Genomic DNA, 59,156 nt, shown 5'->3' on the forward strand with positions numbered 1-59,156 from the left:
ACTTTTTTTGAAAGTTATGGAGGGTGACTAAGTTTTAAAAAATATAGAAACCTTAGGTTGGGGGATAAAAAATGTTAATTTTTAAACTTTAAAAATTTTAGGTTAATGTGAAATGTTAGTTTTCAAAACCTGGGGGGCGAAGAGTGATAAACTTTATAACTTTTTAATATAAACAGTAAAATAACTATTTTATCTCTCATTTTAACAAAAAAAATTAACAAAAATTTGGCTACGAGTAGAAATTAGGGTTTTTCATCTCTCGTAGATGTAAGTTTGAAAATGGTCTAAAATTCGGGTGTGAAATAGTCTTTTTCCCTTTTTTAAATTCTAATGAGTTATGTAATTGGAAAAGACACTACCAAAATTTTTGGACAGAAAATTGCATTTCTTCCATATTCAAAATGAAGACCGTGTTAAATCAATGACTACAGTAGAACTCTACCATATAAATATTACCTAAGGGAGATTTAAGTAATTAACCCCTCTTTTAGATAATTTATAATATTAATTGATGTAATATCAAGGGAAGTCTTACACGGATGATTCACGTAATACCTCGTAAACGCATCCGCGCCATCTCATGACAAATCTCCCGAAACTTCTGACATGCCCGTCACTGAACTGTCAACACCACCGTTAACTCATATCCATTTCTTGTTGCGTGGACTTCATCCATTGGTTTGTTTTCCACACTTCCTAGCAGACAATTTCTCGATTTACATCGTAATTTAACTTCATTTTTGGAATTTAAATTTGGTCCATTATTTTCCACACGCAGCTCTTGGTCTCAGTTAATATAAATTTCGAAAGAAAACCTAGAGACCTGTTAAATTTTGCTGTGAATCCCACGGAGAACCGTGAAAACGTTTGGTTTTGAGGCCTTCGTTGAGTGTCCGGTGAGCGCTTGACCTATTTCTGACTTTTTTCTTTTTAAATTTGATTCTTAATTCGTGTTGTTTTGTAAATTTTAGATAATTGTGAATTTTAGATATAATGTTGTTGTTTCATGGGTAATTTAGCAAGATTTGATTCAAATGGTCGAGTATCTTTATAATTGCTAAGCTTAGTTGAGTTTATTGATGTTGTTTAACGAGTGAATTGTTGCACTTATCAGTATTTTCTCCTATTTTGCAGGTTCTAGCTTTTGTTGATATTGTTTGTAGGAACTATTGCTTTTGCTGCATGAATTTCGCGTTTTGATTTCATTATTTTCGCAATGCAATTAGTGTCAAGTGATGGCCATAACAAAGATATTTCAGAAAGTGAACCTATCTTGTCTCAGTCTGAGAGTTTGCAAAGATCGGAAGAATCTTCTTCTGCATCTTCTTCGTCGTCTTCATCTTTGACTTCTTCTGAAATTACAGCTGCTAGAGGGGATTGTGTTGTTGTTGCTGATGATTTACAAAGTGATGTTGATGAAACTAGCCATTTGATGAATGCCGATCAACCGCAATGCCGTATATGTTTCGATATCGGAGGTCTTTACTCCCTATATTTCTTGGTATCTTTTTTGTTCTTATGTTTATTACAGAACACTGACCATAAATATCAATTTCGTAGATGAGCTTGTATTAGTGGTATAAGTGTTTGTTTACTATTTTATTTTTTATTTTTCTAGGAGAAGACTTGATTGCTCCATGCAATTGTAGGGGCACTCAAAAGTATGTCCATAGAACATGTCTTGATCATTGGAGGTCAACCAAGGTGAGAACTTGATAAACAAGAGATTGTTGTCTTTGCTCGGAGGATTAATTCTATTTGATCACTTCCTTTGTTGTTTCAGGAAGGTTTTGCGTTTTCTCACTGTACAGAGTGCAGGGTAGCGTTCCTATTACGTGCTAATGTTCCAGCTGATCGCTGGTGGCTGAGATTGAAATTTCAGTTCCTTGTTGCTAGGGACCATGCATTCATTTTTATAGTCGTTCAGCTGGTAGGATAATCAGTGATTTCAGTTTCTCTATATCAGTGTTTTGCACTAGATAGTGATTCAGTAGACAAGTGTTTGAGCTAGCTATCATTGAATATAAATAATATGACTTTCCAATGCAGTACATGAATGTTGATTTTTACCATACGATCTACTTTAATATCATATGAAGATTAGCAATTCCATTTTTTTATTGGAGTTTGCATGGCTGGAATATATAATGTCGAGTTATGCAGCTGTAGTAGGAAGCATTCCTTTCGGTGAAAAATTTTGGATGTCCTCAAATTGCTTTTTAAATTCACATTCTGGATACTGTAGAAATTACTGCAAAAGGAAATCAATTAATTAAGTAATCACAGTCACCTGTTCCCTCCTGCATGACCCTTATGATGTTTAGGCCAGTGAGTTGTGGAGGTTGCTTTTAATGAAAATGTTACTAGGCAGTAATCTCTTATGTTATGTGAAGAGTTTGTGACTTAATTGGTAAAGCGAAAGTCATTAATGAAATCATTTAAAAAATCCAATAAATTAGATATTGTTTCAGTGTCAGAGTATATTTTAATTTTTTCTTGGAAGGAAATTGTAAAAAAAATGTTATTTGTTTTCCTGAGTCTGCTGGCATTTTCCCCATATATGTGGTATAAATCTTATTTCGAACTTCTTTACCCAGGTGCTAAATTTATCTTTATTGTTTTAACCAGAATAGCATTAGTTCTGCTTCTGGAAAATTTCTTGTGGGTATTTTAATAATTTTCATTATCTTCAACCGATTGTTTAAATGTGGTAAATGAAAATTGTGGTGATAAATTTTTCTTTCTTTCTATGTTGCTAATTGATCCTTCAGTCATGTGAGAAACAAAAATTTCTCACCATATTGTCAAAGTAAAAATTATATAAGTTGAAATAATGGTGCCAACGACAAAATGAAGCAAAACTCAATGTATCCATAATCGAGGTTATTTTTGAGACAATGCTTACATCAAAATGGATTCCCAGGGAAGCTGCATTAGATATTATGCTTCGAAAACAGAACACAAAGATTTATAATTAGATTTTTTAGGTGTCTTCTTCTTAGAATTAGGTGGATATGTTACACATTTACCAATTAAAATGGAAACCACAATTTGTTTATTTCTTAATATGTTTTGAACATTTTGTTTCAATGTTATTTTTTTACTTTCCTTCTTGAATATCCACATGCTACTGCTAATATTTTGAAATCCTAGGTGTTTCTGGATGAATTTAATTGCTAGATTAAAGTAAACTGCGCTAGGTGTTTTTGCCTCTAATGTGAATCAAGTTGTGAAGTCTGCCTTGTTAGAATTTACATGCAACTTAATAAAGCTCTTAACAGATTGTGGCATTGTTGGCAATGCTGGTGTACAAATTTTATGGGGAGGAACTAAGAGAAATGTTTGGTTATGAAGAGCATCCTTATGGGTTTTATATTATGGCTGGTATGTTCACTCACTGTTTACCAATTTTTCTCACTTTCTTCATCCACACATATAGACTTCATGCATAAAGTTAAAATGATTCAAATACTTAATATTTAATACCTTGTGTATAAATTATATTTTGTGTGTACATGTGTATGCACGCATATATGAACACACTGTCATGAGTACATAAGGCTGTTAAAGAGTTTTTTTTTCACTTTTTGTTTTTTCTCTTTCACCATAATGTAATTGGATACATGTTTTGACTGAGGAGCTGCCACCTTGATCTTTTACCTTGTTTGAGATATTATGAGGAAAGAGAATTTGACTTTGAGTTTTTCGTTAATATGTATTTTATAAAATTAATTGACTGGCCTACTCTGTCATAGGGTTCAGAGTTATATCAGCCTGAAGGGTCAAGCTCATTGCTCGCATTGGGCTTCTATGCGATAAAACTGCCGTGATCATCTCTAAAAGACTTGTCAGTTGTCATAGTGTTTGGCTGCACTATATTAAGTGCATCAGATCTTTAGGTTTGAGGAAAGTAAAACCTGCTTGCAATTTTTGTTAATATGATATGTTTGGCCAAGAGCAGAGTTTGCAATTGGGAAATTGGTGGTTAGATTTTATTTTAGTGAGTCTATAATCATGTATTAGGTTTTCCATGAAATGCTGGATAAATTTGATTAGCTAATGCATATGTCTTAATGTACTTGTTGATCTGAATCTAAATTATATAAAACTAACCTAACAGCAAAGATTGGACATTTACTGGAGTTTTTGAAACATTAAAATAGCCTATTCAATTCCCTAGTAAACATTAATTATTGGAGACTTAAATCCACAAGTTATCACTAGACTAGGACATAGAGAAGAAAAGACATGAAAAGTGCCAGTTCAGGAAGCTTCTGCCATGAGGGTAAATTAAGAAGCCCCTAGATACTGTTTGAACAATACTTATTTGTTATTTTCTAAGAATGTCAGTTGGTCTGGAACCAGGGTGAGAGAAGAAATGTTTTTAAGAGAGGAGCCCTAAAGGTAGTAGTACTTGGGGCTATGGCTTAGAAGGCAACAGAAAAATGTGGTTGGATCATTCCTCATCAAACTTGGCAAAGCCATGAAATCAATAAATAAATATAAGATGGTGGGAGAAAGCATAAAAAGTAGACTAATTGATTAATGCATCTTGTATAGGTTGGCATTTCCTTGAAAAACCCTATGCATGATGCTACAAACATTTTTTTTTTTTTTGGAGCATGATAATATGTTTGACAACTAAATTCTTTGCGATGTGGGATTGTCATTAAATAGCAATAAAACTTTTATCAGGAGTTTTTTTCACTATTTGAACTCTTCTATTATCAGCTCCTTTTCAATCACTGATACGATAAATTTAAGATTAGAACATTTATTAAGTTGTAGGTCTCTCTTCTTCTCTTTATTTTTTGCAAGTTTTTTTTAGGAATTATTTCATAATACTTTTTTCTCTTCTGGAAAACATTATTTGCAAGCTTCATATAAGGCTTTTCTTTCTGCAATGACTTTCCCAAGGTATTGCTTCATGTTGAGTTTAGTAAAACGGCCATACAACTGTAAAATAAGTGTTAATAAATATGTATTTGACCAATTGTAACTTTTTGAGTCATCCAAAGTTCTGTCAACAAACTAACTTGACATTTTCAATGAGAATGACTTGTAAGGACCATGTATTGTAATATTTATATCTTTTAAATTTGTTTTTTTTTTTTTAAATAGAATGCTATATTTTATGCTTTCTTGTAAGGTTTTCTCCCTGAACTTGAAATGACTCCTGCAGGCCCTTATTTCACATTTAGCTTTTCACACACATACTATAAATTTAGATTGAACTCCTCAATATACTAACAAGGGCAACACTTTTAGTTTTGCTCATAGTTAGCCTATGGTTCATATGCTTGTCCCTTTATACTAAATGTGTTCTCTAGTTTATTCTACTCATTGTAAACTTTAATCAGTTTCCTCAAATATATAACTGGTGAGCCATATTTTGTCTTGTATGGTTTAGATTTTTGTTAGTCTGGAAACTTGCTTGCACACGCGCACACACACACACACACGTGTGTGTGGGGAATGCACTTCTCATTATAGAACTTATTATTATTGCTAAATGCTAATTTAATGCTAAATTATGCTGTTTTATTGTCAGGTTTAGCTATTGTTTTGGTGGGTTTGCTCTATGGTTTCTTCATAGCCATAATATGTGGACAGAGGATCAGTGAACGACACTATCACGTTCTGGCGAAACAAGAACTAACAAAGGTATCTGATATTTCCTAACGAAACAGGTTGGAAGTAGAACTTTGTTGGGATATGTTCTCATTGGGAAATGTATTTAATGTAGTTAAGTGAGAAAACAACTGGTTGTTCAGGTCTTAGGTTTCTGTTTCGGCAAAGTGATTCTGTTTTCTGAATTTAAAAAATTAGAAAAATGTTCCATTTTCAAAGGCCTCTTTTAAAGAATTAAAAAAACCTTTTTGTGTTTTTAGAGTTAGACTAGATGTTGTCCTAGTGAAATGGTGGTTTAGTCCAACCGATGGTCAGACCAATTAACCAGTGGTCAGACTGGTAAACTATATAAATATGTATTAAAAATAATTTCGTATAATTAATCATTAAAAATATATTTTGAATTCCTTTAACATCAAAATAAATTTAATCTAAAGGCATACCTACTCTAAATTAATAGGTGAGGTGTTGGGTTCAAATCTCAGCAATTAGAAAATTTTATATTATCTTTATAAAATACAAAAATGTGTTAAACATAAAAAGAAAAAATAATAAAACAAACTTTTGTGTGGTTTGGTGGTCCTTCCACCTTATGCAAAGGTTATTAAAACCATGAAGGCGAGATCAATATTTAAGCTCTCATCAGTATTTGAATATATTTTTCAATACCAGATAACACTTTTTAGTGATGTATACTGATTTTTTTACTGCAAGTGATTGTAATATTATTATAGGACATATAAAACATACATTAATTATCATTTCAATTGATGTTGAATGTATTTTTATTTTTTTAAATTATTATTAATAATTAATGCTGAATATATTTTAGGATAATTTGTCTTCTGAAACAATGTTGAGAAGCCATACTGATTGGAATTGCTCTTTTGAGCATTCCATTAATTAAGATAAATCCTTATTATATTTCAATATTGTTAAAATAGATTTCCTTACTATTCTGATTAATTTGTGTTGTCTTCTTGACACAGAGGGTCTTTTTGTTCCTTTTTCCTGAATATTCTTCATGGACTTGGAATTTTTTATACTCAGTGTTTTAATTCGTTAACTTAAAACGAGTGAACTCTTGATATATCATGTCATTTGATGGATTGAGTATTTTGTGATGCCAGGAATATGTGGTGGAGGACCGAGAAAATAATAAAAATGTCCCTGAACTTGATCAGAGCCATATCACAGAGCTAAGAATGTTAGGCCTATACTAATTTGGAATTATGCAGATTCCATGTTTCTTTATGTAAGCAGCTATAACTTCTTTTTGCTTTCAGTTTTTAAGCGTTAATACTGTTTGGATTTTTTTTTCTTTTCCCCTTAGTATACCTTTCTGCTGGTCTAGATTCTCACTCGTGTATCTGTACAATACATAATTGCTTCCTCAGATTTTTTGGTTGTTCATCCTTCTTGTTGATTGAGACCTGATTCCCTGAATAAAATTCAAATTCTTTCCTTTTTTCCAAATATTGTGCTTTTGTTATATTCATCGTTACATCATTCTATTAGACCCCCGAATGTTATTTAGAAAATAGTATTTAGGAATATTATTTAGAATATTTAATTTGGAATAAAGAGTAAGGAATAAGGAATATTAGAATATTATTTTCATCTCTGATTACAAGAAAAAAAAAATAGAATACTATTTAGAATATTTAATTAGAAGTAAAAAGATTAATAATAGTTGATTGGGAATAAGGATTTTAAGAAATAAAGAGTTAATTGGGAATGGTAGTACAAACTGAAACGGGAAATTATTTTTTTTGAATAAACCTGCATAGCAGTTTCGTCTACACACTATTCTCCTTCAAATTGCTTTCCCCTCAGCTCTTATAATACTCATATAATTGAATTTCCTAACATGAATCCCAATGACAGAAAACTTCCTAATAAATAATGGTCCTAAAATAAATGGATATTTTTCTTATTCAAATTCCACGTCTCATATTGTCCTTGTTCAATTTCTACTATCATTCCTAAGTAACTCTTTATTTCCTGAACTCCATATTCTTAATTAAATATTCTAATATTCCTTATTATGAATTAAATATTTTGAATAATATTCATAAGTATTATTATGTAAATAACGTTCGGGGGTTTAACACACACAAATGCGGCACTTTTGAGCATAAACTCCCTCTGTCAATGTCTTTCTTGATTCATGTTGAATGAATTCTAGAGAAATGGACAACATTGTCTTGCTCAGGAGCTTCTGCGTTTTGTACCCTCAGTTTCCCTTCTGTTCACTGTTTTTCCTAGTCATTGATGTTTTATATTAAAGCTTGTCTCATCTTCATGTCTTTTTTCATTATAATGTGAACTAATTTGTCAATTTTCTTGAAAACTGAGTTAAGAATTTAATGTTGACCTTGGTCCTTGATGAGCTGTAGCAAATTAAAATTCATGTCTTTGTTATGTTAGTAATTTAGAATTCATTTAAGCCCAAGGGAACAAAATGTATAGTGGTTTGGATCCATCCACTTTTTATTTGATTGTTTACATTCCATATTGAGGTCTATCTTCCTGTTGGTAGCTAAATCACAAGTTTTGCATGAACCACTGCACACAATCTAGATTAATTAACTCTTATTTAAAATGAGTCTGTTAAATATTTCTTATATTTACTTCATGGTCATGATTTCTCATAGTTCATGTCATTTTGGATATTGTATTGAACAACAGTTTGTAATTGGTCTTATTCCCTCCAGAACTCGAATGTTGAGCTTCACACTTCAAAATTTTCTTCAAATTACACAGGCATAAGGACCTTACCATCAAGATATGGATGTTTGTTCTTAGATATTGCCATCATAGAAATTATTAACTTCTACAATACCACGTTTATATCTTTTGTGCATGATGCCTTGTAGTCTCTTTTTTTTTTTTAATATAGATGAAAATAGAGAAAGTTAAAATGCATGAAAGTATAATTTTATTATAATTATTATTTTGCTGGTTGCAGAATAATAGCTTCAGGACCCTAGTTTACCAAAATTTATCCTTTTTCTTGTTATGTAACTGTTTGATATTTTTTAAAAATTTGTTGAGAGTGCAAGTGATAAGTTGGACATATGTGTGCTTATTCAATCATAAAAAGACAGACAAATATGCAGCTGTTGAAACGGTAAGTCATACCATTATGCTTGACCTGTACATAACACTATATATCTGGGGCAAGATATTTACTTTTTGTCAATATTCCTATAACATTGTACATAAGAGCCAAAATGTTTACAGGATTAGTGGCTGCAATTCCCATCGGTTAGAAGGTACATTTGGCCTAGATTTCTTGAATCCCTATACATCTTATTAAATGTTTTAAACATCCATTATATGAAGTCTATTCATTATTAGCATTTTCATTTTCTGTCAAATGTACGCTATAGTATTTTTAGAAGTCTAATGCTATGTGTATTTATAAGGAGTACTAATTTGAGAAGCAACAATATTTTAAATTAAGTATAAAATATTTAATTTTATAATGACATATTATTATTGATACCTAAATTGATATTCAGACATATAGTTTTATTGTTTTTAAAATGTTTATAACTTTACAATTTCTCATAAGTTAGGTAACTTCAGAGGCGGCTAAGAAGATTAGACAGTGTAAGCATAGAACGGTTTGTTAAGTACATTGTCACAAAAACAGTACTTTTCAAAAATAAGTGTAAGAATTCCTTTGTAAATTTTTTAAGAGTAGTGTTATGTGTACAATTTTGTATATAAATAACGATATATCATTATATGAGTAGATAATTGAAAATTAAAAATAAAAAAGTATTCAAACACATGGTGACATATCATTGTATTGTGAACTTGAACCAACACATTCTATAAATGACGTTGCTTACAACGGTCAAATGACACCATCTCACTGCAGCATTCTTAAGCCTATTCCTGACCACTGTAAGCGATGTCATTTATGGAGTGCGTTGGTTCAAATTTGTAATATATTGTTTGTATATAAAGTTGTGCATATAGTTTTATTGATATTTTAATAATGTTTACTCATTCCAAAAAAAAATTTATTCTGCCTTATGCGTAGCTGTTCGTAGTGTTGAGATGTAAACAAAACAGTAATTTGATAAATGGTAAGGTCATGTCAAATAAAATAACATATCATTTGAGATATATTTAGGATGTTTAACATAGATTTAAACTATCACCATATTTTCTTTGTTTTACTGTATTTTATTATTCACTCATTGATCTAATTGAAAACACTTAGGTAAATTTGCATACTGGAATACAGTCACACATACCCATTTTTGGTAGACTTTTCTGGCGATTTCTGTCTTTTTTCAATGATTAAAATTGAGAAAAAGGTTCAAAAATCTTTTTTTTGTAAATGTTTTATTACTTGTAATGTTGAGATTAGTCATTTTTGCATGGATTTTTTAGGTTTTAAACAATGCTTTTTCCAGTTGAGTTTTGGTGTGAAATAGTTTGAATTATTTACGATTTTTATGAAATTTGTCAATGATTTTGTGTTATAATTAGTTTAGAATAAATTATTAGTGAAACCGGATTTGAAGTGAGATTTTGTATGATTTCATCACCGTCTGATTTGTAGTTACCATGCAGATCGTGCATGGTGAAATTAGATTAAGGCGGACATTTTTTTTTATATTTGTCAAGTATGTGTGATTTGCATGATGGGGCTTTTTGAATATTTTCTAGCATGAGGGAATTATTAGATATTTGACGAGTATGTGTAATTCACATGGTGGAGGTTTTCAGTTATTTTTTAGTACGCAGGAGTGTTTGATATTCATCACGTGGGTTACGTGTGGTGGGGTGTTTTTTATATTTTCTTGTATGCAAGTTTTATTCAATATAGGCGACCTGCATGGTGGATTTTTTTTATATTTACCAATTTTTCATTTTTTGAGTAATTAATATTTTATATTTTAGGGTATTTTATCTTGTATTTTTCAATCTTTTGTTGTTTTTTACAATAAATTATGAAAAGATGCATTACATTATGAAAATTAACCAATTTATTATTTTTTGTGTAGAATGTTGCTTTTGGGCATAAGGGAAAACAAGAAGTGACTATTGGATATGAGAGATTCTCAGCAGAATGCCACTTTGAGGCGCAAGTCATGCATGGGGTTATCAAGATGCGATAACGACGATTTGTGTGACACTAATAGAAAAAACTTTTCAAAACTACATATTTTGAAAAGTTTTTAGACTTGGAGAAGTCCAAATTTAGCAAAGTATTAGCACACTTCATTTTATTGAGTGAGATAGTTAGGGTGAACTCCGATGCAAAGTTCTAGTTTAGATTGAATGAGTTGACTCCAGTTCAACCTATTCTAAAAGAACATGATGATGAAGAAGTTGGAATTGGTGTGAGACTTTTACAAATTAGTCTCATAAGGTAAGGTTGTTGACATCGACTACAAAACCATTGTTGCGTGATCTCGCCAAGAGAAGTAATTCTGTTATTACTTGATAGACATTTAGCTCGTCAGCGATCAATCATAAGTGGAAGAATAACTTGATTATCTTGTGAATGAATGACACTTTCAACATGAATGGATTGATGAGTCATGTTGTTATAATAAGGATGTACCTAGTGATAGCAATCTGACAAGGACAAAACTCTTACCACTATAACATGTGTGTAAGGAAATTGTGAAAATTAAAATTTTTGACATGTATATGTAAGCTTTGCTAGTTCCACAGATCATGTTTTTTGACCACTATCAAGAACTTTGTACTATTACATAGTAATTAGATGACCAATTATGTTTGACTCGTGATCTTGTCCTCAATCTAATGAGTTACATAATTAGTACAAGCAATTGCAATTACAAAAGTCTTTGTAAAATATTAACACAATAAGTAACTATAAGTTAATAAAATGAAAATCATATTATATACAAAGAATGATATGATTATTTGTTATTCCTTCTCTTATAAAAATATCTAAATACGCCTAATGAATACAATAAGCATTGTCATTAGTAACTTTCAAGTCTATTTGATAAGTGTATTGAATAATTCAATAATGCTGATAATCAGTATGGTATATTCGTAAACTTGGAAAACATAAAATTACAATTTATACCCATCACAAATTGATTGTTGACTATTTTTTACTTTTAAATGTCCAAATTGACCCTCACAATATTGAATTGCAATTTTTTTCAGCATTGACTTTCTTTGAATTTTGAAATGTCTTCAGTGTCCCTAAAGTTTGTTCTAAATGCCTTAAAACTTCATACACAATTATTTAAGATTATTTAAAAAAAAAAATGGTAAAAATATCTTACAAAATCTGAAAAAATAGAAATAATACAATCTGTATATATCATGTAATTGAATGTTATTTTATCTTTATTTCAAACTCATCCATTTATATAATGACACATTATTTATATACTAAAAATATATTCATATGATTTTATTGATTCTGAAATAGGAGCACATTACATAATCTTTCTATCGATAATCTCCAGTGTAGCATTGCCACCCCATCATCGTTAGGTAACTAAAGAGAGCTCATTGACCTCTCGAATAACATAGCCCACATTCCTGGGATTCTCTAATGTCTCAATCTCATTCTCATACAATCTCTCAGGAACTCGCATAATAAAGATCAAGGCACATATACTACTTCTGCTTTTGGTTTGAAATAAAAGAATTGAAGATTACTTTTCTTCTGCAACATTGCAAAGCAAACGTATTTGTTCTCAGGTGCAATGAGACAGTTGTTTATGAAGAAAATGGGAGTCCACAATGACAGCAACAGACAATTTTTACAACAACCCATCTCCCCACATACACACAAAGTTGAAAAAAAAATGTCAAATAACTATGTATCATCAGTTGAAAGATAACCCACCAGCTGAACTGGGTATATAAAATCTATACATGTTTGACATATAATGCAATGGCAAACCACACAAGGAATGACATAAGGCAATGCCCATTAGGAAATAAGTTATCCTCCCTAACCAAGTTGCAGGATTGCAGCTCCTCGCAAGTCTGTCACTGTAGGCTTTTTCTGCTTTCCATTCTTGATTCTACATAAGTTTCCATTTCTGACAGGTGCCTGCACGTTGCACAGTCCAGTTAACAATCATCTTCTTTCTCTTTTTTCATGATCTTCAAGTTGATGTATGATAGTTTGTTCATCAAACATCCGAAAAAAATATAAGTTCAAATAAAATATGAGGTGAGTGGGAAGATATGAGATATGCAACCTTAAACGATATAAGCATAGCATAGAGATAAAATTCTGAAAATATTGAACACGTACAGCACTTACAAAAGTCAAACTATCAGATACAGTCTCTGTTCTAATTGCGTCCATGTAAGTCCTACCCATGTCCTCAACTTGAATACAAGATGAAGCCACTTACAAAAATAGACCCACTAACCAAAATAACCAAAACAAACAAAGTATCAAAGTATCAATTTCTGGTAATACACTGACAGTTTTTAAAAAATGTTAAAGAAGCATCGATTGCCTGTATTTCTCAAAGCATCAAGGCTCATGAATCTCTGGATTTTCAAAACCAAATCAGTCATTTAATGTGGCACCAACCATATTAATGTAAACCCCTCTCAATTTGTAATTTATGAGACTATTATCACTTCCACACAAGTAATGAGTCTTCTGTCACAGGTTCCAATCCAGGAGTCAATAGCAAAGTATTCCGATTTTCAGACACAATATGAGTTTTCGATATAACAAAGCATTGTTTTCAGAAAATGATCTACACAGTTAGAATCCAGCAAGACCAAAAGAAGTACCTATTGATACCTAGACCAAATACTCAGAAGTATGCTGTCACATTCAATGACTGTTGTTTTACCTCCCACTAGTTTATAACTTACAATAATCAAACTTCATAGAAAGGTATCTATCTAACAGTACATAAATGCATACTAGATGGTCAGTATTGAACACATACATCTGGACAGTTAAGTTGACTAAATTGACGTTTGATATATGTATACAGCTCACCCTTATGTTTTATGAAATTACATATCCATGAAAGCTACTCTCTTGCCATCAAAATCATTGCCATTACAATTATTTCTTTCCAAGATCAAACCATAATGCCTAACCTTCTTAATCACAATTACAATAACTTCCTTTCACGAGCTCTAATGCATCACCAAAAGCCAACACCAAAACTGCAGTTACTCCCACCCTCCATCCATACTCCATGGTGTTGTAAGAAATCAGATGTTCATATTAAAATCATCTTACAGAATAATCAATAGTCACACATTGAGATTGGGACGCAACACGCACACACTAAGTATATAAATTTCTTGACCACCACAGTTTTTCAGTGACATTTATATTTATGAATATTTACATCACAATTCCAATAAAATAGGCATAAGAAATCAAAATCTTCCTCACCCAGATGCCAGATATGTTAAGAGGAATTATTCATCCCTCATCATCTTCAGATTGAGATACAATAGTAGATTTTGTGTCTGCTTCCACTGGATCTAAAGATGCACCTACAATAAAATAAAATAGAAAGAAGTTCATCACAAAGGAACTTATAATTACATGATAATAAAGAACCTAAAGGGCTCCCATGTAAATTGCAAAACCCTTAAAGTTTTTACACTGATGATAAAGCATACTACAAAGACAATGCACCGTTTTACCAACAAATTAATCATATGGACCACTGAATTGAATAGCTTCAATAACTATATTATAATATCAAACTAAGAAATCATAAAAATTCGTTAAAATTTGTATCTTCACAAATTCTTCAATTCATGAACAGACACAAGTTAGTTGATACGAGATATCCAACCAGAAACAGCTTTCTGGATTCCTTTAAAAATTAACATCCAGTTTTTCCACCATTTTACTAATCTGCTCACTCTTACATCCACTGTTAACAGAAGGTTCTATATAAAATTAACTGTGTTATGTGACACGATTATGTCAATGATATGCCATTACTCAGACTGATCAACACAACCAAAACTCAGTTCTTGAAGAAATAAATAAACAGGATATTGCTGATTTAGCCATAAGAAATTCTCAATGCTCTGAGCTAGGGATTTTCCAGATGTATCGGCATCATGCATTACCTTCATCGATTAATGAAATACTATTCATAGATGAGTTGTCTATTGTTTATGGAGTCTGTGGCTGATATTATTTGGCTGATTTAATTGTTCAACCACTTTTTCACCAACAGGCTGAATACTATACCAAATTAATAAAACATGTTTATTTATTTATTTGATAAGTGAAACATGTTTATTTTCCCATACAAAACAACAGAGAAAAGATAACCATACATGATCCCCACCTTCAAATATGTATGCCTACCTTGAACCACACAAACATAGAAGCTTTAGAAAAACGTTAGGCCTGTTTAACTTTTAAGTCTTCACCAAAAGCTTTAACTTAATTACGAACATCAGCTAAGCATCTATGCTACTAGATTAATATCTCGACATTCCTTCGCCAATTTGACACTGATATCCATTAAGACACAGTGATCATGATATTCTAATGCTATTGATCCAAGAGCTGACATAAAAGAATCATACAATATAAGTTGTCAACTTGTCACCTAAGTCACAAACGAAACCATGAGCTACTAGTGGTTCCTCCTTAACTTCAGAAAACTTACACCTCAACATAAAACCTCTCTTAGATCACCGCAATCATTTGAACTTGTTACCCATAATTCTTACACAAACAAACAATTTGTAGTAGATTCCCAAAACATAAAAACCAAAAAAAAAAAAAAATACCACTTCAATTGATTTCTTTTTCCAATTAGACCACGATCACATCAATTTATCTTCTTCATTTAAATCCACACGCCAGATACATATATAAAATCCAACAAATAACCTTCTTTCTCTAAAATACAAACATACTCCTTCATTCAGAAGATTCTTACGTTTCAAAAAATTTATCAACAAGCGGATCTACCTGTAATTACTTCTCAACAAATTAAACCCAAAAATTCAAAAAAAAAATATCAAAACCATAAAAATTACTACTTGACTTCAAATAAAGTAACCCAGAGATAAAATTAAAAAAAGAACAAACTTTATACCTTTAACAAAATAATCCGACGAAGGCCAGCCTCGAACAGTGTTAGTAGACATAGCTTGTTCGGGGGTCAACGGGTTGGCCAATTTTTCAACCAATTGAGCTACACCGTAGAGTTGGGATTTGGGAGGCGGGACCCAGTAGGAAGATCCGGGCAAAAAGGGGAGCCAATCGGGTGCGGAGCGGCGCACGATGATGCGGTGGATGGCGTCCTCGAGCTTGGAGAGCAAAGGATCGGTGGTGGAGTCGGAAGAAGTGGAAAGGTCCGAAAGGTCGGGTTGGTTGGATTGAGTGCGGAGAGATACGAGGCGGGAGGATGGACTAAGAGGAAGACAGTGCTGGTGGTGGCGGGAGTGGAGATGGACGGTCGAGATTGATTTGTTTAGAAAGAGAAGGAGGGAACGAGCCATCGGATTTGGCGGAAGTAGTTTAGAGGTGTGCTTTGGTGTGTTGTAAATGTAATGATGGATGGAGAATGAAGGAGAGACAAGGCTAAATTCGGTATTTAATAAAAGTAAATTGTTAAAGGGAAGTTAATTAATTAACCCAAATTTGAGGGTTAAAAAAAAAATTCAAATAATCAGATTAAAGGGGTATATAAAAAATTAATCAATTTTTTAAGAATTATACAAATATAATCAGAATTTATATTTAATCATAAAAGTATCATTACCTCTTTTATAACAATAAAATTACATGAATATATTTTAAATACATCAAATAAAAATATAAATAATATATCATCATATAATTAAATAATTTTAAATTAAAAATATAATAATATTCAATAATATAATAATACATTATTTATGTATTTATTCTATATGCCTAAATTTTAACATTACTCTTTTATAAAAATCTAAATATATTTGTAATTCGCACGTGAGTTGCGTATTCGAGGTGGTAAAGAATATTTTTCATATACAATATGTTGATACATTGTTATTAAGATTTGAAAAATTAATAAAATTTATGAAATATTAAAATTTTTAAAGAGAAAATTTAATTTGTAAACTATAAATTCTAAACCTTAAAATAAAAATTTTGAATAAAAAATAATGAATTATAAATTGTAAATCATGAACAATTCTTATTTGTGATTCTTTTTTTAATTCTTTTGTTTACTTTTAGTCTGAAATTTTTAATTTTTATATTTTATTTTTTAACAACCCAACTTTAAATAATAATACACCTATCTTACTCACATCATATTTATTATTTATAATTAATTTTAAAGTTTAAAGTATCTTCTTCGTCATCATCATCTTGGAGACTTAATTTTTAAATTAAACAAAATCGATAATTTAGACAATCACCTAATTTACCTAAAAAACATATATGTTACAAAAGATAAGCATGCATCCGGGCACACAGGACAGAGATTACAGGCACAAAGGACAGAGATTAGGACAGCCGGACCAAGCGCAAACATCTCTTGGGTCAAGTTTGACTCAGATAAAAAATACTCTAATTTAAATTCAATTTAAGTTTATTAAATCAAAATTAAATTCGATTTCAATGAAACATGACTCAGTTTTGTTCAGTTCAAGTTTAATCTCGATTTTATAGTTTAAATTGATTATTCAAATTTATAGTTTGATTCAATTCGAATTAATAATTTAAATATATTATTCAAATTCATAATTCGAATTCGTAGTTCGTTAATAAAATGATATTATTTTACTTATATAATATCTAATTTTTTTATTCAAATTGAATCAAGTCACAAATTTAAATTATTGAATTTAAATTAATTCAAGTCATAAATTTAAACTGAATCAAGTTATAAATTTGAACTATTGATTCCAACATAATCGAACCAAATACCTTTTGGCTTGAGTTCTCCTCAAATTAAATAAAAGGCAAATCTTTCTTTTGCTCCTGTTTCTCTTGCCGTTCAGCCCCAGAAACGAAGACGAAAATAAAGAGCATGCAGATGATAAAAACCGAAGATTTTCCTCTGTGTTTATCCATGTCTGTTCGAGATCAAAATATTGATATAATCATCTGGGTGTTGTTATATTTTCACCTTTTTTAGGTTTATACTAAAACGCAGAAGTATTTAAAGAGAAGAGAAAATGGTTCTGTTAATGGCTGATGGATATATCTGCTTCTATTGACACTTTGATGATTTGCAGAAAAAAATGAAGTAACAACGTTGGAGACGTGGCTTATGCTAGGAGCTCCACTTGCTGTTTGTGTCGTCAAATTTTTTACATATTTTTCATGTTGGGCCAAAGTTCTATTTCTGACCTAATTTTTACTTAAAATCTTGAAAACACATTCACAATTTAAAATATTTGAATACCTATTTATCTCTAAACTTTTGTTAAAATTATTATTAAATATAAAAATAATTATTATTTTAATAATATTATTAAAATATATATATTTTTATCTTATTTTTATCTTTTACAGATTTTAAAAATTATATTTTATCACAAATCGTAACTTTGAAAAGTAAATTTTCTCCTCTTAAATCTTTAAGTTTTTTCTTTACCTTTCAAACTATGGGTAACCACCAGTTTTTAACCTAAATACGGCCACTAAAAACCTAGGGATAACAAAACATCATCCTTCGTTAGAGAATACTCGTTATTCAGATGAAAGTTTTGATCAAATTTTATAAGAAGGTTATCATTTGCTAGAGGAAGTAACAAGATTTTAGAATATCAAATCCTATAGGGAGGAAGTGAATTTTTCAAACTTTAGTTATAAAAAAATTATTAACTTTTAAAAACAATGAGAGAAAATAAAATAAAATTTTAATTATTATAATATTATCGATAAAAAGAATAAGTGGGTATTATTGTCTTTTTTTGTTTTTTTTACTATTATTGAAATTGAAATTAGTTTCGGAAACTCAGTTATGGCTATATATAACCACAGTAGTTATTAGTATATTAATGTTGGATATAAATATAAATATAAACATTGATATATTATTGTATGGGTGATTAATTTTAAGTTAAAATAAAATAATATTTAATTACATAATAATATATATATATATATATATATATATATATATATATATATATATATATATATATATATATATATATATATATACAATTAAAAAAGTTCTTTTCAAAGTCAACTTGGGAAGCACAACGAGATATGATAACCACTATGTAGTGAATAACCAGTCTTCTAATCCATAATTCGTAACTTATTAAAAGCTTATTCAAAATGTAGATATATCAATAAGAGCAATGTTACATATATATTTTTTTGAGTATATAATATCATTATATAATTGAATAATATTTTATTATTAATTTAAAATCATCTAATCACATTATAATATATCATCTTTATATATATTTTATGTATTTAAAATATACATATATAATTTTATTATATTAAAAAATAATTAATAATTTTTAGTTTATTTTTAATTCAAAATTATATATATAATAATATATTATGTTTGTATATAAATTATATATAAATATATATATTTATAATGAGTAGGAAGCTTTTATTTTTATTATTTGTTTGGGTTGTGGCCCCTGCTATTTTACCAAGTGTTTGGGTCGGGTTGGGCTCAATGTGACAGACTTCAAGCACTCTCAGGAAACCCATTGGAAAATCCTCAAAAAGTGATCATGAAATGAAAGTAATAAAAGTGATAACACCTGAGCAATAAATCTATAGATTTTTATATATAAATAATATTATATTATTATATAATTAAATATTATTTTATATTATATTTTTAATTATTTAATTATAATAATATATTATTATTTATATATAAAATTATACATAAAAATTATACATATAATATTACTCAAAGGTGAAAAGGTTGACTTAGTTTTGAAGGTGATTAATATTTAATACTCCATAAGCACATTTATTTTTTGACTTGCACTCTAATTTTCCAAATGTTTGGTACACATAAGAAAAATGATTACCCATAACAACCAAGAGCCAATTTACAGTAAATTATAAATTAATTACATTTATCTTAGTTGCCAACAATTTTACCGAAATTTTTTAACAAAATTTTTTTACTTGAGTTAAAATATCTGATTATATAAAATAAATAAAATCTCAAATTTAATGATATTATATTAATATAATATTAACATATTTTAAATTTATATTTGTCATTTGAGTGCCTCGTTTATATCACTCAAATTAAGCCAGAAAATTTATTCTCATTTAAGATTTATTGAAACCCTAAACAAATATATATTAAATATTAAAAATTATTATTATTTAACTAATAATATATTAAAAATAATATAATATTATTTTTTTATTAATTTAAAAAATTATATATTTTTTTAAAATTTTATTTTCGATCCATCATTTTTTAGTGGTGGAAATTTGACCGTAACTTCCCTTTCTCATCTTCCTCACAATTAATTCCCTTGTCTTCTTTCCACTTTTTTAATTTTCAAAAATTTACAGGTTTCATGCTGTAAATGTGTAAAATTTTACAAAATTATATATTGATACATAAATCTAGATTTGATTTTTCCTATATTATATCCAAAAAATGATATACTTTCCCAATTTTTCTAAACGAAGAAACTTCCAGAAATACTTTCAAATCAACAGTAATTTTATTGCCATTATTATTATTATTATTATTACAAATTTTAAAACAGAAGAAAAAAATAACAGAAGCGGCGCAGGGACAATTCTGACATTTGACACAATCCATAACCTTACTCACTCTGAATTTCTTGGTATAATTTGAGAGTGAGAAGTGAAAGGTGAATTTTCATTTCAATATTATAATGAAAATAAAAATTAAATCTCAGTTTTATTTATTTATTTATTAATTTATGATAATATTAATAATTGATTGTTTAGTGGGTGTTTTGTTTCATTTGCAGGTAGAGACAACCCACCAGTTGTTGCGGCTCTTTGAAGAGAAAACGCAGAGAGAGAGAGAGAGACATTTGCAGATGCGATCTCATTTTAATTACTGTTGCTTCACTTTTTACTAGTATTACTTCAGTTTCATTCATTCAACTAATTCCACGTTTTATTTTCAGGTATTCTCAACTGAGCTCTCTGTTTTTCGCTCATTCTTTGCGTTTTTGTTTTCCAAGTTGTTTGTTTTGATGTCCTTTCTGGGTTTTTTTTTTTTTTTTTTTATCTTTGGCATGGAGGAAATTTTGGGAGGGGAATGTGAGTTGAGGGAGGGAGGCTTGTTGGGTTAGTGAGAAAGATTAAGTGAAACGAACTAGAGGGAATGAGTTGGAAATTGATCCAGGGGAAATAAGGGAAGTTTGAATGTTTAGTGTGTTTTATTTTGATTGTTTAGGCCTTAAAAGGATAAATTTTATAGTGAGATTCCTGATTGGGTACTGGGTAAAGAGGTTTTTAATAATTTACTTTTGTTTTTTTCCATTGTTTTACTTGTTTATTTATGGTTGCAATTTGTAGATCGTTTGTTGTTTTTCATTTTAAATCTGGACATTTTTGGTTTTGTTATTTAGTTTCAATTGATTTATTGAGAATTTTGGTAGACTTAAACTCTGTATTATGGAAAAGGCTTCACTTAGGTCGCTTTGATAGGAATAAAGCTCTCTTATTTTGGCATATCACTCTGAGTTTTTAGTTTGCGGCTTACTAAATTCTGCTTTTGCCAATAACAATCTGACTGGGAATCCTACCTTTTTTTAGCTTAGTTGGAAATTGGAGATGATATCTAGAATTATTGCGGTTGTACTCTGTGAATTATTGGTTGCTAGCTCAAGTTCTGAGCATTATATACTTTTATCATTTTCTAGATTTCGTTTGGCTTGGCCTTGATTACGGCAGTCTGTGAATTAGAATTTTAATTGTTGATGAATGTTCTTTATGACCAACTTCTTGTTCTATAATACTTTGACACACTTTGACATGTGTCTTTTTCAGATCAGGACTAGGAATTCTTTGCGGGGTTTCTTAATTTCAGTTATTGTGAAGAGCCTCGATGGGTTCCAGATACCCATCTCATAAGCTCAGCAGTGGCCTTTATGTATCAGGTCGGCCTGAGCAGCCTAAGGAAAAGACTCCAACAATGAGCTCAGTGGCGATGCCCTATACTGGTGGTGATATTAAGAAGTCTGGAGAACTGGGTAAAATGTTTGATATCCCTATGGATGGTTCTAAATCTAGGAAATCAGGGCCTATTACTGGTGCTCCTTCAAGGACTGGATCCTTTGGTGGGGCTGCTACACATTCTGGGTCAATTCCTAATGCTGCTGCTCGGTCTGGCTATAATGTCTCTGGTCCTATATCTGGGGGCATGTCTGGTTCAACTTCAATGAAGAAGACGAACTCTGGACCATTGAATAAGCATGGGGAACCTTTAAAGAAGTCATCTGGTCCTCAATCTGGTGGAGTTACACGGCAGAACTCTGGCCCTATTCCACCAAATCTCCCTGCTACAGGTCTCATTACATCTGGACCCATTTCTTCAGGCCCTCTTAATTCGTCCGGGGCCCCTCGGAAATTATCTGGTTCTTTAGATCATGGAGGATCATTCAAAACGCACAGTTCCTCCATTGCAAATAATCTGGTTGTTACCACAATTAGTCAAGATGATGACTTTTCCTTCAGGAAGAACTTTCCAAAGCCAGTATTATGGTTGGTGATTCTGATATTTCTGATGGGGTTCATTGCTGGTGGTTTTATTCTTGGAGCAGTTCGCAATCCCATTCTCCTTATTGTTATAGTGGTTCTTTTCAGTGCTGTTGCATCTATATTTGTTTGGAATTCATGTTGGGGGAGAAGAGCTATCACCGATTTCATTGCTCATTATCCTGATGCTGATCTCAGAACTGCCAAGAATGGGCAATTGGTGAAGGTTACTGGGGTATGTATCTTAATTTCTGCTCACAGAAATCCATTTTTTCTTTATTTGCTACTTTTGCATTTTAAGCATGCACAATTTTGTAGGCCTACAGAGAACTGATAAGTTTAGTGGTAGAAATGGAAGAGCTCAACAAGCATGGCTAAATAGAAAGTATAGAATGATTCGGAGACTTTCATGAATAGCTTTTCTATAAGCATCTAATCATTTACATCTTACAAATCTCTTAGGACAGATTTCTGCTATAAGAAATTGCTAGCAATTTGTAACTAATAAATAAAACCGTAATTTTCTAAATAAACTTTAACATGAATTTTTTGAATTTGAATTTAATTATTGAAGGAAATGCTTCTTAAAATTTTTCATTGTGGAGAACTATACGAAGGAATGAAAATGGAACCATCTGATAGATGATGCTAAAGCATAACACTAAGTCACATTAATAACCAAACAAGTACCTAACTAATACTCTATATGGTCAACATTGTGGTAGAAGTCCAAATAGAAGAAGAAGAAGAAGACCAGTTTTTATCTATCTTTATTTTGTTTGCATGACTTAAAACTTGTTGTCTAGCACCTTTAATTACTATTAGTTCATCTGTTTTAATATTGTGCCATTATTAGCTTCCTTCTAGAAAGTGAACCATTTTTTCAACTTTGGAATTGGCAGGTAGTAAGTATTTTTCTTTTTTTTTATACTTGACGTGATGTAAACATCCCCTAAAATTTACTGTATATTTTCTCCTCTTCCTGTAAGCAAAACTTTGTGATGTGAATTAGAATGGATTAGTAACAATATTATTCAAATGAACATATTAGTAAACTCTATTAAAAACATGTATACCTGTAATATTATTTCATTCACAGATCTTAGTATACTTTTGTTTTGTGATGCATAAAAAAAAAGAAAACTACCTAAAGAAATGTTTTTCTTTTTTTTATCCAATATTATTCAAAGTAAGTATTTTTCTTTTTTTTTATACTTGACATGATCTTAGTAAACTCTATTAACTCTGTTTTGTAATGCATATGTTCATTGGATAAATATCATTGGCATAAACATTTGAAACTTAAACAAGCAGCATACTAAGAACAGCTGCATTAGTGATTTCCCATGGTTATAGCGTTTACAGTGGTGATTGTAAAAAAAAAAAAAAAAAAGTAAGAAAAGTAAAGATTGAACTAAGAGGATGAGAATGAAGGAAGGGCACTGGTGATGATAAAATGAATAGACAAAAGGGACTTCCTAAAGAAATGAACTTGCTAAAGCATATACGCATTTTTCATAACATATCTTCTCTAGAATTGGCTTCAGCTTATCTATTGTTGCATGACAAAGCTGAAGTAAAACAATCTTTATTCATCCTATATCTGCTCAAATTGAAAGCAAAAGGTAATGGTAGGATGCTTTAACTTAGATCTATGTGGAATCTGATGGATATGTAGATAGTTAGTTGACTCAGGTATACTGTCTAGTTTTTGTAAATTTTTTGTAGCTAGTTTCTTGTGAGTAGTCCGTTTATGATTTCTTTTTTAAATGATTTTTAAAGTTAACAGCATTGCCTGCTAACTAGATAACAGCTTCACAGCTTCATAATTTAATAACTTTCTTAGTGGAACAATTTGTTAGTTGCTTATATAACATCGCATCCTTAACATGATATGGACTATAATTTCCTTTTATAGAAAATTGATTCTATCAGGGCATGATGTGGATGGAATTTCTTCATGTGGATGTTGATTTTTGACCTTTTTCTCAGGCTTAAATGACAATGTTTTTGAATGCCTTTTGACATTATTATTATTATTTGCTGCTTGAAGGTGGTTACCTGTGGCAATGTGCCCCTTGAATCATCATTCCGAAGAGTTCCTAGATGTGTCTACACATCTACAAGTCTACACGAGTATCGAGCATGGGGTTCAAAACCAGCCAATCCTAAACACCGTCATTTTACATGGGGATTGAGGTCATTAGATGTAAGTAACCTGATAGCTTTTTCTTTTTGTTTTTTGAGCACAGATCTGGTATTATGGACCCCTTATACAAAGGTCATGCTCCAAATGGCCATTTATTTCTAGAGAAAAAATTGTTTGATGTGATTACCCTCTCAATTTAAGTTTTGATCGACTTGTTGGATACTATGTGAGTAGCCATCTCTTGTTACGGATCTGTCATGAAGCATGAACCTTACACTCCTTCGTTCAGAAACATCTTATGTTTCATTGAGCAACAGTAATCCTACCCCTGAGATTTTCTTTTGATACCCTTAATAAATCCCTCGACTTTTACTAAGTTCTAAAGCAGGAGTATTATCAGTCTTTGCAAGCTTGATAGTCTGGAAACTTATAGATGCTTGGTTGCTAAGGGGTTTGTTTGCTGTCCTCTTTGTTCAAACCAAAGGACTTAACCTTAAGATTTCTAAGCTCATGTCTAATAGAAAATCTTTGTGTTGTTTGACAGAGGCACGTGGTGGACTTCTACATCTCTGATTTCCAGTCTGGGTTGAGAGCACTGGTTAAGACTGGAAACGGTGCAAGGGTAGCTCCATTTGTTGATGACTCTGTTGTTATTGATATTAAACCAGAAAACAAAGACATGTCACCAGAGTTTGTCAGGTGGTTGGGAAAGAAAAATCTTTCAAGTGATGATCGTATGATCCGATTGAAAGAAGGGTAAGATACTCTCTGCCTTTCAACTATCAAGTTTATCCTAGTTATTTGATTACCGCATGTGTGCTAAGGTGTTAGCTTTGCAAAATACACTAGTTCTTTTGCAGGGAATTCCATATTTTCAATGTAATAAGTCGATGATAAAGAGTCTTGCAGCATTTATCAGCCTATAAGATCGTTTAAGATTTCTTAGTTAATCTCATGGAAACTGGGACTACTGCTTTTGTAGGTATATCAAAGAAGGTAGCACAGTTAGTGTAATGGGAATTGTACAAAGAAATGACAATGTGCTTATGATCATCCCTCCACCAGAGCCGATAGCGACTGGATTTCAATGGAGCAAGTGTATCTTTCCAACAAGCCTTGAAGGTATCATATTGAGATTTGAAGATACATCAAATAATGATGTCATCCCTGTCTAGTAAGTAGTGTATATGCATCTCAAACTTCTTTATATGTTTACTGTGCTGGAAAAATTAGTTCCCTCCACAAATTTGATGGTGGTGTGTGGTTTTGTAGTGATAAGTGACCATTAGTGTTATGGCTTAAGGTGTTGGGTTTGTCATTTTTTTTCAATCTTCCTTTTTTCTTTTCATAAACTTTTTGTATAGTTTTGGCGATTTCATTTCCATTATTTAGTTCCTCAAAGCTTTTTTAATGGGGCCGGCTTGATTTAGTGGGGAATATTTGCTTGTTTGAGTAGATTGGGGAAATGTTACAAGTTACTAGATGTGTTTTACACTTCCACTTGCAACTGAAAGTGTAAAACCCCTGTTAAATGCTCAAAATTCTGTCAACGTAGCTTTTTCTTTCTGTGTTATATTTGGTTCAGTCTGTACACCATTTATTTGATTTCTATGTGTATTTACAGAGGCATTATTTTGATTCTGTTTTCCATTGCTAGATAACTGTTACAGAATGGTGTGTCTGTTTGCTTCAAAAAGCTATTGTGATTGTGTAAAATGTCAAAGGACTGTAAATATGGGGAAAATCTGGAATATCACAGAAGTAGCAAGTCAATTGTGCCAAGTTGAATGTTAAGTTTGATCACTTCTCCATGAAGGGTTTCTTTTTTCTGCCAAGTTTATGTTATTCAAAATATTGAGATCACTGTAAGAATGAATATGCATTTCATTTTTCACCCTTTTGATCTTCTGGCTGCAGTGGAAAAGTTCATATTAACACAAGGAAATGAATTTAGAAGAGAAAAGGGCCAATTTTCACAAAGGAAAGAAATGTTAATTTTATCCATTCTTGAAAAACGGTAATTCAAAATCTATTTTGTCCGGGAGATTTATCAAAATTAACTCAAAAATGAAAATAAATAACAATTGGTTGAAAAAAAAAAAAGGAAAATTATTATAATTAGTTTTTCTTTTTATATATAACATAAGTAAGGGGATATAAGTTCAAATTTTTTTTTTGTGATATATCAAAATTAAATTTTTTATTTATCTGATTTAGTGATTGTAAAATCGGTTATTAGATTTAAAATTTATTTTATTCGATATGATTGATTTTGTTTTGAAAAAATAATTTGATTCAGATGGGGTTTCTTATTTAAATTAAAAAAAAAAAAGAAAATGATAAATATCATGTGTTGTAAGACATCCCTGCCTATCTTAAAAACAAGAGGGTCTACGATAATGATTAAAGAAAGTTAATGAAACTTGTTAAGTGTTTCTTCAAGTAAACATTTTCACTTCAATTTTAAAAGAGTAATACTACATTAATGCATTTTGATTATATAAATTAGTATATATTTTATATATGTTATCATATAATCAGTTATTATTTTATCTTTAATTTAAAAGTATCTAATTATATGATAATATATTTTAAATATATATATATTTGTGTATTTAAAATAAATACATATAGTTTTATTGATTTTAAAACCATATACTTATACAATAAAACTATATTCATAATTTTTTACATAAACAATAACATAATTAAATATTAATTTATTTTTAATTTTTATTTATTTAATTATATAATAACTTTTTTTTATTTATATATAAAAATTATATACATAATACTACCCGTGTTTATATATACATAACACAAACACAATCTTACTATTCAATCTTGACCGTTAACTCGCACTCGAAAGTCTTTTTCATCTTCAATCTTAAAATATCTTATACATTTACCATACTACCCCTTACTTGGATTTACCTATATACAATAATTTCCTACCAGACACTTCACTCAAATTTTAGAAATAATTTCTTATACGAAAATTCACCAAAATTTTAAATATATCTTATCTTAAACACTAATATCTTAATTTATGTTATAATTATAAAATAATATTTAAAAATTAAATTATTAAACACCCTCTTAATACAATAAAATTATATGTATATTTTTTTGAATACATAATTTAATATATAAATAATATATTATTATATAATTTAATACTTTTGAATTAAATATAAAATAATACTAAATTATATAATTTTATATTATCTATATATTTAATTGTGTCGGTTCAATAAAATATATTTAAAAAAAATATTTAAAATCCCATTACAAATATCAAACAACTAATTAAATAGAGGATATTTAATAGATTTGGAAATGATAATAATAGGAGTAACATTACTAAAAATAATATTATGTGTTATCGTATGACTGAATCTTATTTTATTTTTTATTTAGAATCACTTAATTATATGATAATATATATTAAATATATATTTATTTATATACTCAAAATAGATATTTATAATTTTATTATATTATTAAATTACTTAGAGCAAATTAGCAATATCACGAACCACAATAAATTCTCAAATTGGAATAGATTCTATTTCTTGAGATAAGAACAAATTAGCAATATCAAGCTACCAATGGAATATAATCATTCAATTAAAGGCAGCTGAAAACTTGAAAAATAAGGAAACAAAGAATATATATATATATATATATATATATATAAAACTCTCTCTCCCTCTCTCTCTCTATATATATATATAAAATAAAATTATATATATAATTTTGATATATAATTTAAGTATATAAATGATATATTATCATGTGATTGAATGATTTTAAATTAAAAATAAAATAATACATAATTATACAATAATATATCATCTTTATATCTAAATTATATATTAAAATTATAAGCATATAACATTACTCATAAATAAAATAAAAAGTGGGCGATTATATTTGAACAAGTCTGCTGATAACATGGGTATTTCAACATTAATTGTTGTCTCCCACTAGAGAAAACACGAACTTGGTCTTTCCATTTTATATTCTATGTAAAATTTGACATGGTGCCTTGTTTAAATCAATTTCTTATCTTAATTTTGAATTCCCAATTGTATGGCCTAATTTAATTCCCTTACATGAACATCTCCCTGATTTTCTAAACCTACTAAATATACGTACAATAATATATTATTATTTATACATAATTTATATTTATTAATTATATATATAATTTTATTATATTTTATTTGTATAAATGAGTCTCTCATGAGCCTAACTAACTGAAAATATCTGTGGTTTAAACTCAAACTCTATTTATACCTGTTCATTTCAAGCTTGAATAAGCTGACCTAACAATTGAATTGGAGTCCACTTATAGTTTAAAACTTTAAAAGAATTTGTTTAACTTTTGCTATTATATTTTTCCTCAACATATTTAACTCGTTTATTTGTTTAACTTTTAGAGAGAGAAATTATCACTTTATATATATATATATGTTTTTTTTATTTTTTTGGTGAGAGAATCAAAGACTAAAACATTGACAGCAACCGCGACAGATTTCATGTTTTTGTTTGTTTCTGTTTGTGCGGCTTACTTTAACTACTTTGTTAGTATGTCTTCAAATCTTGAGATTTCTTCTTCTTCTTCTTCAGTTGTTGTGTCTTCTGCTGTCACTAATGCTACTACACAAACTGAAACTACTTTTACAGGTCAGTTTGTTTGTATTTTCTTTAATTCCCATTTTGTCCTTTACTCTATGCCTACTCTGCTATTTAGCTTTGAACCCACCTCAAATCTCTGCTTCTTTCTTTAGATCTTTCCCTTTTTTTTGGGTTTTACTCAGAATTAGTGGTCATCTGGGTACGCTTTAGTTTCTCCAATTCGCCTGAAAAATTGCTCCTTTAAGGTCCTTTAATGGTTATTCTTTCAATGTTGAATCTTTGTGGAAATGGAAGTTTTTGGTGCTTGCTCATGCTTTTGTTCAACTTTTTTTTTTTTTTTTGCTTTTTTCTGGGGAAATTTTTGGATAAGTCAAGGAATTTAGAAGGTCTAATCTAGGGGAAATGTTGATTTTTTATGTTTAGTTAATCTCCTGAACTTGAAAAATCTACTTGTTAGTTGTAGATCTTGTTTTTTTGTCAATGAGTTCTTGTCAAAATGGTGATGTGGGTATGCTTAGTTTGTTTGATTTGCTATTGATTTTGTTTCTGTAGTTGTAACTTGTGAGATGTGCACAAATGTTGCTTTTTTTGTGAAACCTTCCTTACATGGAAGTTTTTGATCTCATCAGACATTTATTCTTTTTGCTGGTTTGATAGTGGAGTAATAACCAGATACGGGAAGTACTTTCAAGTACTGAAACTTGGATTTCTGCTCAAATGAAAGTAAATTGTTAGATCTCAATCCCTTTAGGAGTTTGATTGAAATGGTAATTGAGGGTAGATTGATTCTGTTTCTGTGGATATGAAGCCTATCTATTTATGTTTTGACTTCTTTTGGATTAGACTATAATGATATTCTTTTTCAAATGTAATTTTTTTTCTTTGTTCTAAAGCTCTGGTTTTCTCTAATCAAGTGATCCTACTTTCTTTTAGTTGCATAGAAATAATGGGGTAGAAAGGATACTCAAAGTTTGAAATTGCAAATTTTTAGTCTGGACAAGCTCATCAATTCTAGGTGCACAGTTAAAAACTGCTGTATATTGCCTGACATAATTTATTTGTTGAATTTGCTTTTCTAGACAGTAAATTGTACCAGTTTCAAATATTTCCTGATTGGACTGTGATGTTCTTCTCTTGCAATTACAAATAACTTTAATTTGCAATATTTCTAATATTTAGGTAACTTGACTTTTGGAAATATTTTGTTGCTTAAATTGTAGAGAAAGAGAAAATCAAGCAACTTTCTCAACTCCCAGTCCTTGCTGTAGTTCATGGTGTTGCTGGGTATTTAGATATGGAATTAAGACACATTAAAAATTTAGAAAGTTGTATTTGTGCTATCAATTCATTTATTGTTCTTCATTCCTTTGCTATTAACTGTTTTATGTTTTCATTTGGATGTGCCATTAGAGTAATCTGATTTTCAAAATACTGTATCTGCATATGTTAGCTTCATCAAGTTTGTTCAACAATGTTAGTAAGTTCTTCACTTTAGTAGGAAATTTATTTTTATAGTTTTAGATTCATTTTGGAGCTAGTTTTTATTTGAACTTTGCAATTAGATATTGGTTGAGATTATGCCGCATTGTGTTTCTCAGATTATCTTAAATCTACTTGATTAACCACCCATTTCATTTGCTCTATCAAAAGTCTGATATGAAATTAACCATCTAAAGTGTTGGTGTTGTTTCTTTGTCTCGTCCGGTTGCTGCAATGGCACTACTATTAACTAGATGAATAAGGTTTTTTTTTTTTTTTAAATTATACAGCTCTATACACTTGTGTAGGGTATCAGGTTCCTTGTATCATTTCCTTTTAATGGAGAACTGGCAGAAATTTTCTTATTAAGAGTTCATTATAATACTTTCTGTTGATGAATATTGCTTCTGACTCCTATGCTATTTTCTGTTTTTAGGTGGGCTGTGAAAATCTCATCACTGTACTGCTAGTAGTGTGTAGTGTGTAGTATTCTGGGCAGTCTCTTATAGAAGATAGATGGGTTCTAGATTCCCATCTCATCAACTCAGCAATGGCCTTTATGTATCAGGCCGGCCTGAGCAGCCAAAAGAAAGGACACCAACAATGAGCTCAGTAGCCATGCCTTATACAGGTGGTGATATCAAGAAATCTGGAGAATTAGGGAAAATGTTTGATATCCCTGTTGATGGTTCCAAGTCTAGAAAATCTGGACCTATAAATAGTGCTCCTTCAAGGACTGGATCTTTTGGAGGTGCTGCTTCACATTCAGGTCCACTTATGCCTAATGCATCTTCTCGGGCTGGTTTCACATCTGGTCCTGTATCATCTGGAGGGATGTCTGCTTCGACTTCGTTAAAGAAGTCAAACTCTGGACCGCTTAATAAACATGGGGAGCCTGTAAAGAAATCTTCAGGCCCTCAATCGGGTGGAGTAACACCAAGTGGCCGCCAAAACTCTGGCCCCCTTCCTCCTGTTCTCCCTGCAACTGGTCTCATTACGTCAGGACCCATCTCTTCAGGTCCACTAAATTCATCTGGGGCCCCTAGGAAGGTATCTGGTCCTTTGGATTCTATGGGATCAATGAAAATACCGAGCTCAGTTGCTCATAATCAGGCTGTGACTGTTCTTAGCCAAGATGAAGACTTTTCCTTCAAGAGGAATTTCCCCAAGCCAATAATGTGGTCCTTGATTCTGCTTTTTGTCATGGGCTTTATTGCTGGTGGTTTTATTCTCGGCGCAGTGCATAATGCCATTCTTCTCATTGTTGTGGTGGTTCTTTTTTGTGCTGTTGCTGCTTTATTTGGCTGGAATTCTTGGTGGGGAAGAAATGCTATTATTGGTTATATAGCTCGTTATCCTGATGCCAAACTTAGAAATGCCAAGAATGGTCAATTTGTGAAGATCTCTGGGGTATGCAAATATTGTTATGATCGACTGCTTGCATTGTCTGCTGCACTTGTATCTGCATTTATATTTTTATACTATTTTTCTGATCATGTGACTTGTATCAATGTAGTTGCAAAGGGTTCACTGTGACTGTGAGAACATATATCCTGTATGTAATGCCATGCCATTTGATTGTTTACTTATGATTTTGACTAAAGTATATTTTCAAGCACGTTTAGTAAGCTTGTTTTCATGGTTGTAACTCGTTTTGCAAATGTTCAAATGACGTTTATCTAAAACATTAGTTATGTTTTTGAAGGTTGTCACCTGCGGTAATGTGCCTCTTGAGTCATCATTCCAAAAAGTTCCCAGATGCATATATACATCCACAAGTTTGTATGAGTATCGAGGATGGGATTCAAAAGCTGCCAACCCTACACATTGTCGTTTTACTTGGGGGCTCAGATCATTAGAAGTGAGTAATTGAAAATTTGAAATGGTAATTTTACGTGTGCAAAGTACATTAATAGCCACTTCCTGAGTTATTTTTTAGAGTTTCTGTTGACTAGAACCTGATCTAAGGAAGGCTGCTTGTATGGCATTATCAAGGATCCGTCGTCTGCTTAGGGAAAAAACCTTTCACTTTAGCTACTGCAGTTCACACTTTTGATGTAATTCTCTTGTATCTCATTTTACAGAGGCGTGCAGTTGACTTCTACATCTCTGATTTCCAGTCTGGGTTAAGAGCATTGGTTAAAACTGGGTATGGAGCAAGGGTGACACCTTATGTTGATGACTCCTTTGTCATAGATGTTAATCCAGCTAAAGAAGAGTTATCTCCTGAGTTCATCGGATGGCTGGCAGAGAGGAACCTTTCAAGTGAAGACCGTGTAATGCAATTGAAAGAAGGGTAAAAATGATCTCTTAAATATCATCATTTTACACTAAATATTGATTCATATCTGGAACTTTCTTTTTTTTTCCTACGTTTGTGTTGGAAGGGGGCGATATACTGTCCAAGCAATTTGTATTAATCAAATAAGTTGGTATGTATTCATTTTATAGGTATATCAAAGAAGGAAGCACTGTTAGTGTAATGGGAGTTGTTCAAAGGAACGACAATGTGCTTATGATTGTCCCTCCACCTGAACCCGTCTCAACAGGATGCCAATGGGCCAAATGTATTGTTCCAGCTAACCTTGATGGTATTGTATTGAGATGTGAAGATGCTTCAAAGAATGATGTTATACCAGTTTAGTATTGTAAGCTTTTTCTTTTATTTTTCCTTAAGATATATTCTTTTCTTCTTTCTTTTTGTCTATTAATATTTGATGGTGGGGATAGTAAAAGTGGTAGCATTAAGGAGTGACGGGTGATTTCAATGCTTGAATACCCAGTTAGCGGTCATGTTCTCTCATATTAACTTCTTGTATAGCTCTTCAGGTTTCTTCCCCTTTTATTTTTCGTTTTTTTAGGGTGTGATGGCTTTTGTGAGGAGGGTTTGGTCGAGCCAATGGGAAATAAATGTGTGAGCAGATTGTTGTTATGTTAAATAGAACCAAAGAAAAGATGTGTTATGAGTTATCAAGCATATTGTCTTCAAATGCAATCTGTAGTTTCTACTTGAAATTTGTACAAGTAATAGCTTGTTGATGCAAATTGCAATTTATATGGGACTACTTATGTCTGAGCAGGAACCTTGCCACAAGACTTGCTTCTAATTCCTCCTGTCCTACGTACTACTTTCCTTTGATGTATGCTTATAATTTATCAAAATTGTGTCTTGTAATTCTACCTCATTGGCAAGTCTTATCAATGGTGTTGAAGACGTTGAGGGAGAAGTTTTATCTCTGAACTTATTAACAAGTCTTACCTTTTGTCATTGTCACCTTGCCCTCTTCACCTTCTTTATTGATTTCGGCCATTTCTTCTTTGAGACCAGAATCTCTTACTATTTCATTTACCCTTCACATCTTCTCACAGCTCCAATCTTTCACTACTGTTTTCGCTTTCTTCTTTTCCTTTGAACTATGGGCCCTCCTAATTCACCATCATCCAGCGAGTTATTGTTCTGGTTATCCTATGACTCACCTCAAACTCATTTTCAGTTAAAGCAAAGGCTAGTTGTTCCCTTTTCTGTTGGGCGGTTTGAGGATTTTGTTATATTAATATCTTATTTTCATTCACTTCGATCCTCTAATTCGTCAACAATTTCTGCGTCTCTCTGAGTGTTTTTCGACCGCTAAGAAACGAAAAAAGAGAAAGAAAGAAAACAAGAAAGGAAAGAATGAAGCAACTAAAATGCCCAACTATGTAATTGTAATGTTTCAAGATATCAACCAAAATTTTTGAAAGTTCAAATCTCTGTATCTCTATGCCCATCAATCGATATTGCAGACTTTGATGCATTAGAATTTGGAGATGGTCCGCCCTTCAGCTGCAGGAGGAGGCGGAGTAGCCAAGTCCATTTCACCGGCTCGGGTAGTGTTGCTGATTTTTACGGTGATTCTAGGGTTTGCTTTGATCGCTGATTTCTTCTGGGCTTCTTCTTCGCGATTCACTTCTTATTTTAATATTGATTCCAAGTGGAACTCTCATTACCCCCTTGTCGTGAGCCAACCGCAGAAACCACAAAAAGTGAGCTTGACACTTCGGATGCTGCCTTAAGTTACTGTTTACACCGGGTTGGTTTATAGTCTAATTATGTAAATCACGTTGTTGATATGGTGATTTTGATTGGTATGTTTTGAATTATGCAATTGAGTTTGTGAGAGTGGCAAAGAAGTAAGAGCTTAGTTGTACTTAAAAGAGAGGTCATTTTTTTAGGGGAGAATGACTATTTCCTATCCAACTTTTGATGCGTTCTTAAAATGTTACCCACGACAGATGGAAATCTATTTTTCTCACCTATAAGCCGTTAATATGGATGATATTTGTTTGCATAAGAGTAAAATATAAAATGTAATTTTACCCTTATTAGATGAAATGACAAAAATGCCTCTAAATTTAGTCTACAAAATTCATCTTAAAATTGATGTGAGAGTTTACCATTCACCCCCCTTAAGTTTTAGAAACTAAATTTCACCCTACCTAAAGTTTTTAAACTTTGAAAACTAACATTTTCACCCTCAAACCTAGGGTTTTCATATTTTTCAAAATACAGCCTCCCCCCATAACTTTCAAAACTAGCATTTTCACCTCATTCTTCAACTTCATCTTCTGACGTTGTCACTGGCGTCCTCCTTCTCCTGGTGCGAAGGCGGTGGTGCGATGAAGAGATCTTCATCTCCTCGTCGCACACCATCGTGCGACGAAGAAGTCTCTCTTCGTTGCTCCACCCGGACGACGAAGGAAGATGCTTCATCGTCCTTCGTCGACGCGACGATGAAGCGTTATTCTTCGTCTGTTCTTTCAGATCTGGACGACGCTTCTTCGTCTAGATCTGGGTGACGAAGGGTCGTTCTTTGTAGTCGGAGATGGAAGATCGGTCAAATGCGTCAGCCGTTGGTGGTGGCCGGAGAAGGAAGCAAACCCTAGAGGTGAAATTAAACTTTTCAAACTTTGAGGATGGGTTAGTTATTAGTTTTTAAAACTTGGAGGGGGGAAACGGTAAAATTTTAAAGTTTTAAGGTTTTAAAAGTAAAATGATAATTCTGCCCCTGTCCTTAACTGAAAAATTGGACGACAGTTTGGTCATGGGTGAGAAAAATGGATTTTTATCTGTCGTGGGTGGCATTTTAAGAACGCATCAAAAGTTGGGTGGGAAATAGTCCTTCTCCCTTTTTTTAATGATTGCATTTTTGCTAAGCTAATTGTGATGTTTGTTGTGGAAGTTTTGATGGGTTTGGTTTGATTTATGTAGAAGGGCTTTAAATTTATGGAGCAGTGGGAGACTAGTTATAGTGAGAGAGATTGATAATTTGGATATATATAGTTTTGTTAAGTTTTTAAAGATATTGATTAAAATAGTCTTTTATTTGCCTTTTATATATATATAACTTTTTTTTTTATTATATAAATATAGTTACTTTTTAATTTGATTTTGTATTTAAAAAATAAGAAGCTTATGAGATTTGAAATTAGTTGGTTGGGTGTTTAGCCAGTGCCTTCGTTTCACATTTTTATCGTATTTTATTTCATATTTCAGTTTTAATTGAGTGAGTAAGTGGGTTTTATGTCTTCACTGGGTGAGTTTATGTTTGACTAGGTGAGTCTTGGCTGGATAAGTATAAAACCTAAAAATATTTTATATTTTAAGTCATATATGTATAATAGAGAAAAAAAAAAAAAAGCTATATATTTAATCAATATCCCGAGATTAATGCTACCGTATTGAATGAGGTTACAGAATTGGGATTGATGTTTTGGCGATTATGGTTAAATGGGGTTTGTATGCAAAAGCCAGATCAAAGTATAAGGGAAGTACACCCAAATAAGGGGAAGTTTTAGGTTAATTTGATTATATTTGGATATTAGGTTCTGTTCTGTCTCCCTGCAGCTTCACCGTTGTGCATTTGTTGTAAACATTAATCCCTAGTTGGTTTGTTCGGATAAATAATAATAATGTGAACTGTTTTTTTTTGACACATATCTTATGGTAAAAATAAAATCTTAATATCTATTTCTGAATTTTAGAAGGGCACATGTATTTAGTGACAAGATCTTGGGAGAACAAGAAATTAAAATAAATATAAACGTTTAATAAAATTTATTGAAAACATTCAAGGTATAAAAAGTTTTAATTTATCTTTTAAACTAAGTAGGTTCAATTATATTTCACGTAAATCTCATGAAATAAGTATTAAATTTTAAAGAAATAAATGAGTGAAGATATTTGGGAGAATTATTAATTAATTTATTTTAAAATCAAATAGATATAATTTTTAGATATTTAATTATATATATATATCTTAATATCCACATTTTATATCCAAATTTTGTCTGTAAGTGGAGAATTGTTTGAAAATGTCAAGATTAACCAAAATTTATGGTTTGGTTTATGTTATTATTATAAATCAACTTTTTCAATATTAGTAGTAAAAAATGTGGACTATTAATTAGTCATATATATTTTTCAAACGAATAAGGTTATAGAAATTTTGATGCAATTAAAAAGGATTATTAATTTCCTTTTGTGTTTGTTGAAATAATATTTTTCTTCTCTCTTTTTATAATAAAAATATTTTTACATATAATTTTTAGCAATTAAATAAATTGTAATATCCATATTTATAAAAAAAAAAAAAAAAAAGAACACATCTATGGCAGGCATCTTAATTTTATGACACAAACCACAAACTTAGAAACTAGTTAAGGGATGACATCAAAATTTTGTCTAAAAGATAAACAGATAATTATAATAACATAATCAACCAGACAATAACATCAATATTGTGAAGAGACTCAAGCTTGATGTTGTGAAATACAAAAATGTATAAAATAAAAAACAAAACCCTACCTGCAATACCTTTCAAAGTTTTGTCTGAATTGGTGTTATTGAAGGTAAGCTTTCAAACCCAGATGACTATCCTTTTTTCAAAAAATAAAAAGAATTGCCCATTTCCAAATGGTTCAAGGAAGCTTATCTAATATATGCATCAAATCTCACATATGTAACAAAAACAAAGCAGAGAGGGGTTAGCAATGGCTTGTTTATTATGTAAATACACAAGTTTCTATAGCTATAATTTTTTTAAGTCATAAAATGACAAGGGAAACCCACAACAAACAAGAAAAGAAGAAAATTAGTGACTTTCTCAAATGTGTCAAGTTACAAATTCTGGTAACTTGCCTTTATGCTTATCAGGAAGGTAGGGAACCGAGCGTTATGAGCACTTCAACTTCTATGTTTGTAAGTTATTTACCCGACCTTTTTTAATTACTTTCCAAAGGGCATCCTTTGCTTCCTCCAACGTTTCAACTGTATGACCTTCTTCAAAAGATACCCTCTGTATATTGAACTGCCACGAGAGTGAAAAGCAAATTAAAATCACAGTGAAGAGGTAAACAATGACAAATTCTTCACTGTTGTCATATAAAATGTGTATATGGAATATACCTGAGCACCTTGACGGACACGAATATCAGTTCCTTTGCTATCAATTGATATGAGGGCAGCATCATCTACCTCAGTCTCTATGGATAACAGTTCTCTTAGCGGCTTAGAAAATATTGCATTGAGTTCCTGCAATAGAAGCAAACTTAAACCAAGTCAATCCAAATCATGGACGGTAACACATAAAATTGTAGTTATTGACATAGTGAAATGCTACAAGTATAGGAAGTTCATCATCTCGTATGGGAAAAACGAGAAGAAAAGTGTAGCAGTATCTTTAAATGATACAGGAAGGCCGAAGTGTCCCTAACTAGAAATGTTAGTTTTGACATATGTTTGTCTCCATCAGGATTCCTTCCTACTAAACTATTTGGCATTGATCATGTAGAAATCAAACAGAGAATCAAGAAATAAAATAAAAGAATCGACCTTCAGATTTTGCTCGCCTCCATCAACAGCTATTTTGTCAGGCTGGAGGGTTTCATATTCCTTGACATCAACCCAAGCAACAGTGCCAAAGCCTCCAATGAAGTATATGTCACTGAATTGTAAAACAAAATTAACTTCTTTTTGATAAAAGATTAATAAATATCATAGAACTCTCATTGAATGAACATAAAAGCATCCACAACAAAAGCTATAAGATGAATCTGAACTCAATAATTCATGTCAGAACAGTTCCCAGCAAGAAATATCCAATGCAAGCCAAAGGGGTAAATTTAACATAACATCTAGTCTGCATAGATTATAGACCTAATAACCAAAACTAAACCACAATAATAAAAGGCCAAAGATAAACAGAAAACAGACCTTATGTTCTGCATCCTGAAGTAGTAGAAATTCCCCCACTGTTGGGAAGGCCCTTGTTGATGTTTTGCTATGTATTGTTTATGAGCCCACTCCTGACAACACAAACAGCCACTAAAATTAAAAATCATACTATAAATGCTAGCACCAAAACCAATCTCAGAAAATTCAGCACATTTGCCATGTCTAGTAGGAAATAGTACTCTGAAAATATTTCTCCAAAAGAAGGGAAAGGAGCAGAAAGAAGAAACAACATTGACAATCAAATTAAAGAAACTTTCAGGAGATGTCAACAAAAAAGATGATGTCAACTAGGTCCTATTTACATGGGAAACCCTTCTAGCCACACTGAAATTTCATTCAATGCTTATCTCTCATTATTGAGTCTAAGGCCCTAGAAGTTCCATCTTCATGAGGCATACCAAAACATTTATTTAAAAATAAACAAAGATATAGATAAGGAGGCGGCAACTACCTGTTGGTGCTCTGGAAGTGGGAAGACATCCCCAAAAATTGTAACTCTTGCATTCGATAAGCTACTCCAACCCGGTATCTATTAAACATAACTGTCACTAAAATTCATAAATCAAACACTAGAGCAGATATTCTAATGAAGCAGATAGATCAAATAACTAACCTGCACAACAAGTGTGCACCTGGGGTCAGCTAACAAATTCCGTGTATGGATGGCCAGTGGTGAAAAGGAAAACATTGGATCTGCAAATAAAAACATAATACATATGACAAATAGATGGTATCAGGCATGTAGAAAGACACAACAAAATCTACAGTCATATAAGTAAAGAGCAGCACAATATGAGAAATTAAGACTATAAAATCTACAAATATAACAAAATTTCAATAATATTCTTATTGAAAATCAAGTGACTTACGCCCACTTGAATCAGGTGCAAAATCTACAAGGGACCCAAATGGATAACCTTCTCGCCGGTGGTGCATCCGAGACATTACAGTGCAAAGATGAGCAAATCTGGCCTTAAAAGAGAAAGAAAGACAGATTTCAAATTTTATTTCAAAATATGAATATAAAAGACAATACACAGAAATCATAACTCATCAAAAACACCAAGGTCAGCTCCTTCAAAAATTAATACCAAACATTTTCCAGGTGTTCACATACCTGCTCCATCAGATTGCGAACTGCCAAGGCTGGTCGAGGTAAACCATGAGCTGAGGTTGCACTCTGCACTCCACCAGATATTGGAGTTCTAAAAAGTCCAGCTCTTGTTCCCCCAACAGCTCCTGTTCCACTTCCACTTCCATGAGGAGGAGAGAGAAGAGGGGACTCCACCTCTAATATTTTATCTTCATCCTTTTCATTACTTTGACTGTGATCCAAATTACCCTTCAAAAAATGAGAGCGGCCATCACTACTAAGCCAGAGTAGCCTTTTGATACAGCCAGTAATTGTCTATATCATAGGAAAGAAAATGTTGCAGACATTACATAGCCACACAGCAGATCGAGAACCTTATCCATGCATGCAACACACACTTTCCAAACTATCTTGCATTCTAGAGAAAAAAAGCAATTCAGGCTGTCACAAATTGTGCAATCTAAAACTTAAAGTTGCCTTAAATACTTCAAAAAAGATAGAAGCATGGTAGGGAAAGAATAAACTTTTTCCTCAGTATCTCTAATAGCACCATAAGAGCTTAAATACTCTGTCGGTCTTTGTCTATAATATAAGCTTTTAGACAAGTAAGAAAAATGACATAATACAATAACCAGCTTGACAGAAAATTCTTTCATTTGAATCCCTTCAATGTATGAACTAAATTATATTTAATTATGTTTGTGGTTTTGGTAGTGTTTGGTGCATGCGAGGTAGTGTATTAGAGCTTATGTACTATTGCTGGGGCCTTCTCTATCAACTCAAGCTATTTAGGTCAAGTGGTAACTACAAAACTTTACAAGAATATGCAAATATATATACATATTTATGTATATCAAGAGGAACAGTGAAGTTAATAAATTATCTACTGAAATGATTTTCACACGAAGTTCTAATTCAGGTTTAGAATACTTTAAAATTGTGCTCAGTGCTATAAAAGGAACAAAGCTATCTGAAACCTGATCATTGACACATGCTCGACAAGCAATAAAAGCAATTAAGTTGCAATGTATCACCAATATTTAGAGTACAGAATCAAATGAAAAAAAATTATTAGATACTGTCAACATATTTGCAAACAGAACATCTTGTCGTCATATCACTTCATCAAAAGAATCTGGAAACAGGGGACTTGAAACACTGAAAGACCAGTAAAGTTGCTAGGTTGAACTAAAAGCATTCAGGCAGACAACAGTGGATGGTACATGCAACAAAACATCGAAATGGAATTTAACGAAGTTCAAAAGAAAGAAGCCAAAAGCCCAAACTATACATATCATTTAAACGTAAACCACATAATCATAACAAGGTGCCATGGAAGTGGGAAACAACAGCAACGTCAATCAATTCATCAACAATGCACCATATGGAACCCATTTACTATTTTGGTAATTTACAGATAATACAACTGTCCCTCCAATTATATACATTCTCAAATAATTCTATATCAGAGGCCATACTTTTAAAGTAAGAGGTTCATGTCCAATCTGAAATGTCTCAAGTCAACCAAGTAAATACTATCTTGCAAAGGAACAATCTTAACAATATGGTTGCAATCATACACAAAAATCAAAATCTACATTGAAAAAGGTTTTCAACCAACTGGAAACCTCTGCATATCATCCAGCAAATTTTAGATTTCAGGAATATTTTAACAGGTAATTTAAGAGCATTTCTGGCAAAAAAACCAGTTAAATAATTTTCTTATTGGAAATAATGCATTATTAAAAAGCACCATGTAGATTCTGGATATTCTTAATAGCTGAAGCCAGGTTATCGAGTTTGTTTTATGCAAGATAGAATTACCTCTCTATTATACCCAACAAATATTAGGCTACTTTAGTCGAATGCTCTTAGGGTGGTCTGTGAGGGCTTCTGTAGAAAACTTTTTCAAGTGTTTTTAACTAAAACAGCTTTCTACACAAGTACTTTTAAGCTTTTCCCAGGAAAATATGTACAAAGTACATTTCTTATCGAATATATGAATTATTAAGGAATTCCTAAGAAATTGTTTCACCCCAAAAGCATCTAATTGACTTTTTATCCCAAAAGGGCTTCATCCAAACAATACCAAATTGATACAACAAACATTTAATCACTACTGCAAGCTCTTTCAATGGTATCAAAGTCACTCCTAATTCCCAAACACATTATAACCCCTTTTTCTAGCCATCAAAAACAAACTTTAAATTTCTTCAGCTCTTATATAAGAATAAGACAAACATGCAACAGATCGTGAACACAAAATTGAAGCATTAGTACATATCTGAGAGTTCTCATATCAATGAAATTATAATACTTTCTCATATTACTCACTGAACATTCACTGGCCAATAAAAATAAAATAAACAAAACAATAAAAGAAAAGTTATATACCTGAGATAAAGAGACGTTATCTCCAGAAAGCAAACCAAACCCATTATTCAGAGCCTTCTTGTCTTCACTTTCTTCACTGGGCAATTGACGCGCCAAGGAATGAATACGAAGCCCAGCACCGCCAAAATTAGAGCCAGTGTCGGATAATTTAAGAAATCCAATTCGCTTATTGGATGTTAAGTTGAAGGATGAATAAGCGGAAGAAGAAGAAGGTAAAGGAGTGTTGACGATTGAAGAGGAAATCGACTCCATTGAAAAAGAGAGGGATTGTTGAGTTTGTATTATTGTTTAATGGGATTTTATTTATAGGGTTTTTGTCTTTAGTTTTTTCATTCAGCTACAGGGTTTTCGCCTTCTTGAGGGTTTTTCATTTTGTCGTAACCCTTAATTTTGTCTTCATCGTCTATATGTTAATTTATTGGTATTTTAAAATTATTTAATTATATCTTATATATATTTATTTTAAATATATAATTATATAGATATTTGGTATATTATTATATAATTTAATATTATTTTATTATTAATTTAAAATTATTTAATTATTTTATGATATATCTCAAACCTATATTTATTTATATACTTAAAATAAATATATATAATTTTATTGATTATTTAAATATTCAAAACTAATTATATATTTTTTATTGTTTCTTCTACGGGTGGGGAGGCAACTTTAATAATAATTTTTAGATACTTGAAATAGAGATGACAATTTTGACACTAAAAATAAGATCTTTGCCCCGCTTTATTTTATCCAAAAAGAATATTTTTTAATATAAGCAAAAAGATAAAAATGGAAATAAAGATGAAAAAATCCCTCAACGTAGGGACAAGAATAGATATATTATCGTTCCACTTTATCTAGTATCTATTTTTAAAGTATGATTTATAGAAATATTTATACACTTTCAATCGTTTAACACAATATCATTATTAATATAATATTAAGTAGAGTAAACACGAAAGAAGAGGGGATAAAGAAATAGTTGTCCCCATAGGTAAGGACCGAGAATTCCCCGTAACATAGACATGGAAAATGAGATAAAGAAACAGTTATCCCCATTGATAAGGAATGAGAATTCCCTATAATATGGACACAAAGTTAGGAAAATATTTCCACTTTGGAGGGATCCCGTCCACGTTGCCATGTCTAACTTGCAAAGATGTTTAATATATGTTTATATGCATATTTAATAAATTTGTTAATATTGATTATATTAATAATTTTATAAGAATTATGTTTAGAATAACTTTCAATTTTCAAAATTATTCCATCTTCGATATCAAGATCAACATCAGAGACCTCATTAATTCTTTTTAAATAATTTTGAGTTGCGACAATCATCTCAATTTTCTTGTAAAATATTATGTTACATTGCGTAAAGGCTAATTATATCTTTGTCTAATATTAATTAAGTCTTAATTCTTTTTTTATCAATTTGTACGGACATGATACTATTTCAATTTCCTCTCTTAAAGAATTGCTAATATATTTTTTTCAATTCATCCCACATAAATAAATTTGGGAGACAGATGATAACTTTATAAAATATGTTGGAGGAATCGTACGATACCTAAAATTCATCTTAAAACACATTAATTGAATTTTTGAATAATTATCTACATATTTACACATGGAAGTATATATATTATCTTACGAGTTATGAAACCCAAATATATGATCAATGAAACGGTTTATATAGTTTCGTCAAAATAGCATTAACTTTTTTGTTTTTTATTTTTTCATGCATACTTCATATACGAGTAGATAGTCTCTTAAAAGTGATAGTAACAATTGTAACAACTCAATACATATAATCGGTGAACCATCTAATACAAAACTATTTGGATAAATAGACTAATCATGAAGTTGAAGCCCTTCGTCAAAGTGTGGAAGAGCTTGATGAACCCCACCATTTAATGTCAAGGTGAATGATACTGATCCAAAGTTTAAGGATTTAAATGTTATGAATGTGCTTGGTTTAGACACATTGTAAACTAGTAAGGATTGGGTTCGTGAGAAGAAGCAAAGGATGTCAAATTGGACTTGTTTCAAGTGTGGTGTTAAAATTAAATAATGATATTCTCATGGAAAAAACCTCAAAGATTAGTTTGAGTAGTTAAGCAAAATGATTTCGTTGTAAAATATCATGGTTCAACTAATATGATTTATAAAATTATAGTTTTTCAATAATATAATATTATGCGTACTTATTTTGAGTATACAAATAAATATATATTTATGTATAGACATATTAATTGGGTTGAACCAAATAGAGGTCTAGTCGAAAACCTGGAATTCAAGCTCGGCTTGGTATTGTAGCACATTGGTGGGCTGTGGTTTTAATATTAGGCTCATGGGTCATCCTAACTTGATACTATTTACAAATTTAGAAAAGAAAAGGATAGAAGCAAGACTTCTGTGCATAAGCCTTCATTGCTTTTGCCCAAGACTTTATTTTTTTTAATTTTTTATATAAACTAATCTAAATCTTTTTTATTTATAATTTTATTTACAAATTTCTCAATATCAATTTTTTCATTATATTATCAACCTTATTTTTTCTCATTAACTCTCTTTCGGAAACCATCTGAATTTGTAAACAATAATTCTTTATGCTTATAATTTCATTTTCATTTCAATTTTATTATTACAAAATATTACAAATGGATTCAATGTCAAATGAATTCAAAAATTTGGATGTTAAAGATGAGTATATAAATGATATAGTATATATATTTTATTTATGTTTATAATTATACAATATGTAAATTAATTTATTTGTATTATATTATAAACTTATAATATTTTTGATTATGTAACCATGATATTCCTCCGTTACAAGTGAGAAATTATAAATAAAATATTTGAGGTATTGTCTTCTATTTTAATAATTGAATATAATTTTTGTTTAAAAGTTTTAATTAAAAATTTAAAAAATTTGTTTAACCCAACTAAAATCTGACCCCACCCAACCCAATATATATAGGGCAGGCCTCGGACCTTCAAAAATCCATGGGTAGGCCTGACCCGAAAGCCCATTATTGTACAGGCCTAGACTCTAAGCCGGTCCGACCTATTGATGTGTTTGTTTATGTATATTATCATATAATTAAGTATTACTTTATTTTTATTTTAAAATCACATAATATAATATATTAAGATTATTATCTATTTGCATACTCAAAATGAATGCGTATAATTTAATTATTTTCAATAAAGCATAATAGTTTTTTTTTTTTTTACAAGAATTTATCCAAAAATAAAATCTTTTAATTGTTGGGCCTTTTTAGTAAGTGAGAATACGATTTCAACAAACTCCATACATGAAATATTTTAAAAAATGTGGATATAACCATTTTTTTTTTCATTAAATAACCATAAAAATTAGGTGGGTATTTATTTTTGCCAACAATAAAGATAATTAATGCCAATTTCCCATAATTATAAACTTGAAAAGTATAGCAGCTTACACCACAAACCAAAGTTGAAGTGGCAAACTAAGAAACATATACATTATGGTTCACATTATTTCTCATCTAATTTACCTTCTTAATTAAAGCTTCAATTTCTACCACAAATAATCTAAATTCTATTTATAGAAATTATATTAATATCTTAACTTTAAAACCCAATTGATAAATAATCTATTTCTAATTTTTTACGTTCGATATATTAAAATATTTTTTTCTTAATATATAATTCAAAAAGATTACAATTGAGGGATGGAAATGTTATGATTCGTATTTAATCATTTCAGGTTTTCAGTTAAAAGAATAATTTGATCTAATCAATAATAAAATTTTAATATTATGTGAAGAACGTGTACAAATTAATTATTTTTAATCTCATGTGGAAAAATTATTTAATATAATTTCTTTGGATGTTTAATTATTTAAACATCAATCAATGTCGACATTAAGGAAATTTAAATAAATAAATAATTAATGTTTCAAAAGTCAAGTAAGAATTACATATAATGGTAAAATAATAATATTATATATACATATTTTTAAATTTATAAATATATATAAAAATTATATATTATTATATAATTAAATATCATTTTATTTTTAATTCAAAATTATTTAATTTTTATTTGTTTATTTAAAAATATGTTCACATATTTTTACTGAAGATAAATTTAAGGCCAAATGACTATTTCCCACCCAAGGTTTAGCGTTTTCTCAAATGTCCCCCCTTTAACTATGGAAACACCAAACACCCACCCATGACCGGTTAGATTTAACCAAACCCTAAGGCCTAAAAATTTTATCTCCTTTTGCCCCCCTAAACTTTAAAAACTAAAATTTTCCCTCAGCCTAAGTTTTAAAAAATCACAATTTTACCCTAGGGTTTGGTTTTGAAATCTCCGACGACCGTTCCGGCTCCGTTGTCGACGGTCTCTCCCTCCCGAAGCAGCCTCTCCTTCCGGCGAATGCTTTCCTCCCATTTGGAGGCTCGATCAGCGTCGAAAACGAGAAGAGGGACGAAGTTCTTCGTCTCCCTAGACGAAGACGAAGCCGTCGTCTTCGTTTGGGAAGACGAAAATATAAGCCTGTGACAAGTGGTATCAGAGCAGCATCCGAAGATGATGAGTTCTGGAGAAATCGTTCACGAAGGCCGTGAAAAGGAAAGGAAGGCACCCGACACCGGAAAGCGACGCAAGGACAAGTCACAGGACACCTTTGCTGACATGAACGCCAGGCTCGCAAGGTTAGAGTTGGCTTTCGGAGACAAATTTGACCAAGTGGGGGAACTTGGTGAGCGCACTGACAAACTCGAAGGCAACCAGGAGGAGTTGCACGAGGAAATGCAAAGCGCGCTCAATGTCATTGCCGAATCATATCTAACTCAAGGTAACCAACTAAAAGACTCTCTCCTTGCTACTATTGATGCTTTGCGTGGTGAGGTTGCAGCTTTAACGGAGAAAGTTGCAACACTGGAAACCGGGATGGTGGAGGTGCAAGGCGACTGGGCAGTTTGCAAGATGGCTGTAGCACGTGGACAAGCCAATACTGTGCAAATCACACCAAAACTTTCTAAGGCCGACGTGCCCAAACCGAAGGCGTACAAAGGAACCAGAAACGCGAAGGAAATAGATAATTTCCTATGGGGCATGGAGCAGTTTTTCCGCGCTGCCGGTGTTGAGGCGGACACCGATAAAGTTGACCACGCTGCACTCTACCTTGACGACACTGCTATGGTCTGGTGGCGTCGAAGGCATGCTGAAATGCAGCGAGGAGGCAACAACATTGCAACCTGGGACGAGTTCAAGGGTGAACTAAAGCGGCAGTTCTACCCCGAAAATGCTGAACATGAGGCTAAAGCCAAACTCCGTCGACTCACGCATAGAGGTAACATGAGAGACTATATCAAAGAGTTTTCTGAATTATTGTTAGAGATCAATAACTTTCCCGACAGCGAAGCACTGTTTTGCTTCATGGATGGGCTACAATCGTGGGCCAAAATCGAGATCCAACGAAGAAGAGCTCAGGATCTCAACGCTGCCATAGCCATTGTCGAGTCACTCGTCGAATACCGAAAACCAGAAAAAAGCAAGGACCCAAGGCATGGCAAGGGCAGGAGCGGAGACCGCCACCATTTTAAGGATGGACCCCGAGACCACAACAAGTACAAAGGCAAGGCCGTTCAAAAAGATCAAAGGGACCAACGAGACAAGGGCCGCTGGAGAGGACCACCAAAGTGTTTCTTGTGTGACGGGGAGCACTTTGTCAAGGAGTGCCCAAAGAGGGGTAGACTAGCAGCCCTCGTGGAGGACCGTCCAGACCCGCAACCACAACAAGAAGCCCGTGTAGGTTCATTGTAGATTTTGAGCGCCATCAAAGCCAAGGTAGACGTGCCAAAGTCTGAGAAGTTGGGGCAACTTTACGCAGCAGCTCAAATTGGGGACCAAGAGGTGCGCGCGCTCGTGGACACGGGAGCATCCCACAACTTCATGGAACAAAAGAAAGCTGACCAATTAGGCCTCCGATATGAGCAGGGACAAGGATGGCTTAAAGCAGTCAACTCCGCACCCAAGGCAACATGCGACATTGCACGGGGAGTGCGCGTGCGTTTAGGTGAATGGTCAGGTATACTTGATTTTTCTGTTGTTCCCATGGATGATCACCCCATTGTGCTTGGCATGGAGTTTATGGATCAGGTCAAGGCAGTGCCCGTTCCCTTCGCCAACACAATGATGATTCTGGACGCGGGAAAACCCAACATGGTGCCACTTTCACGCGAAGGAGCGCTCATGGCCAAGACCCTTTCAGCCTTACAATTCACGAAAGGACTCAAGAGAGCCGAGCCCACCTTCCTTGCCACCCTCAAGGAAGAATCATATTCGGAGCCAATAGACCTGCCCGCGGACATCCAAGACACTTTGAAAGAGTTCAAAGACGTCATGCCGTCAGAATTGCCCAAGCAATTGCCGCCGTAACGGGAGGTTGACCACCACATTGAGCTGGAGTCAGGGACCAAACCACCCGCTGCTGTACCTTACCGAATGACACCTCCCGAGCTGGAGGAATTGAGGAAGCAACTCAAGGAGATGCTTGATGCTGGGTTCATTCAACCATCAAAGGCACCATATGAAGCACCAGTGTTGTTTCAAAAGAAGCACGACGGATCCCTCAGGTTATGTATTGACTACCGAGCTCTAAACCGCATCACCGTCAAGAACAAATATCTAATCCTCCTCATAACTGACCTTTTCGACCAGCTTGGAGATGCCCGCTGGTTCACCAAGCTAGACTTGCGGTCTGGATACTACCAAGTCAGAATAGCTAAAGAAGATGTGCCCAAAACGACGTGTGTTACCAGGTATGGGTCGTTCGAATTTCTTGTAATGCCCTTCGGCCTCACCAATGCCCCTGCAACCTTCTGCACTCTCATGAACAAAGTATTTCAGCCCTTTCTTGACCGTTTTGTTGTAGTATATTTGGATGATATTGTTGTGTACAGCAAGACACTGTCCGAGCACATCCAACATCTTAGACAAATTTTTCAAGTGCTACGGGACAATCAACTCTATGTCAAGAAGGAGAAATGCATCTTTACGCAGAAGGAAGTGAGCTTTTTGGGACATATTATTGGCGCTGGGACGTTACGAATGGACAAAGCCAAAACACAGGTCATTCATGACTGGGCAGCACAGAAAACCATACCCGAATTGAGATCGTTTTTAGGGCTTGTAAACTACTACCGCAAGTTTATCAAGAGCTATTCAGCCAAGGTAGCACCCCTGACCGACCTACTGAAGAAGGGGCGTATATGGGACTGGAGTGACAAATGTCAGAGAGCATTTCATGCCTTGAAGCAAGCCGTGACTGAGGAACCTGTGCTTGAGCTTCCAAACCATTCGAAAGCTTTCGAAATACACACTGATGCTTCTGACTTTGCTATAGGTGGTGTTTTGATGTAGGAGGGACATCCCATTGCCTTTGAAAGCAGAAAATTGAATGAAACCGAACACCGCTATACTGTCCAGGAAAAGGAGATGACAACCGTGGTGCATTGTCTACGCACGTGGCGACACTACTTGTTGGGTTCAAAGTTCGCGGTCAAGACCAACAATGTAGCCACAAGCTATTTCCTCAAGTAGAAAAAGCTCACGCCTAAACAGATTCGATGGCAAGCCTTGTTAGCCGAGTTCGATTTCGTGATGGAATACAAACCGGGCAAGGCCAACTTGGTAGCGGATGCATTGAGCAGGAGAGCTGAACTTGCTGCCCTCACAATGTCGTAATCCCCCATGGTGGACAGGATCAAGGAAGGCATCCAACATGACCCCTAAGCCAAGAGTTTGTGTGAATTGGCAAGCCAAGGGAAGACCCAAAGGTTTTGGCTACGGGACGGTCTATTGCACACCAAGGGAGAGCGGTTGTACGTGCCAAGATGGGGCGGACTGAGGAAAGAGATCATCAAAGAGTGTCATGATTCTACATGGGCAGGACACCCAGGATCGCAGCACACCCGAACACTCATTGAGCATTCGTATTATTGGCCACAAATGCGGGATGAAGTGGACCTTTACGTGAAGACCTGTCTTGTGTGCCAACAAGATAAAAATGAGCAGAACCATCCAGCCGGTTTACTACAGCCCTTAGCCATCCCCGAGAGACCATGGGAGAGTGTCTCAATGGACTTCATCGTAGGTTTCCCGAAGGTGGAAGGATGCAGCAAGGTCTTAGTCGTAGTGAACAGGTTCAGTAAGTATGCCGTTTTCATCCCCGCACCACACAATATTGATGGGCACGACACTGCTCAACTTTTCTTCCGACACGTAGTAAAGTATTGGGGACTGCCAAAGACCATCGTGAGCAACAGAGACGCCCGATTTACAGGTCATTTCTGGACTGAGTTGTTTAAAATTTTGGGGTCCACTCTCAACTTCTCTACTACCTTTCACCCTCAAAGTGACGGGCAAACCGAGCGCATCAACGCTTTGCTGGAAATGTATTTGCGCCACTACGTGAGCGCTAACCAGAAAGATTAGGTTAAGTTGCTAGACATTGCCCAATTTTCATACAATTTGCAGAGGAGTGAATCCACGGGGACCAGCCCCTTTGAACTTGCAACCGGGCGACAACCCGTAACACCACAAACGTGGGCTACCTCATATGAAGGCAAAGCTCCAAAAGCCTTCCAGTTCACCAAAGTATGGCGAGAAAAGGCAGAATTGGCAAGATCGTGCTTGACCCGAGCAACCAAGAAAATGAAGAAGTGGGCAGACAAGAAGAGGAAGCCACAGGAGTTTGAAGCGGGAGACTTAGTGTTAGTAAAGCTTCTTCCTCACTTGTCTAAACGCACTCAACATTTACACAAGGGACTGCTTCGAAGGTATGAAGGGCCAGTGGGAGGACGATTGTCTTCCCAGACGAAGATGACGGCTTCGTTTTCGTCTGGGGAGACGAAGAACTTCGTCTTCCCCGATGAAGTTTTTCGTCCCTCTTCCCGTTTTCGACGCCGATCGAGCCTCCAAATGGGAGGAAAGCATTCGCCGGAAGGAGAGGCTGCTTCGGGAGGGAGAGACCATCGGCAACGGAGCCGGAACGGTCGCCGGAGATTTCAAAACCAAACCCTAGGGTGAAACTGCGATTTTTTAAAACTTAGGCTGGGGGAAAATTTTAGTTTTTAAAGTTTAGGGGGGCAAAATTAGTTTCTATTTTAATTTATTTTTAATATTATAGCAAAAATAACGATTTTACCCCTATCACCGTTAGGGTTTGGTTAAATCTAACCGCCATGGGTGGGTGTTTGGTGTTTCCATAGTTAAAGGGGGGACATTTGAGAAAACGCTAAACCTTGGGTGGGAAATAGTCGTTTGGCCTAAATTTAATGATTAATTGCTTCAGATTCAATTAGAAGTAGTTGTTTTTTTCGATATATAATTGATAACTTATTTCCTTATTAAAAGATAATCCGAAATATTAAATTTGTTAAAAAATATTATTCTTAAATAATAAAATTATATATATCTAATTTAAATACACAAATATATATATACTTAGATATATTACCATATAATTAAATAACTTTAAATTAAAAATATTATATTATATTATAATATATCTTAAAATAAATATATATAATATCATCTCACCGTTAATATTACATTATTTAGTGAAAATTAGAAAACCCATAAAATAGCGAGTTGCATTTTAAGGAAAAAGCCACATAATAAATCAAGATTAAATTATGCAATAATAACTAAGTCAGTTTCATATTCATTTTTGTTTTCTTTTCTTCATACACACCTTTAAAATTAAACCATTCACCCTATTTCAAAAACAAAATTACATGTAAATGCCCTTAGTTTTCGCACGTGCCACTCAAGCATTGCATTCGGATTCAGCCCATCCTTCTTCTGAATTATGCCTCGCCGGTCTCTTTACCCTCATGACACGTTCAAGCTTCCTTTCGACGGCCACGATTAACTTAGCCGGCACCCCAGAGACCTCCTCAAGCCTCTTAAGATTCTGCCACATGTCCATCGATCTATCACCGCCATATACTCTCAACCCCACCCAAAACGACGCCGCTAAGCTCACCCTTTTCGGCAACGCCGTTAACCTCTCCAAGCACAATTCAAACGCCCGACTCGCCAACGAAACCACATCACAATTACTACTTCGCCCCAGCCGTTTACACCATATTCCAAAAATGCCCTGCGCCTTGAAGGTAAATCTCTCCCGTTTCTCGCAACAAAATCTCACCGGAAGATCGGGAATTTCGCCCGAAACAGTACTCGAAGAAGAACTGATTTTGTAACGTTGTTTTACTTTATGATCAGATCCGATCTTCTTCGCAGAACTTTCAGTGCTGGAGATACAATCGGAAGAAGAAGACGAAGTGATTGTAGTTGAATGTGTTGGATTTACTTGAATACAGGATTGGCATACGGGTTTTAAAGACGACTGGGATCTCTCGCCGGAGATGAAGTTTCCGGTTAAACACTTGCATTTGCAGCACAGAGTTTGACGAGCATGACGAGCCACGAGAAAGTTTGCTTCATGAACCCGCGCGTCGCATGTTGAGCAAAGGAAGGCGGAGTCGGAGTCGCAGTAGAGAGAAGCTTCTTCGTCGCAAAGCTCACAGGTTTTAGCTGGATTGGGTTCTTTCATTATTGATTAATTCTTGAAATAAAGGGAAGGGTGAAGGAAGAGAGCAGGTTAAGTAGTTGATATTATAAATATGGATTGGATTGGTAGGAGGAAGGGAAGCGAGATGAAAGGGAGGCCACTCAGAAGGGATTAATGGGAAGAAAGAAAAAGATTTGAAAAGGGGGAGGAGAGAGATTTGAGGGGAAATAAATGAGAAGAAGATACGTAGAAAAAAGAGAGGGTTTGAGTTTCGTGGTTGATAAGGGGACTTAGGTGGGAAGAAATTGGAAAGAATGAGGGCAGATGCAGGCTAGCTATATATGCTCAGCCTCTTTTTCTCATGTGCATCGCCTGCCCGCAGAAACCTCGGCTCCCTCGAACCTCTCTAGGATCCTTTTTTATTTCCAAAACGCCTTTTATTTTTTTTAATCTCGTTTGCCTCCCTAGAATCTTGATTTTTTTGTGGGCTCTGCTCACAAAATGTATTTATTGTTAAACCTGTGAATTACATTTTTCCCCCCGAACCAAAAATATTTTTTCACCTAAAATTAAATTATGTTCACTAAAATTGTACATATAAAATAGTAATTTTATCATACAAAATTTTTTTAAAAATTAAAAATAAAATCCTACAAGTCTAATAGAAAAATTAAAAAAATATAGATCGGTCATTTTTTAAAGTTTGAAAATTTATAATCCAATTCCAATAATATATTAAAACTCTAACTTTCACCGTTAACTTTCGTTGTCATGATTGACTATCAACACCCAAAACAATTATCATGATTTAATTGACTATGATCTAAAATTATGTCAATGACTTAAATTAATTGAGTCATTCATATGATATTAAATTATGGTTAAAAAGAGGGAGGTTGGTAGAGATACCAAGAAGATGGTATTAAATTGTATTACAATGGATAATAGATTGAAAAGTGGGGGAGTGTGGGTGGATTACCAAAGAAATGAGTGGTAAGCGTTAACTAGTGAATCAAGGAAGAAGGGGGTGAAAGTGAAACAAAAAAGAGAAAAATAAGGTTTTTCTGTCAATTGGATATATATATAAAGGATTTTTTTTGTTAATTAATTTGACATAATATTATAATTCTATAAAATAATACAGTTAAGAATAATATGGTAACTTATCTTTTGTAATAATATTCCACAATTTTTTGTGCTTTGTTTTAGATGAAAAAAAATGTTATTTCTCTCATAAAAAAGAAAGGTGATAGACTCTTCCTAAATAAATCAAGGGAAAATGTACATGATACCACCATGAAAGATAATATAGATGAAATCACATAGTTGATCATTAAGAAGAATAATACTACATTTATAAATAAATTATACAAACTTTTACGTATAACTTGATATAATAATGCTTGATTGAGTGATCTAAAAATTAAAAAAATAAATAATTATATCACCTAATTATAAGTTATTATTTTAATTTATACATAAAAAATTATATAACTTATTTGTACGTATAGTTAAAGAGTTACTCCACGATCTCATTATGTAAGATTCTAACTTCTAAGTGCTTCAGTTTGGGGGTTATAATGAAATAAAATAAAGCTGGCTTAAAAATTTTAAAATAATAGAACATAAGGGAAAATATATAAATAAAAATAGAGATGTAGGAGGGAAAGTGCAAAACAGCTGGAAGTAAATATATTAAAGAGTAAAAATATGTGGTGTTGAGTCCTGCAAAATATCTTCCGCCTTTACCTGTACCAACTGCGTGGAGCCCACATAGTCACAGCCACAACCTCAATTCTCGACCAAGAATTTCGAAAGGCTATTCGAAGACTCACACGCGGCCGAATATTGACACGTCACCATCATCAAACCGTGTAATGCTCCCCCTAGCAGCCTAGATAAACGACAACTGTCTCAATGATTCATGTAATTTTTTGTACTCCCTAAATCACCCCTAACCTTTTAAAAAAATAATACTCTTTATTATTTAAATAAAAAATTACAATAATAATAATAATAATATAATAATACAAATAAAATATAATATTTTATTAGATAAATTGTTGCCCAGACGATGATAAACAATGCATCAAGAGATGGTCAAAAAAAGAAGAAATTGTGCCCAAGAGGGAAAGACTTTGTTGAAAGAGCAACAAAAAAACTCACTAAAAAATTTAAACTTTAAAGAAAAATATAATTTTAAAAAATTTAAACTTAAAAAATTATTAGATTATAGAATTTAAAAAATATGATAAAATTTTAAACTAACATATTTAATTAAATTTAATAATATATAAATAAATATTTATGTTTTTTTTCAAATTATAAATAAAAATTAAAAAAAGGTAAACTTTAAATAAGAATAAATTCATAACCTATAGTTTAATAAGAATATTATATATATATATATATACACACACACTTTTTCTTATCCTGTTTTAATTTTATGGCACGTGAGGGTAATATAGTAAATTGTGCATATTCAACGTTCAAAAGCGGTGGTTGCGTGACAAAGCTATCATCACACAGAGGGAATGATGTGATGCCTACTACCAGGTGCTGCCAAAAGGCCCAATAAGGACGACGTGGCGGAATATCCACCGAAGATAAAACTATTGATTTAAATTGTAGCCACACAAAAATCAGCCACACAAGAATTTTAAAAATAATCAACAGAGCTTGATGGACACGTGGCAAACAAATGGAGGCTGGAGATTGCGGCCAATACTGGGCCACGCAGTATTCGGCGGCGGTGGTTCATAGAACTCATTTTTTAAAGCTTTTTTATTTATCTAATTGTCTTAAAGATATTATCTGTCTAAACTTGTTAACCATATATAAAATATGGTGGTCAATTATCATATGGTATATTGGTATTATAAATAAAAAATATACTTTTTGCATCATGTGTCAAATCATTGTAGGATGTGTCCTCTTTTTATTTTCCAAATAAAATTAATCAAATATTAAAAAATTATAATTACAATTAGGGACGTCAATTGAGTTAAATTATGCGACAAAAAAAAAAAGAGTACGAAAAAATTTGATATATTATTGTAGTCGGTCTAGCTTGACTTGTCAGCTATTTAGGTCAAACTGTGAGCCTAAACAATAGATTTATGGGTTAGTTTGACTAAATCCGTTACAGTTATTAATTTAAAATATATATAATTTAAAAATATTTTTTTAAAAAAATTGACAATCAACCCTACTGTAAGACCCAACCCAACTTTATATATATATATATTGATCCAGCCATGAGACTCAAATTTCATAAGACAAGCCTTGCTGGTCAAGTTTGTTACTGTACGAGCCATCAATCTGGTTCGACCTATCATTTGGTGGCCTATAATACAGGAGAAATATAAGTATAAAAGTGATAAGTATACTCATTTTTGTATAAACCCTTAGAATTTGGATATTTTAATTGAGAGTAGTATTATATACATAATTTTATATAAAAATAATGATACGATATTATATAATTAGATAATTAAAAATTAAAAATAAAATATTATTATTTATATGTATAATTTTTTTGTTTAATTAATATTTATTTATTTTCGATTTTATAATATCTGACAAAGAACAAGGGAAGCTAATTCCAACGGTTACAAACTATCTCAGGCCAGTAGAATCCCATGCCCCTCCCATACTTGAATCCTAGGTTATGGCAATCTATAGAACAATTTGGCCATTGCGTGCATGGTCCCAGGGCAACATAATGATCTTATTTCCTTCTATTTGTTGTAGTCATTGTCGCTGCCCCTTCCCCTAGCCCTACACAATATTATACATATAAATTGAGATAATAGAATTTGAATAAATAATTTTAAAGTGATCTAAAAAACAAATAATTAGATAATTCAATCATAAATTATTACCTCAATTTATATAAATAAATTTAAATAACTTATTTTTATGCAATGGTAAACTCAGAGATTAATATAGATGAGTCAAATTATGTAAAAGTAAAAATATAAGGAATCGATTAAAAAAATGTGAAATCTAAAAAGGGTTAATGAAAATTTTAGAGATTATTTGAATATTTTTAATATATTAAAATTATAATTTTTCAAGTATAAAAGGGTATTAAATTACTCATTTTTTATACCTAAAAGGAATAATTATAAATATTTAAAACCCAAGAGCGATAGAGGATTCTCCTTAGACCTCTCTTGGGTCCGCCATTTTTTTTAATGTATAATTTTATTTAATATCAATTCATAGAGGAGAGTTTTGTGTAAAATATTTGTTTATGAAGTATAATTATAATATAAATATAGTTTATTGATTTTTACAATAACCTATTTTTGGTAAACTATTTAAGCAAATATAAAAAAAAATTATAATAAAGTAAAAGATGAAACCTGACCTGAGTTTAGTAATAAAATAAGGCCAAGCGACTATTTCCCACCCAAGGTTTAGCATTTTCTCAAAAGTCCCCCCTTTAACTATGGAAACACCAAACACCCACCCATGGTCGGTTAGATTTAACCAAACTCTAACGGTGGTAGGGGTAAAATCGTCATTTTTGTTATAATATTAAAAATAAACTAAAATAGAATCTAATTTTGCCCCCCTAAACTTTAAAAACTAAAATTTTCCCCCACCCTAAGTTTTAAAAAATGGCAGTTTCACCCTAGGGTTTGGTTTTGAAATCTCCGGCGACCTCTCCGGCTCCGTTGCCGACGACCGCTCCCTCCCGAAGCAACCTCTCGTTCCGACGATCTCTTTCCTCCCGTTTGGAGGTCCGATCGACGCCCGGAGACGCCGTGGGAGACGAAGAACTTCGTCGGGAAGACGAAGTTCTTCGTCTTTCCAGACGAAGCCGATGCCGTCGTCTTCCCAGAGGTGGGAAGACGAAGAACTTCGTCTTCCCGACGAAGTTCTTCGTCTCCCACGGCGTCTCCGAGCGTCGATCGGACCTCCAAAAGGGAAAAAAGAGATCGCCGGAACGAGAGGTTGCTTCGGGAGGGAGCGGCCGTGGGCAACGGAGCCGGAGAGGTCACCGGAGATTTCAAAACCAAACCCTAGGGTGAAACTGTCATTTTTTAAAACTTAGGGTGGGGGAAAATTTTAGTTTTTAAAGTTTAGGGGGGCAAAAGGAGATATAATTTTCAGGCGTTAGGGTTTGGTTAAATCTAACCGGCCATGAGTAGGTGTTTGGTGTTTCTATAGTTAAAGGGGGGACTTTTGAGAAAACGCTAAACCTTGGGTGGGAAATAGTCGTTTGGCCATAAAATAATGCACAAGCTCCACAAAGACCAAACTCTAGAGGATTATTTGGAATGAAGGCCTGGTAAAAGCCATTCTTGATTATGAGATTTTGCTATAAACTTTGCTATATAAAATTATATGTAATTATTTTATATAAATAATTTTTATATATAGTAATTAAGTGGTTTTAAATTAAAAATAAAATAATATCTAATTATACAATAACACATTATTTATATATATAAATTATATATAAAAAAATAGATATATATAATATTATTATTTTTTAAAATAGACATGCAACATAATTACTTACTAAAAAAGAGTAATATTATATTTATGTTTGTTTGTACATAATTTGTATGTATAGATAATATGTTATTAAATAATTAAATATTATTTGATTTTTAATTCAAAATTATTTAATTACATAATAATATATTATCTATATATTTAAATTATGTATAAAAAATATATACACATAAATTTATTTATTTTAATTTTATAGACTAAATAGTCAAGCCCACCAAGTAATGGGTCTAAGCTACTCAGCCGACAAGCTAGGGCTTGAATTCGGCTTGAGCAAAAATCCAATTAACCCAACCAATTCAACAACTGTACCTGTAAAAGAAAATAATAAAACAATTCGGGATAATTTCACTTGAAACTGAAACTATCAAATTATTATATTATTTCTATTACATAGATTGAACTTTGTTTCTATCAATTAATGGAGTAAAACTTTTAGATTTTTTTAATAAAGGGATTAAATTTTTTAATTTTTATATTAAAAAGATTAAATTTTATTATTTTATATTAAATTATTGAATTAATTATCTCAAATTCAAAACAAAATAAAATAAATAATTTTTATTATATTTATTTGATAATTTTAATAAAAGATACTAAAAATTTCACCTCTTTTATAAAAAAATCTTAAAGTTTATTTTATTCAATTAAAAAGATGTAAAAATTTAGTTATTTTAGTAAAAAAATAAAATCCAACCTC

The 59,156-nt window shown here is 32.3% G+C and overlaps 6 protein-coding genes across 11 annotated transcripts; 3 read left to right on the top strand and 3 right to left on the bottom strand.

Annotated features, from left to right (window-relative positions):
• The first annotated feature begins 536 nt into the window (after positions 1–536).
• On the top strand, positions 537–11,336 carry LOC123218945 (E3 ubiquitin-protein ligase MARCHF1-like). Of its 2 annotated transcripts, XR_006502802.1 has the most exons (10): positions 537–678; positions 779–896; positions 1,135–1,478; positions 1,619–1,704; positions 1,784–1,930; positions 3,282–3,384; positions 5,552–5,664; positions 6,762–6,886; positions 8,878–8,909; positions 10,662–11,336. XR_006502802.1 is itself a non-coding variant. In XM_044640600.1 (9 exons), exons 3-8 carry the CDS (start codon positions 1,217–1,219, stop codon positions 6,852–6,854), a joined length of 804 nt encoding a protein of 267 aa, XP_044496535.1. In that variant the 5' UTR covers positions 537–678; positions 779–896; positions 1,135–1,216; the 3' UTR covers positions 6,855–6,886; positions 10,662–11,336. The 2 variants fall into 2 exon arrangements, 1 of the variants encoding a protein (XP_044496535.1); XM_044640600.1 differs by lacking the exon at positions 8,878–8,909.
• A 941-nt stretch (positions 11,337–12,277) lies between these two features.
• Positions 12,278–16,188, bottom strand: LOC123219481. Its single transcript, XM_044641466.1, has 3 exons — positions 15,717–16,188; positions 14,036–14,139; positions 12,278–12,709 (listed from the first exon to the last, which is right to left on the bottom strand). Exons 1-2 carry the CDS (start codon positions 16,120–16,122, stop codon positions 14,066–14,068), a joined length of 480 nt encoding a protein of 159 aa, XP_044497401.1. The 5' UTR covers positions 16,123–16,188; the 3' UTR covers positions 12,278–12,709; positions 14,036–14,065.
• A 4,336-nt stretch (positions 16,189–20,524) lies between these two features.
• LOC123219346 (uncharacterized membrane protein At1g16860-like) lies at positions 20,525–26,102 on the top strand. The gene is made up of 5 exons (XM_044641248.1): positions 20,525–20,727; positions 21,596–22,538; positions 24,357–24,512; positions 24,997–25,208; positions 25,435–26,102. The coding sequence occupies exons 2-5, from the start codon at positions 21,654–21,656 to the stop codon at positions 25,625–25,627; spliced, it is 1,446 nt and encodes a 481-aa protein (XP_044497183.1). The 5' UTR covers positions 20,525–20,727; positions 21,596–21,653; the 3' UTR covers positions 25,628–26,102.
• Positions 26,103–28,952: 2,850 nt separating this feature from the next.
• LOC123219340 (uncharacterized membrane protein At1g16860-like) lies at positions 28,953–33,590 on the top strand. Of its 4 annotated transcripts, none has more exons than XM_044641234.1 (6): positions 28,953–29,144; positions 31,012–31,985; positions 32,092–32,130; positions 32,281–32,436; positions 32,660–32,871; positions 33,027–33,590. In XM_044641234.1, the coding sequence occupies exons 2-6, from the start codon at positions 31,092–31,094 to the stop codon at positions 33,217–33,219; spliced, it is 1,494 nt and encodes a 497-aa protein (XP_044497169.1). In that variant the 5' UTR covers positions 28,953–29,144; positions 31,012–31,091; the 3' UTR covers positions 33,220–33,590. The 4 variants fall into 4 exon arrangements, with proteins under 4 accessions (XP_044497169.1, XP_044497172.1, XP_044497170.1 ...); XM_044641235.1 differs by lacking the exon at positions 28,953–29,144 and adding an exon at positions 29,227–29,341; XM_044641236.1 differs by lacking the exon at positions 28,953–29,144 and adding an exon at positions 29,278–29,295.
• Positions 33,591–37,528: 3,938 nt separating this feature from the next.
• Positions 37,529–42,700, bottom strand: LOC123218176. 2 transcript variants are annotated; one of them, XM_044639451.1, is made up of 9 exons: positions 42,335–42,700; positions 39,965–40,189; positions 39,717–39,819; positions 39,461–39,540; positions 39,299–39,376; positions 38,827–38,918; positions 38,446–38,557; positions 38,020–38,145; positions 37,529–37,921 (listed from the first exon to the last, which is right to left on the bottom strand). In XM_044639451.1, the coding sequence occupies exons 1-9, from the start codon at positions 42,584–42,586 to the stop codon at positions 37,805–37,807; spliced, it is 1,185 nt and encodes a 394-aa protein (XP_044495386.1). In that variant the 5' UTR covers positions 42,587–42,700; the 3' UTR covers positions 37,529–37,804. The 2 variants fall into 2 exon arrangements, with proteins under 2 accessions (XP_044495386.1, XP_044495385.1); XM_044639450.1 differs by having other exon boundaries at positions 39,965–40,255; positions 42,335–42,675.
• Positions 42,701–52,041: 9,341 nt separating this feature from the next.
• On the bottom strand, positions 52,042–53,283 carry LOC123218189 (B-box zinc finger protein 32-like). Its single transcript, XM_044639471.1, has one exon. The coding sequence runs from the start codon at positions 52,967–52,969 to the stop codon at positions 52,178–52,180; it is 792 nt and encodes a 263-aa protein (XP_044495406.1). The 5' UTR covers positions 52,970–53,283; the 3' UTR covers positions 52,042–52,177.
• Positions 53,284–59,156: the final 5,873 nt, after the last annotated feature.

The sequence above is a fragment of the Mangifera indica genome, chromosome 6 (assembly GCF_011075055.1).
Source record: "Mangifera indica cultivar Alphonso chromosome 6, CATAS_Mindica_2.1, whole genome shotgun sequence".
NCBI classification, from domain to species: domain Eukaryota; kingdom Viridiplantae; phylum Streptophyta; class Magnoliopsida; order Sapindales; family Anacardiaceae; genus Mangifera; species Mangifera indica.

Coding starts and splice junctions, on each gene's coding strand:
- LOC123218945 (XM_044640600.1), top strand. CDS start 1,217: ATGCAATTAGTGTCAAGTGATGGCCATAACAAAGATATTTCAGAAAGT. Junction 1,479..1,618: donor TATATGTTTCGATATCGGAG/GTCTTTACTCCC, acceptor TTATTTTTCTAG/GAGAAGACTTGATTGCTCCA. Junction 5,665..6,761: donor CGAAACAAGAACTAACAAAG/GTATCTGATATT, acceptor TTGTGATGCCAG/GAATATGTGGTGGAGGACCG.
- LOC123219481 (XM_044641466.1), bottom strand. CDS start 16,122: ATGGCTCGTTCCCTCCTTCTCTTTCTAAACAAATCAATCTCGACCGTC. Junction 14,140..15,716: donor GTCGGATTATTTTGTTAAAG/GTATAAAGTTTG, acceptor ATTTTATTGTAG/GTGCATCTTTAGATCCAGTG.
- LOC123219346 (XM_044641248.1), top strand. CDS start 21,654: ATGGGTTCCAGATACCCATCTCATAAGCTCAGCAGTGGCCTTTATGTA. Junction 22,539..24,356: donor AATTGGTGAAGGTTACTGGG/GTATGTATCTTA, acceptor TGCTGCTTGAAG/GTGGTTACCTGTGGCAATGT. Junction 25,209..25,434: donor ATGATCCGATTGAAAGAAGG/GTAAGATACTCT, acceptor CTGCTTTTGTAG/GTATATCAAAGAAGGTAGCA.
- LOC123219340 (XM_044641234.1), top strand. CDS start 31,092: ATGGGTTCTAGATTCCCATCTCATCAACTCAGCAATGGCCTTTATGTA. Junction 32,131..32,280: donor ACTGTGAGAACATATATCCT/GTATGTAATGCC, acceptor ATGTTTTTGAAG/GTTGTCACCTGCGGTAATGT. Junction 32,437..32,659: donor GGGGGCTCAGATCATTAGAA/GTGAGTAATTGA, acceptor CTCATTTTACAG/AGGCGTGCAGTTGACTTCTA.
- LOC123218176 (XM_044639450.1), bottom strand. CDS start 42,586: ATGGAGTCGATTTCCTCTTCAATCGTCAACACTCCTTTACCTTCTTCT. Junction 38,558..38,826: donor TTCAGGATGCAGAACATAAG/GTCTGTTTTCTG, acceptor TTTACAATTCAG/TGACATATACTTCATTGGAG. Junction 37,922..38,019: donor GTGTCCGTCAAGGTGCTCAG/GTATATTCCATA, acceptor CTCTCGTGGCAG/TTCAATATACAGAGGGTATC.
- LOC123218189 (XM_044639471.1), bottom strand. CDS start 52,969: ATGAAAGAACCCAATCCAGCTAAAACCTGTGAGCTTTGCGACGAAGAA.